Here is a 72,089-nt window from a genome sequence, read left to right as displayed (position 1 = left end):
GGACACCAGCAGAGGTCACACAAAAGTTTCACCAAAAGAAATGAAGAAACGCTGGAACCAACTTGCAGAAGATTACAGTGCAATGGTGACCACCCCGAGGTCTGGAGGCCAGTGCAAAAAGAAGTGGCAAGACCTTGGTCAAGTCGTTAGTGTAAGTAATATTTTCATTAATTCATTGAAATTACAATTGTGAACGTGACCAACAAACAGAAAGACATCCTCTCTAAAAAGTTTTATTTTCAACTTTGCAGGTGAAGGTGACACACAACAAAAGGGAAGGAACTCGAACAGGAGAAGACACGGCAAATCTGCACCCACTGACACCCATGGAAGACAAATTCGCTGTTTTGATGGGTCCTGCCTGGAGAAAAGCAACTACCACTGCACAAGCTGGGCCCACACTTGAGGGAGAGGGTAAGTCCTGCAAATTTCACATTCTGGCTTTGCTAACTGTTAAGTACTGCGCGGGCTAGCCATGTTTCGGTTCATGGGGATGTTTCCATCAGCTACGCAATGTGCTATCGTTCATTGTGGTCCTTCAAATGAGCCTGCTGCCTGCGCTGTGTGAGCCTACTCATGCCACCCACCCTGCCCCCTCCTCTGCTGCTAACCATTTGTCTGTTCTGTTTATATTTTGCAGAACTTGAGGCCAACCCTGATGATGCAGAAGAAGTTTCAGACGCGGACTAGCCTGAAGAGGAGAACATCTTCCAATCCCACCTTCCAGACCAAGAGCGTGAGGGGGAGAGGGAGATGAAGGATGAAGCCCCCACTGTTGTACTCACTCTGGAGGAGTGTTGTTGGAATATTCCATGGTTTCCCATAGTCCAAGGCTGGGGATTCCAGTGGGGTGCAGCGAGGCGCACCCAGGGCTCCACCATCCATGGCTGCGGGTCCCAGTGAGATGCAGTGAGGCACACCCAGGGTGCAGAGGGGAAGGAGAACTCGACAGCGCTTTCCTGAGGCGTAGAATTTAACAAATGTTTTTCAGATGATGGCAATGAATGCAGAGAGCATTGAATTTACCCGATCACTCCTGGACACCAACAATGGGGTGGGTGATGACGTAACGGGACTGTCGGGAGAAGTAACAACACTCTCACGAGAAATGGGAACACTGTCCGGGAACATGAGTGAGGGAATGTCTCAGACAGTTGATACAATGTCAGTGCACATGAGGGAGGGAATGTCACAGGTAGCTGATGCGCTGACAGTGAACATGAGGGAGGGAATGCTGCACGTAGTTGACACACTGTTGGTCAACGTGAGGGAGGGAATGTCAGAGGTTGCTGAGACACTGTTGGCAAACATGAAGGAGGAAATGTTGGAGGTAGTTGAGACAGTCAGGCACATGAGGGAGGGAATGTCGGAGTTAGCTGCTGCAATAAGGGAACACGCCCATACCCCGTGCCCATTGATAGAATTAACTGCCACTCCCATTCCAATCCCCAGACCAGCCTCTGAAGAGGCCCGAGCCAGGCCTGTAATCCCCGCCCTCCCCATCAAGAAGTGCGCATTACCCGAGATGCTCGAAAGAATAAGCTTGGTACCAACCCCAGAAACGGGCAGGGGTGGAGTCAACAAGACCAAGCGCAGTGGGCGGTCTAAGAATAAGGTGGAGGAGAGATGGGTGCAGACTTTCTTTGCTGTTGTTATCATTATTGTTGTTACTGTTGTAACTGTTCTCAAATTAAATGTTTTTTGTAAGTTATGTAAATTTACAAGTTTAAATGTTTGAAAGTGATCATAAAGTTTGTAAATGACCTTCATTGAAACTTTAAAGTTTGGTACAAGAATATTTTTATTAAAGTTAATTTAAGTACAAACAAGTGTTTGTTAAACTTTTGAAGAGAATATATTTTAACTCTTAACTGAATCATTTCCATTATTTGTTCCATTATTAACACAATTTTTTGAAGTAAAGAAGAATAATTTCCATTAATAAGTGTTCACGGATGAGCTGCTGGCTCAAAGCTCGAGCGATCGTTAAAGGGGCACGACGGCCCGCCCTCCTCCGCAGTCGTGCTCCGGGTTCAGGAAGTTGCATGGCTTCCTCGTCCTCCTCGTCCTCCTCCTCGTCATCTGCATCTTTCTCCTCATCATCAGCCACTCTCATCTCAGATGGGTCTTCTACTACCAATTGCTGTTGTCTCATGATGGCTATGTTATGCAGCATACAACACACAACAGTGAACTGACCGACAATCTGAGGGGAGTATTGCAAGTAGCCTCCGGAATGATCCCGGCATCGGAAATGCTGTTTCAAGATGCCAATGGTCCTCTCTATTATTCTGCGCGTCGCAATGTGCGACACGTTGTATTCCCGGTCAGCTTCCGTCCGGGTTACGCGTAGGGGCGTCATGAGCCAAGTGGCGAGGCCAAACCCTTTGTCTCCCAGCAGTCAGCTCTGCCCTTCTGGCTGCTGCTGAAACATGGCAGATATAATGGGTGGCTCCTAGAGTATCTTACATCAACTGACGATGCATGTCATCACACACGAGCTGCATATTAATGGAGTGGAAGCCTTTTCTGTTCCTGTACATCTCGGAATCCTCCAAAGCTGCTCGCAAGGCGATGTGGGTACAAGCCCTGTACCTTTGGGAAGCCAGCAATCCTGGAGAAACCCACAGCCCTTTCACGCATTGCCTGGGTGGTCATGGGGAACTTTATGTCGTCATTCCTCCGGACAGTCACCTGCCAAATATAGATATGTGTTGCATGTTCAGAAATGGCGCACACATCCCCAGTTGTGGCCTGGAACGATCCAGATGCATAGAATGAAAGTGCAGCTGTAACTTTCCCTTCAACTGACAAAGCTGCCGTCCTGATGCTTTTTAGGTTACATAAGAACATAAGAATTAGGAACAGGAGTAGGCCATCTAGCCCCTCGAGCCTGCTCCGCCTTTCAACAAGATCATGGCTGATCTGGCCATGGACTCGGCTCCACTTACCCGCCCGCTCCCCGTAACCCTTAATTCCCTTATTGGTTAAAAAAGGTTGTAAGTGTGCTTTTGCTAACTCACAGATCTGGGTTACAACTTCTTTGTGGAAATGCAGCCTTCTGACACAGTTTGGGAGTGGTCACATATGTCGTCCTAGGAAAAATGTAAGTTAGCCAAACTTGCATAAATGTGAAAAACTGGCGCAGAGGTGCAGGTTACATCCCCCACGACGCAAATATAACCTTGACTTCAATTGACAAAGCAGTCCTCCTGATGCTTCTCGGGTGCAGGTCTGGATTTACTAACTCACAGATCTCGGTCACAACTTATTTGCAGAAATGCAGCCTTCTCACACAGTCTGCAACAGTTAGGTGCAGGTATGAACACCTGTCTCGATATACACGATGTGGTTAAGGCCTGCTGCCCATCATCCTACCTGCTCTGAGGTTCCTCATGCGATGACATCCAATCAATCGTCTCCTCCACTGCACCATCATGCAGAAGGCTTGCACCAGGTATGGCATTGTCAGTATTGCCCCCATGATTAAATTGTATCTTTGCAAGAAGCTCAACACAGCACAAAGGACAAGCTTTGTTGTCTCTCTCCCCAAGATCGGCGCCTTGGTATGGACCACACCCAGGTCTGCGTATGCGCAATAGGCTTGCTTAGATTGGGAAAAACCACCCCACCCCCCTTCCTCCCCGGGCTTCATTTGATGCTGCTTGCTGCATAGCCAAAGGGTTCTCATCCCTTCAGTTCGGCTCCCACAACCCAATTCCCCCCGCACCCCCGCCAGTGCTTCTATAGAAGCCGAGCCCCTGTGTCCGGGCAAAGGACTGCTTCTGCCAGCTGATGCTCTGAACCTTGAGCCCGGTTTGGAGATGTTCGATGGTGGCTTGGCACTTAAAAAAAAAATCCAAAATTAAAGAATTGCATGAAACTTCCATTTTCTGCTTTTTCAGTTAGAAGAAATTAAGCTTGATGATGCATATTTAATGTATTCTTGACTCCCTCCACCCCCCTAAACTTCACCTCAAAACAATGCCGTCTTTCTGTGATGATTTTTTGATGTGCGCTTCATTTTTTTTAAGTGCCCAGAAGGTTTTTTGTGAGTGGTCACATAGGCCATCCCAGGAGAAATGTACATTGGCCAAACTTGCACAATTGTGAAAAACTGGCGCAGACGTCAGGTTACGCCCCCATGACGCAAAAAAAAAACAAACCGAAAAAAATCATAACTAACTGAGTTACGCTGGCGCACAATCTTTGGGGGAAACTTGGATTTTTACATTTAGGCCAAAAGAAGCGGCATGCGCCAAAAAAACGGCGCAGATCATTGGGGAAAATTGAGCCCAATGAGAGGGCACATCCTTCTTCGGTTCATGGTTGTTGCTTTTTGGAAGATGAGCCATCCACTGCAGCTCTCTGTCCTGCTGCCATCTCTAAGATGTGCATCACCCCCAGACGCCAGATTCGAGTGGCTTTTGAGCAACGTTCTCTCCCACCGACCACTTTTTCAAGTTCAGTTTTTTTCTCAGGTAACCAAATTAAGTGGTTGCTGACAAATTGCCGACTCCTATTGCTGAAATGGATATATAGAAACATAGAAAATAGGTGCAGGAGTAGGCCATTCGGCCCTTCGAGCCCGCACCGCCATTCAATATGATCATGGCTGATCATGCAACTTCAGTACCCCACTCCTGCTTTCTCTCCATGCCCTTTGATCCCTTTAGCCGTAAGGGCCACATCTAACTCCCTTTTGAATATATTTAACGAACTGACCTCAACTACTTTCTGTGGTAGAGAATTCCACAGGTTCACCACTCTCTGGGTGAAGAAGTTTCTCCTCATCTCAGTCCTAAAGGGCTTACCCCTTATCCTTAGACTGTGACCCCTGGTTCCGGACTTCCCCAACATCGGAAACATTCTTCCTGCATCTAACCTGTCTGTAATGTCAGTAAGCTTGTAATGTTTGTAGCTCCACATTGTGGACATATTGTGTACTGCAAATGCAGAGTTAATCATTAAACAGAACCAGGCAATTCCGGAGACTTCTGAGAAGAGCTGCCTGCCATGTAGGAAGCTGTGTGTGCTGTGCTCTGTGAATATATCACATTTGGTGACGAGGATGGGATTATTCGGATGATTTAAAGCTTAATTTTTGTTGGTGAAGGATTCAGCCAGTCGACAGAGAGACTTTGGAAGTTTCTCTCTTTGAAAAAAGCTACAAAAATCCGAGGTAAAATACAACACACGGCTAGAGATTAAAATGGCAGTTGTATTGGGATATTTGGGAGAATATAAACACGACCGGATACGTTTTAAAGCGTATGTGGATCGGCTAGAAATGTATTTCACTGCAAATAACATAATCGAAGATCCAGACAATGCAGTCCAGAACCGGGCTGTGTTGGAATTTAAGAGAGCAATCTTATAAGAGGCAGGTCAGGCATTATATGACATTCTTGTAAATCTGCTTGTGCCTGACGAGCCAAAGGACACAACGCTTAGAGATTTTAATGAAGTTGGAGCAACACTATAACCCCAAACCGTTAGAAATTGCTGAAAGCTATCGTTTCGGGATTCGGAATCATAAAGCTGATGAAAGTATCAGTGATTACATCGTAGCATTAAAAAAGCTATTGATGCACTGTAATTTTGGAAACTTTCAAAACCGAGCATTACGGGATCATTTTGTTTGCGGGTTGAAAAATAATGCGATCAGAAGGAAGTTATTGACGACGGATGTCTTGACTTTTGAGATTGCTTGCCAGACAGCGAGGTCGATGGGCATGGCCGAACAATATTCCCGAGAATTAAATAATAATTACGGTCGTCAGTCAACCGAGGTAAATCACCTGCAGGTTCAAAGTAAAAGACGAACATGGCCGAAATCTAAGAAACTGGAAACTCTACCAGAGTGTCGAACTTGTGCCATAGGTGCCTGGGACAACACATTGCCTTCACATATGGACAACTTTGAGCAGAGTGTTTCTTCTGCAGAAAGACTGGGCATCTTGCGAAGGCATGCCGACTGAAGGGTAAACCAGTTTTTAAAGCTGAATCCAGCATTCAAAGCTATGAGTAGAAATCCCAAGAGACTACATAGCATGGAAGAACAACAACAGGATGAGGAGATGTTAGAGTTACACGTCATCAGGAGCACGAGGTTAACAGACAGCGATTCGGAAAGCATCAAAATCCACATAGATATTGCGGTATTCAAGATACCAATGGAAATTGACGGGTGCATCCGTGAGTGTAGTACCGGAGTCACTATACCGTGACAAATGGCGTAATTTTCAACTGGAGAAATCCAAAATAGAGCTGCGAGGCTACTCGGGAGAGAAAATTCCTGTGGTAGGTCATATCACCGTACAGTGAAATATAAAGATCAATTTCAGAACTTGCCTCTAATAGTAATGAAAGGAGACAAGCCTGCCTTACTAGAAAGAAATTGGTTGAGCACACTGAAGTTGGATTGGAGTAACATTTTCTGTATGGAAGCGAGATTTTCATCAACGGATGAGGTTATCAAGAATTATCCAAAGGTGTTCTGTGAAACGGGCAGTCCAATCCAAGGCTGCAAAGCGAGTGTCAGGTACAGAAGGACGCTAGATCAGTTTACTACAAGTCGCATTCCGTACCATAAGCACTCAAGGAGAAAGTTGAGCAAGAACTCAAAAGACTAGGGATTGAGAACATTATATGTAAGATAGATCGATGTAATTGGGCTACACCCATTGTTGTTGTACCTAAGTCTGATGGTAAGGTAAGATTGTGTGGTGATTATAAAGTAACCGTAAACCAGGTTCTAGAGGGTAATATCCCCAATACATTGCCGAATATAGAAGATTTGTTCTCAACACTGACAGGGGTCAGATCTTCTCAAAACTAGATCTTACGAATGCTTACTAACAGCTTGAACTAGATGAGGAGTCCAAGTCATGTTTGACTATAAATAGTCTTCTAGGCCTATATCAATTTAATAGGCTACCATTTGGAGTGTCTTCCGCCGCTGCCATATTCCAAGGGGTGATGAACCAGATTTTACAAGGTATTGAAGGGGTAGTCTGTTATTTGGATGACATACTAATTTCAGCACCAAATAGGCAAATTCATAATAACATATTGAATGAAGTCCTCAAATGGCTGGAGAAGCACAGAGTACGAGTGTCTGCTCGTAAGTGTGAGTTATTTAAAAACTCAGTGGAGTACTTAGGGTACAGAGTAGACAAAGATGATTTACATCCAACCATGAAAAAATTGCAATTAGAAATGCACCCACTTCCAGGAATGTCACTGAACTTTGTTCATTCTTGGGTCTTTTGAACTATTATGGGAAGTTCCTACCAAATTTGGCTACAGTATTACATCCACGGAATGAACTTTTGAAAAACAGGTTCATTGGAAGTGGTCAAAAGAATGCATACAGCATTCAAGGAGAGTAAAAGCAAATTGGTAGAGAGCACCATGTTAGTTCACTATGACATATCTAAGGAGATTAAGCTAGCATGTGATGCCTCTCCGTATGGAGTTGGGGCAGTAATCTCTCATGTATTAAGTAGTGGGGAGGAGAGACCAATTGCTTTTGCTTCACGCACTCTCAGCCAGTGAGAGTAATTATGTGCAAATTGAAAGGAAAGCTTTGGCATTAATTTTTAGGGTCAAGAAGTTTCACAAATACTTGTATGGTCATAAGTTTACCATCGTTACGGACCATAAGCCCCGAACAGCAATCCTCCATCCAAAGTCACCAGTTCCAACATTAGCTGCAGCCCGAATGCAGAGATGGACTTTGATTTTGTCAGCATATAAATATGATATTGAATACAGACGATCATAGTAATACTGATGCAATGTCTAGATTGCCTTCCCCATCACAAGTTACACCCGATAGGGAAGAAGTGTTTTATTTTTTATACATTGATGAACTGCCAGTCACAGCCGAAGAGATTGGTAGAGCAACCAAACGTGACCCAGTGATGTCAAAGATGTATGAGTATATTGCAAATGGATGGCCAAACCAGGTAACAGACAAAGGTACACATCCATTCTTCATTCGTAGGAATAAATTATCAGTAGATAAAGATTGTATCATGTGGGGTGAAAGAGTGGTTATACCAAATAAATTCAGGTCCAAATTATTAGGAGACCTCCATGACCAGCACCTGGGAATGTGCTTGACCAAGAGTTTTGCATGCAGTTATTTATGGTGGCCAGGTCTTGATAAAGATACAGAGTACATCGTGAGTCAGTGTACGACATGTCAATTGGTAAGCAAGCAGCCACCACCAGTACCATTACAGCCATGGAAATTGCCTCCCAGGTGTGGCAAAGGCTACATATTGATCTTGCTGAGTTAGAAGGACAACAATTGTTCATTGTGATTGATAGCCATTCGAAGTGGGTCGAGGTGTTTCCAATGTGGAAAATAACAACAAGTAAAACATTGGACATTTTACGAAAATTATTTTCTTCATTTGGCCTCCCTGAAGAAATTGTTTTGGATAATGGACCACAATTTCGTTCAGAATAATTTGCACAATTCACGAGCAAAAATGGTGTAAAATATTCCAAGGTTCCACCATATCACCCTGCTTCGAATGGTGCAGCAGAGCGCACTGTACAAATTGTAAAATGTGCCCTCATAAAACAAATGTTAGTTCCAAACCCAAGGAAACAACAGTTGTCATTGGATCACAAATTGGCTAATTTTTTGATTACATATTGAAATACTCCTCATACAACTACTGGTAGAACACCAGCAGAGTTGTTTCTCAAACAACAGCCTCGAACCAGATTCTCGTTGTTAAAGCCAAATTTGGCACAGTCTGTAGAAGGGACACAATTAAGACAGAAAGAGAATCATGATGGAGGTAGAGTAAAAGAGAGAAGTGTGAAATTAAACCAGAAGGTGAGAGTGAAGAACCATCACCATAAATGGTTAAGGTGGTTACCAGAAAGAGTGGTGAAGATATGTGGTTCTCGCACATATTTGCTAAAGATGTTTGATAATAGGCAGGTTAGGTTTGTTCATATTGATTATATTTTAGCTACAGACATGGAAGGAGTTGAAGGTGGGAATGATACAATTATTTCTGACTCATCAGATAGTTTTGATACACCAGTAGCAAATCCTAAATCCAACGTACTGGAAACAAATCCAGGAGAGAATCAAAATGAAAGTATGAGTCCGAGTCAGGAAAACAAAGAGCCTGAAGTTAGTGAGTTCTAATGAAAATCAAGGAAATTCCATGGAGGAAAACGTTCCTCAGGATGAGCCTCGAATGAGTGTGAATTCGACACCATGTTTGGACGGTTCTGTTCGAGAGCGAAGGTATCCTCTTCGAAACAGAAAACAAGTGGTCAAGTTAAATTTGTAAATATAGAAAAAAAATCAGTCTATGTCCTGTGTTATGTTTAACCATGAAAGTTATGTATGATGTTTGTTATGATGGCTTCTTCATTAAGGAGGGAGAAGTGTAATGTCTGTAAGCTTGTAATGTTTGCAGCGCCACACTGTGGATGTGGACGTATGGTGTACTGCAAGTACAGGGTTAATAATAAACAAAACCAGGCAATTCCAGAGACTTCTGAGAGAGCTGCCTGCCATGTTAGGAAGCTGTGTGTGCTGTGCTCTGTGAATATATCACACTGTCCAATCCCATCAGAATGTTATATGTTTCTATGAGATCCCCTCTCATTCTTCTAAATTCTAGCGAATATAAGCCTAGTCGATCCAATCTTTCTTCATATGTCAGTCCTGCCATCCCAGGAATCAGTGTGGTGAACCTTCGCTGCATTCATCATTTCTTTTACAGAATGTGAAATATTTAACAACTGATGCTGATCTGCACATTTTTGAGCCCAGCAATAAAATCTTGGCAATGCTCGTGAACAAACACCTGATGTCAGGAGGGATCAGTGCACAAGATTTCTTGGTAAACTCACAATCAGTCTGGTAGGAGCAGTCTGTTGCAGAAGGTGTTCGAAGACATGGGCTATTACTTTCTTTTGCAATTCCTCCTTCCTTCTCCTCCTCTCCCCTCCCCTTCCTTCTTTATTACTTTCTTCCACATTTGATTCTGAAACATATTCAATGGATTACACAGAAATAGAACTTGTGGGATGCCAATGGCAAGTTGAAGCCAAACATGACAGCGTTAATGCCTTTATGTGGTTGAATAGTATCAATGGCATGGAGATAAATATTAATGGGAGCTTCAGTACCCTGAGGCATTCCATTTGTGGTGGGAAGTACAATTTCCTTTTGATTCACGGCAATCTTCCTTTCGGGAGCATTATTACTGAGGAAGGCAGTACATCTGGGAGACATGGTCAGAGGTAGACTGAATGCATTATTACTGTTAGGATCATTAGGCAAACATATCAGCTGCAGTAGTGGAGCTAAAGGTGAAGGCAATAATGGTAATAACAAACACTTTTGTGGCACCTTTATGATTATAAAACATCCCAAAATGCTTCCCGGAGTCGATGCTGAGCAATGGTGAGAGAAGGGTTAAAAAGAAAGAAAAAGAGAAGACTTACATTTATACGGCACCTTTCAAAATCTCACAACTTCCCAAAGCACTTCACAGTTAATGAAGTATTTTTGGAGTGTAGTCACTGTTGCAGTGTAGGAAACGCGGCAGCCAATTTGCGTACACTGCAAGCTCCCACTAACAGCAATGTGACAATGACCTGATAATCTGGTTTTAGATTGTTTGTTGAGGGCTAATTATTGGCCAGGACACTGGGTGGTGACCAAAGGCAAATCAAAGAGGTGGGTTTTGAGAGCGCTGTTGAAGGAAGGAACAAAGGTAGCACAATGGAAGGGTTTAAGTGTGTGGGTTGGAGACAGCTGACAATTGTGTAGCCAAAGTTGGAGTGGAGGACAAACAGACATAAAAAAAAAACTAGAATTGGAAGAACACGTGGCACAGGCTGGAACACAGGGCAGGAGCAGAATACGGAGACTGGGAGGAGCTGGGCCATGGAGGGACTTGTAGAGGAGGGCAAGGATTTTTAAATCAATGCTTTGGGGGAATGGAGACCCAGCGAAGGGTAGAGCTGATCGAGAGCAGGATAGGATGCAGACAGCAGAATTTTGGACACGTTGTAATTTGTGAAGGCTCGGATTTGGAAGGCGGACAGGAAGAGCATTGAAGTCATTAAGTTTTGAGGTGACAAAGGCATGTGGCTTAGCAGCAGTCTAGGTGAAGTAAGGACAGAAGTAGGCCATGTTAGGGGTGGAAGTAGGCAGTCTTGGTGGTGGCAAAGTTGTGGGGTTTCTTGGTGATCCAACAACAACAACAACTTATATTTATATAGCGCCTATAAAATCCAGGATGTGAGGCCGGCTAAGTAATTTAATCACAGAGTCAAAGCTTCATGGCTAGTGAGTGGCAGAGGTGAAGGGCTGAGTCCTCCCAGCACACATGTGTAATTTGACCTCACGCCTGCAAATCATGCCATGCGTGTAGGTGAGTTAAGGAAGGGGGCCAGGAATACAACTTTGGATCGATCACACTCAAGGTGACCATGCAGAGTCAGGAGGAAAAGCCATTGCAAGAGATTTGCTGGCTTTGTTGTAGGAATGAAAGCAAGCTAGGTCAGTGCTACACAGGAGAAAAGGTGGAGGCTTGCGACATAGTAAACTGTGTCAAATGCCGTAGAAAGAGGACACAGAGGTGCAGCACATCCTGATCAGAATCACAAAGACTTCCATGGGAGATTTTGCCAAGGATAGTCTCAGTGCAGCGAGCAAGGCAGAAATAGGATTAAACAAATTCAAAGAGGGAGCAATGACAGAGGTGAGTCTGGCAATGGCTGCCAATTTGAAGGACGTTGAAAAGGAGAAATTGGATATAGAGCAATAGTTGGACAAGGTTTAAGGACCAAAATTCATCACCTCACCGCCTGCTGCCGCCCACTGCCGCCGACATTGCTCTTCTTCATCCGCCTAGTGCCGCTTTGGAGGTGGCCTGGAGCGGGCGGGGAGGGGAGACCCGCCGGGCACCGCCCACTAACATCAGCGGATGTCTGAGTGGCGCAACTGAGCTCCCGCCCGCCGAGCTCCCAGATTCTTGTGGGCAGGAGTCAGTGGGACTCGTCGGCAGGACGGGGGTGGACCGCTGTGAGGAGGCTGGTCTGTCCCCGACGGTAAGTATGAAGAACCTGAAAAAAAGGGTAAGTGAACATTTTACATTTTTTTTTTTCCATAGCGACTTGCCGGCATGGGGTCCCCTGAAGGTCTTCCAATAGTTTTTTTCTTTTTTACAGCTGCATTTTGTTGTCACGTCTTCGAGCTCCATGGGCCTGACTCCATCCGCGGTGGCACTTGGGCAGCAAGCGGCTCTGCCGCTGAGAATGAGACATCCCGCCCGCGTACATTTGTGGCGTACGTCGTCCATTTGCCACCCGCCAAGGGACCTCGGCGTTGAATATCCCGCCCAAAGTACCGTCCGGTACCTCGGCGGCCAACGGCGGCACTTTGGGCAGCACTTGGGCGGATGGAGGCCTTGATGAAAATCGGCCCCTAAGTTTCTAATTAATAAGCCATAAACAAAGACTAGAAGAAGCATTGTTTTACCCAGCACAGTGGATCTGTGGAACTGGCTCACAAGTCTCTCATGCTGTGGCATCAGATAGGAATTCGAGCACTTTAAGCTCTGATGCAAATCTACTCATAATGGACTCTAACCGATTCATCAACTCTCCTGTTAGAAGGATCTGTGCCAAAGAAGTCTTGCTCATCCTACATTTTAAGAACATAACAATTAGGAGCAGGAGTAGGCCCTACGGTCCCTCGAGCTTGCTCCGCCATTCAATAAGATCGCGGCTGATCATCGACCTCAACTCCACTTGCCCGCCCGATCCCCATATCCCTTGATTCCGCTAGACTCCAAAAATCAATCTATCTCAACCTTGAATATATTGAGAGACTCAGAATCCACAACCACCTGGGTCAAATAATTTCAAAGATTCACCACCCTTTGAGTGAAGAAATTGCTTCTCATCTCTGTCTTAAATGGCCGATCCCTTATCCTGAGACTATGCCCCCTCGTTCTAGACACTCCAGCCAGGGGAAACAACCGCTCAGCATCTACCCTGTCAATCCCCTTCAGAATCTTATATATTTCATTGAGATCATCTCTCATTCTTCTAAACTCTAGAGAGTATAGGCCCATTCTCCATAATCTCTCATCTTAAGATAGCCCTCTCATCCCAGGAATCAATTTTGTGAACCTCCGTTGTACCGCCTCCAAGGCAAGTATATCTTTCCTTAGATAAGGAGACCAAAACTGTGCACAGTACTCCAGGTGTGGTATCACCAAGGCCATGTACAATTGTAGCAAGACTTCCTTACTCTTAGACTCCAACCCCCTTGCAATAAAGGACAACATGCCATTTGCCTTCCTCATTGCTTGCATTTTCTTATGTTTATTTTTAACCAATTATCTTCCCTTGTAAAATGTCAGCTGCACCTCAGTGGTAGCTCTCTTGCCTCGGAGTCAGAAGGTTGTGGGTTCAAATCCCAATCGAGAGATCTGAGCACAACATCTTAGCTGACATTTTCCGTGTCATCATCATCATCATAGGCAGTCCCTCGGAATCGAGAAATACTTGCTTCCACTCCTAAAGTGAGTTCTTTAGGGTTGACGGTGGATAGGCAATGGCAAATATTTAAAGATCACATGGATGAACTTCAACAATTGTACATCCCTGTCTGGAGTAAAAATAAAACGGGGAAGGTGGCTCAACTGTGGCCAACAAGGGAAATTAAGAATAGAGTTAAAGCCAAGGAAGAGGCACATAAATTGGCCAGAAAAAGCAGCAAACCTGAGGACTGGGATAAATTTAGAATTCAGCAGAGGAGGACAAAGGGTTTAATTAGGAGGGGGGAAATACAGTATGAGAGGAAGCTTGCTGGCAACATAAAAACTGGCTGCAAAAGCTTCTATAGATATGTGAAGAGAAAAAAATTAGTGAAAACAAACGTAGGTCCCTTGCAGTCAGAATCAAGTGAATTTATAATAGGGAACAAAGAAATGGTGGCCCAGTTAAACAAATACTTTGGTTCTGTCTTCACAAAGGAGGATACGAATAACCTTCCGGAAATGCTAGGGGACCGAGGGTCTAGTGGGAAGGTGGAACTGAAGGAAATCCTTATTAGGCGTGAAATTGTGTTAGGGAAATTGATGGAATTGAAGGCCGATAAATCCCCGGGGTCTGATAGGCTACATCCCAGAGTATTTAATGAATTATCCCTAGAAATAGTGGATGCATTGGTGATCATTTTCCAACAGTCTATCGACTCTGGATCGGTTTCTATGGACTGGAGGGTCGCTAATGTAACACCATTTTTTAAGAAAGGAGGGAGAGAGAAAACGGGTAATTATAGACTTGTAAGCCTGACATCGGTAGTGGGGAAAATGTTGGAATCAATTATTAAAGATGAAATAGGAGCACATTTGGAAAGCAGTGACGTGATCAGTCCAAGTCAGCATGGATTTATGAAAGGGAAATCCTGCTTGACAAATCTTCTGGAATTTTTTGAGGATGTAACTGGTAGAGTGGACAAGGGAGAACCAGTGGATGTGGTGTATTTGGAATTTCAAAAGGCTTCTGACAAGGTCCTACACAAGAGATTGGTGTGCAAAATTAAAGCACATGGTATTGGGGGTAATGTACTGACATGGACAGAGAACTGGTTGGCAGACAGGAAGCAGAGAGTCGGGAGAAATGGATCCTTTTCAGAATGGCAGGCAGTGACTACTGGGGTGCCGTAGGGCTCAGTGCTGGGACCCCAGTTATTTACAATATACATTAATGATTTGGATGAGGGAATTGAGTGTAATATCTCCAATTTTGCAGATAACACTAAGCTGGGTGGCGGTGTGAGCTGTGAGGAGGACGCTAAAAGGCTGCAGGGTGACTTGGACAGGTTAGGTGAGTGTACAATGTCGATAAATGTGAGGTTATCCACTTTGGTGGCAAAAACACAAATGCAGAATATTATCTGAATGGTGGCAGATTAGGAAAAGGGGAGGGGCAACACGACCTGGGTGTCATGGTACATCAGTCATTGAAAGTTGGCATGCAGCTACAACAGGCGGTGAAGAAGGCAAATAGGCAAATGGTATGTAGGCCTTCATAGCTAACGGATTTGAGTATAGGAGCGGGGAGGTCTTACTGCAGTTGTACAGGGCCTTAGTGAGGCTTCACCTGGAATATTGTGCTCAGTTTTGGTCTCCTAATCTGAGGAAGGACGTTCTTGCTATTGAGGGAATGCAGTGAAGGTTCACCAGACTGATTCCCGGGATGGCTGGACTGACATACGAGGAGCGACTGGATCGACTGGGCCTGTATTCATTGGAGTTTAGAAGGATGAGAGGGCATCTCATAGAAACATATAAAATTCTAATGGGACTGGGCAGGTTAGATGCAGGAAGAATGTTCCCGATGTTGGGGAAGTCCAGAACCAGGGGACATAGTCTAAGGATAAGGGGTAAGCCATTTAGGACTGAGATGAGGAGAAACTGCTTCACTCAGAGAGTTGTTAACCTGTGGAATTCCCTACCGCAGAGAGTTGTTGATGCTAGTTCATTGGATATATTCAAGAGGGAGTTAGATATGGCCCTTACTGCTAAAGGGATCAAGGGGTATGGAGAGAAAGCAGGAAAGGGGTACTGAGGTGAATGATCAGCCATCATCTTATTAAATGGCAGTGCAGGCTTGAAGGGCCGAATGGCCTACTCCTGCACTTATTTTCTATGTTTCTATGTTTCTTTGGTGGCTGAACAATCCATTACGAGAGCCACAAACTTTACACAGATGGGACAGATAGTCGTTGAGGGAAATCTATCTATCTTAGCCTTGAATATATTGAATATATTGAATATATCCATCCCGCAGCATGCTACCCGCCACTACCTCAGTAAGATCCCAACACTGCATGAGGTAGAAAAAGCCATAAGACAGTTTAAAAGCAACAAGGCGACTGATGCGGATGGAATCCCTGCCGAGGCATTGAAGAATGGCGGAGAGGCACTGCTGGCGCGAATACACGACCTCATCTCTCTCATCTGGAGGGAGGAGAGTATGCCGGGGGATGTCAGAGAAGTCGTAATCGTGACCATCTTTAAAAAAGGGGACAAGTCCGATTGCGGCAACTACAGAGGAATCTCCCTGCCACCAGCCACAGGGAAAGTCGTCGCTAGAGTCCTCCTCAACCGTCTTCTTCACGTGGCCGAGGAACTCCTCCCGGAGTCACAGTGCAGATTTCTTCGCCTACGGGGCAAACGAACATGATTTTTGCAGCGCGACAGCTACAGGAAAACTGCAGGGAACAGCGCCAGCCCTTATACATGGCCTTCTTCAACCTTACAAAGGCCTTTGACATGGTCAACCGCGAGGGTCTATGGAGCGTTCTCCTCCGTTTCGGATAGCCCCCAAAAGTTTGTCACCATCCTCCGCCTGCTCCACGACGACATACAGGCCGTGATCCTTACCAACGGATCCATCACGGACCCAATCCACGTCCGGACCGGGGTCAAACAGGACTGCGTCATCGCCCCAACCCACTTCCCAATCTTTCTCGCCGCTTTGCTCCACCTCACAGTCAACAAGCTCCCCGCTGGAGTGGAACTAAACTACAGAACCAGTGGGAACCTGTTCAACCTTCGTCGTCTCCAAGCCAGGTCCAAGACCACCCCAACCTCTGTCGTTGAGCTACAGTACATGGACGATGCCTGCGTCTGCGCACAAACAGAGGCTGAACTCCAGGACATAATCGACGTATTTACTGAGGCGTATGAAAGCATGCGCCTTACGCTAAACATCCGTAAGACAAAGGTCCTCCACCAGCCTGTCCTCGCCACAAGCACTTCCCCTGTAGCACTCTGAGGTGCTGCCCTTCAGATGAGACATTAAACGGAGGTTCCATCTGCCCTCTCAGGTGGATGTGAAAGATTCCACGACACCATTTTGAAAAAGAGCAAGGGAGTTCTCCCCAGTGTCCTGGCCAATATTTATCCCCCCCAGTAAACATCACTAAGTAAAATTATTTGCTCATAACTGTACTGCTGTTTGTGGGACTTTGCTGTGCGCAAATTGGCTGCTGCATTTCCTACATTACAACAGTGACTACACTTCAAAGCTAGTACTACATTGGTTGTAAAGCGCTTTGGGACATCATGAAAGGTGTTATTGAAATACATGTTCTTTCTTTATTCCAGAATATTTTGGATTCCATTGGATCATGTTTTTATTTTGGGAGGTGGTGGAGGTGAATCAATCATGAAGTCAATTGAGAAGAATTTATAAGAACATAACAACATAAGATTTAGGAACAGGAGTCGGCCATCTAGCCCCTCGAGCCTGCTCCGCCATTCACCAAGATCATGGCTGATCTGGCCGTGGACTCAGCTCCACTTACCCGCCCGCTCCCCATAACCCTTAATTCCCTTATTGGTTAAAAATCTATCTATCTGTGATTTGAATACATTCAATAAGCTAGCCTCAACTGCTTCCATAGGCAGAGAATTCCACAGATTCACAACCCTCTGGGAGAACAAATTCCTTCTCAAATCGGTTTTAAATTGGCTCCCCTGTATTTTAAGGCTGTGCCCCCTAGTTCTAGTCTCCCCGACCAGTGGAAACAACCTCTCTGCCTCTATCTTGTCTATCCCTTTCATTATTTTAAATGTTTCTATAAGATCAGCCCTCATCCTTCTGAACTCCAACGAGTAAAGACCCAGTCTACTCAATCTATCATCATAAGGTAACCCCCTCATCTCCGGAATTAGCCTAGTGAATCGTCTCTGTACCCCCTCCAAAGCTAGTATATCCTTCCTTAAATCAGGTGACCAAAACTGCACGCAGTACTCCAGGTGCGGCCTCACCAATACCCTATAGAGTTGCAGCAGGACCTCCCTGCTTTTGTACTCCATCCCTCTCGCAATGAAGGCCAACATTCCATTCGCCTTCCTGATTAACTGCTGCACCTGCAAACTAACTTTTTGGGATTTATGCACAAGGAACCCCAGGTCCCTCTGCACCGCAGTATGTTGTAATTCTCCCCATTCAAATAATATTCCCTTTTACTGTTTTTTTTCCCCAAGGTGGATGACCTCACATTTTCCGACATTGTATTCCATCTGCCAAACCTTAGCCCATTCGCTTAACCTATCTAAATCTCTTTGCAGCCTCTCTGTGTCCTCTACACAACCCGCTTTCCCACTAATCCTTGTGTCATCTGTAAATTTTGTTACACTACACTCTGTCCCCTCTTCCAGGTCATCTATGTATATTGTAAACAGTTGTGGTCCCAGCACCAATCCCTGTGGCACACCACTAACCAGTGATTTCCAACCCGAAAAGGACCCATTTATCCCGACTCTCTGCTTTCTGTTAGCCAGCCAATTCTCTATCCATGCTAATACATTTTCTCTGACTCCGCGTACCTTTCTCTTCTGCAGTAACCTTTTGTGTGGCACCTTGTCAAATGCATTTTGGAAATATAAATACACCACATCCATCGGCACACCTCTATCCACCATGCTCGTTATATCCTCAAAGAATTTCAGTAAATTTGTTAAACATGATTTCCCCTTCATGAATCCATGTTGCATCTGCTTGATTGCATTATTCCTATCCAGATGTCCCGCTATTTCTTCCTTAATGATAGCTTCAAGCATTTTACCCACTACAGATGTTAAACTAACCGGCCTATAGTTACCTGTCTTTTGTCTGCCCCCTTTTTTAAACAGAGGCGTTACACTTTCCAATCCGATGGTACCTCCCCAGAGTCTAGAGAATTTTGGTAGATTATAACGAATGCATCTGCTATAACTTCCGCCATCTCTTTTAATAACCTGGGATGCATTTCATCAGGACCAGGGGACTTGTCTACCTTGAGTCCCATTAGCCTGTCCAGCACTACCCCCCTAGTGATAGTGATTTCTCAAGGTCCTCCCTTCCCACATTCCTGTGACCAGAAATTTCTGGCATGGTTTCTGTGTCTTCCACTGTGAAGACCGAAGCAAAATAATTGTTTAAGTTCTCAGCCATTTCCACATTTCCCATTATTAAATCCCCTTCTCATCTTCTAAGGGACCAACATTTACTTTAGTCACTCTTTTCCATTTTAGATATCGGTAAAAGCTTTTACTATCTGTTTTTATGTTTTGCACAAGTTTACTTTCGTAATCTATCTTTCCTTTCTTTATTGCTTTCTTAGTCATTCTTTGCCAAATTTTCCCAATCTTCTAGTTTCCCACTAACCTTGGCCACCTTATACACATTGGTTTTTAATTTGATACTCTCCTTTATTTCCTTGGTTATCCACGGCTGGTTATCCCTTCTCTTACTGCCCTTCTTTTTCACTGGAATATATTTTTGTTGAGCACTATGAAAGAGCTCTTTAAAAGTCCTCCACTGTTCCTCAATTGTGCCACCATTTAGTCTGTGTTTCCAGTCAACTTTAGCCAACTCTGCCCTCATCCCACTGTAGTCCCCTTTGTTTAAGCATAATATGCTCGTTTGAGACACTACTTCCTCACCCTCAATCTGTATTACAAATTCAGCCATACTGTGATCACTCATTCCGAGAGGATCTTTTACTAGGAGATCGTTTATTATTCCTGTCTCATTATACAGGACCAGATCCAAGATAGCTTGCTCACTTTTAGGTTCTGTAACATACTGTTCTAAGAAACAATCCCGTATGCATTCTATGAATTCCTCCTCCAGGCTACCCCGTGTGATTTGATTTGACCAATCGATATGTAGGTTAAAATCCTCCATGATTACTGCCGTTCCTTTTTCACATGCCTCCATTATTCCCTTGATTATTGCCCGCCCCACCATGAAGTTATTATTTGGAAGTTATTATTTAAAACCTCACATGAATAACTCACCCGGCCCCATATAGTCAAATGGTGCTCCAATCATCATCCCTTTTCTCGGTTCTCTTTTTATAGAGTACATCGCTTCCATGAGCGCAGTTTACTGGAGTTTTTAGCATCAGTGCAAAGTAGTTTCACAGCACATTGATGCAAGAATGGCAGTGTAACTCTGGAGTCCAACTGAATGACTGACTGGCTTTGAGGTGCACTAAAGGAATTCGACTCTAAGAGGTCGTCTCACACCGCATTTTAAAAATGCCTGGGCATTTAACAACATCCCCTTTGCTTTATAATTACATTTGCAATTGTCTTTGATCGCCGCCATGAATTCTGTTCGCTAGCAATCGACTCCACCCATCTCCCTGGCATTGTCTGAGACGGAACCAAACGTTTGCAACCTTGGTGTCATATTTGGTCCTGAGATGAGCTTCCTATATGTGCTATCAATAAGGCCACCTATTTCTACCTCCATAACAGAACGGGACTCCACCCCTACCTCAGCCCATCTGCTGCTGAAACCCTCATCCATACCCTTTTTTTCCTCTAGAATTGACTATTCCAATGCACTCCTGGACAGCCTACCCTCCGTAAACTTTAGGTCCTCCAAAACTCTGCTGCTCGTGCCTTAACTCGCACCAGGTCCCATTCACCCATCACCCCTGTGCTCGCTGACATACATTGGCTTCCAGTTAAGCAACTTCTCCATTTTAAAATTCTAATCCTTGTTTTAAAATCCCTCCATGGCCTCCCATCTCCCTATCTCTGTAATCTCCTCCAGCCCCACAATCCTCCAAGATATCTGCGCTCCTCTAATTCTGCCCTCCTCTAATTCTGCCCTCTTGAGCATCCCTGATTTTAATCACTCCACCATTGGTGGTCGTGCCTTCAGCTGCCAAAGCCCTAAGCTCTGGAATTCCCTTCCTAATCCTCTCCGCCTCTCTAACTCTCTCTCCTCCTTTAAGGTGCTACTTAAAACATACTTCTTTGACCAAGCTTTTGATTCTCTGCCCTAATGTGGCTCAGTGTCAAATTGTGTTTGCTAATGTTGCTGTGAAGTGCCTTTGGACATTTTATTATTTAAAGGTGCAAAATAAATATATGATGTTGTTGCAATTTCTGTACCAATTTAAGTGCTTTCTTGTGTTTATTAACATGTGCTTGAAGTGAATATACACAGGTGGTAAGTGTTTATAGATCTGAATTCTCCCAACCCATCACCTCCCCCTCCTTCTCGCCTCTTTTCTTCAGGCATTGTACTTTCTCGTCCAACTGGCATTTAATTTTCATACTTTCATCCAAATCGTTTTTAAATATTTGAGACACAGGACGGCTCCAAGGATTAATTCCTGTGATACTCTGTTGGTGCCAGGTTTTCAATTAGAGGTATTGCCATTGATTGCTGTTCTTTGTTTCCTATCATTTAACCAATTTTGTTATCTAGGTTTGTCCTGAGAGCTTTCAGTTTTGGCACAATTCCCTTCTGAGCTAACTCATCAAAGTCCCTCTGAGAAACGTCATCCACATTCGTACCATTATCCAGCGATTCAAATTGTAATAAATTTTGTCGTGACCTGGTTTTCATAATTCCTCGGGATGTAGCACAATGTTGTCCAACACGTGTGCATGGCACAAGCTCAAGGGGGCTGAATGGCCGACTCCTCTTCTTATGCTCCTAAACCAGGGGTAGCTTGTTAACTATTTCTCTTAATTTGAATTAGTCTATCATAAATGTCATGTATGTACATTCTGTTTGTAGCCACCAGATGGCATCGTTGTTGGAGGCAACTGAGCAGCAGGAACATGGTGCTGCTCAGGTCTCAAAGGCCAGCCATTTTGCGAGTCAGGCACTTTGGGCCGAACTAAAGCAGAGCCAAGGTTGTACCTTGCTTAGTTAAACAGTGCTCAATTTGAACCTTTATTGCGTAGATAACATTTGGCGATGAGAATACAAGAACCTTTGTTTGCATAATGTGCACGATGGGATTTTTCGAGCGATTTGTGGAGACTTTGTGAGCCGTTTGAACCAGTACTTAGTGGCCAACAAAATGAAGGGGTCAACGGTTCAGATCGGTGTCGGGTCGTGTTCCTCACTGTGTGCGGTTCAAAGATTTACAGTATGTTAAAGAATCTAGTCATGCCTAGTGATCCAACAGAGAAAACGTACGAGGAATTGTGTACATTGAAACGGGAGCACCTCAAGGCAGACTACGGCATCATCATCTCAAGATGCAGGTTTTATACATACGTTCGATCAGAGGACCAGAGCACAGCAGAATTAGTTGCCGATCTAAGATGTCTAGCGGGACTGTGCAAGTTCGGGACGGTGTTGGCAGACATGCTGCAGGACTTCTTTGTTATCGGTATCAACCACCAGATGATCCTGCACAAACTTCTGGTGGTGGAGAAGTTGGATTTAAAAAGGGCTATCCAGATCGCTCAATCATGTATGACGACAAACAGGAGTCTAAAGCAAGTAGAGTAAATGTGATTGATTCGGCATTCGGCAGAGCGGCACATGGCAGGGCCTTTCCGGCTGCGTTCGCGAAACCTGTGGCTGCCCAAAGTCCGCCAGCGGGAATGTATCCAACTTCTCCGTGTTGGCATTGTGGGGGAAATCATCGACACCAGCAGTGCTGATTTAAGCAATATATTTGCAAAGGTTGTCGGAGAGTGGGATATCTCCAGCGCAAGTATCCGCATGAGAATCAGACTAGCGCGGATCCGGATACAGAGGAGCAAGTGTATGGACTGTACTCTTTCATAATCAAAAGTAAATCAATTTTGATTAACGTGAAGTTTAACAGGATACCGGTATTGATGGAGCTGGACACGGGAGCGAGTCATTCGATCATGAATGAGAGGGCAATTAATAAGCTGTGGGATACTAAGACTGTGAGGTCCAGGCTGAGCCCTGTTAATGCCAAGCTGCGCACTTACACCAAAGGATTGATAAAGGTGATTGGCAGTGCACAAGTTAACGTGTCATAAAACGGTGCGGTTCACAAGTTACCGCTGTGGATTGTTCCAGGCAATGGCCCAACGCTGCTTGGCTGTAGATGGTTGGAGAAAATCAGATGCGACTAGAATGACATAAAGGTGTTGTCATCGGAGGAAGATACATGTGCCCAAGTATTGAGCAAGTTCCCCTCACTGTTCGAACCGGGTATCGGCAACTTCACGGGAGCCAAGGTGCAGATCCTCATGGACTCAGATGCAAGACCCGTTCATCTTAAAGCTCGGGCAGTGCTGTATATGATGAGGGAGAAGGTCGAAATTGAACTGGACAGACTCCAGTGTGAAGGGAGCATATCACCGGTCGAATTTAATGAATGGGCCAGCCCCATTGTTCCTATGCTGAAAAGTGATGGCACAGTCCGAATCTGTGGAGACTACAAAGCTACAATCAACAGGGTTTCGAAAAATGATCAGTACCCGATACCAAAGGCTGATGACTTGTTTGCGACGCTAGCCAGAGGGAAGTCATTCAGAAAACTGAACTTGACATCGGCCTATATGACACAGGAGTTGGTCAAGATGTCGAAGAGACTTACATGCATTAACACGCATAAAGGACTGTTTATTTACCACAGGTGCCCTTTCAGAATTCGCTTGGCTGCAGCAATATTCTAGAGAAATATGGAAAGTCTAGTGAACGGTCGTGTTCCAAGATGACATCCTGATCACCAGTTGTGACTCCAAGGACCATGTGAACAACCTGGAAGAGATTCTACTGCGTTTGGATAGAGTGGGACTCAGACTGAAATGCTCGAAGTGCGTCTTCATGGCACCGGAAGTCGAATTCCTCGGGAGGAAACTCGCTGCTGATGGCATCAGACCTACTGACGTGAAAACCAAGGCCATCAAGAATGCACCCAAGCCACAGAATGTGACGGAGCTGCGTTCATTCCTGGGTCTACTCAACTACTTTGGTAACTTCCTACCTAAATTGAGCACCTTACTAGAACCACTGCACCTACTATTGAGAAAAGGCTGTGGGGCGCATCGCAAGACAGAGATTTCGAGGAAGCCACCAATCTGCTTTGCTCAAACAAGCTGCTGGTACATTATGACCCATGTAAACGTTTAGTTTTGGCCTGCGACACATCGTCATATGGAATAGGTTGCGTACTCCAACAAGCCAATGAGTCGGGGAAACTTCAACCTGTCGCGTATGCATCCAAAAGTTTGTCTAAAGCAGAAAGAGCCTACAGCATGGTAGAAAAAGAAGCTTTTGTGTGTGTGTACAGTGTTAAAAAGATGCATCAATACCTGTTTGGTCTGAGGTTCGAATTAGAGACTGATCACAAGCCGCTCATTTCATTGTTTTCCGAGAGCAAAGGTATCAATACCAACGCTTCATCCTGTATCCAAAGGTGGGCACTCACATTATCTGCCTATGATTATGTTATTTGCCACAGACCTGGCACAGAGAATTGTGCTGATGCTTTAAGCCGGTTGCCGTTGCCCAGACCGGAGGTGGAAACACCACAACCGGTGGATCAAATGTTAATCATGGATGCTTTTGAGAGTGAAGGAACCCCTGTCACAGCTCAACAAGTTAAGACCTGGACCAGCCAGGATCCATTTTTATCGGTGGTAATGGATTGCATCCTCAAAGGGGATTGGTCTGCCATACCTAAGCAAATGTATGAGGAGGCCAAACCGTACATTCATCGCAAGGACGAACTGTCTATTCAAGCAGATTTCATATTGTGGGGCAATCGTGTTGTAATGCCCAAGAAAGGAAGAGAGAAGTTTGTGCATGAGTTACATAGCACACATCCTGGTATAGTAATGATGAAGGCCATTGCCAGGTCTCATGTATGGTGGCCAGGAATTGATTCTGAGCTGGAAGCATGCGTGCATCAGTGCAACACTTGCATGCAGCTCAGCAAAGCACCAGCGGAATCGCCGCTGAGTCTGTGGTCATGGCCATCCAATCCTTGTTCCAGGATCCATGTAGATTTTGCAGGCCTCTTCCTGGCAAGCTGTTTTTAGTGGTGATGGACACTTATTCTAAGTGGATCGAATGCATAATCATGTCATCCAGCACGTCCATGGCAACCGTAGAGAATCTCAATGTCATATTCGCGACACATGGTCTGCCTGACATAGTGGTGAGCGACAATGGGTCGTGCATCACCAGTGAGGAGTTTCAGGAATTTGTGAAGCTTAACGGCATAAAACATGTAAGGTCAACACTGTTCAACCCTGCGTCCAACAGGCAAGCTGAACGTCCAGTATAAATTATCAAGCAAAGCACGAGGAGAGTAACCCAAGAGTCACTGAAAACCCGCTTGTCCTGCATACTGCTGAGTTACATGAAAAGAGCCTATACCCTCACAGGTGTCTCGCCTGCTGAACGCATGATGAAAAGAGGTCTTAAGACCAAGCTATCTCTGGTACACCCAGATTTAAATAATCATGTTGAATATAAAAGATAAAGTCAACAAGTCAACACGATCGTGCAACTGTGTCACGCGAGATTTCTGTTCATGATCCTGTATATGTGTTGAACTATTGTCAGGGTCCCAAATGGATCACTGGTATGGTCATGGACAAGGAGGGTAACAGAGTATTCATTATTAAGCTCAAGAATGGGTAAACTTGCAGGAACCACATGGATCAGACAAAGCTGAGGCACACAGATGAGCCAGAACAGTCGGACAAAGAAACCATCGACGATCAACCAACCTACCAACAGTCTTCAGAGGTCATCAGTGATCCTGGAATTTCCATCACGGATCTGTTCAATAAAAATGGACATGCAATTTCTGACATGGCCACTGCCACCCCCAACAAGTCAGTCATCCAGCCAACAGCCACAACAGCCCCCACACATTCACCCAAGGCTGGAATCGAACTGCGACAGTCAACCCAGGAGCGTAAAGCACCGGACCGTCTCAACCTGTGAAAACTGTGATAAGATCTCAGAGGGGGGTATTGTCATGTATGTACATTCTGTTTGTAGCCACCAGATGGCTTCATTGTTGGAGGCCACTGAGCAGCAGGAACATGGTGCTGCTCAGGTATAAAATGCCAGCCATTTTTAGAGTCAGGTCTAAATAAAGCAGAGCCAAGGTTGTACCTTGCTTAGTTAAACAGTGATAGAGAATTCAAACAGGCTGCATTTAGACAGGCTGTGAAAATTCACAGTCACCAAGTCAGAGATGCTACGTGAGTGGGAGCATGTTGCATTAAGTCATCAATCAACTTGACATTTTAGGACCTTTGGGTAGCGAGCCAATTAAAAGGTTAAACAACTATTAATTGAGCCAATAAGGTCAAAGAAGGCGAGTTCTTTTCTGCAAATTGATCCAGGTATAAGTACAGCCATTTTGACCATGTGGTCTCAGAAGGACAAAGACCTGGTTTAAAGCCAAGAGCTTCTTACTGCTGCCAAAAATACAGTGACATTAAAACTACAATCGGAGTTCGTATTTCATTGGAAATTAAGAGATCTAACAACTTTGGTGTCACGAACACGATCGCTGAGGAAAGAAACTGAATTTTGGACATCGGACCTACATACTGAGGTAAGGACTCTTTTTTATAAAAATCCTCGGTCAAAAGTCTAAATTCACCTCTCCTTCTACGCGATTCTGAAAGCCTCCGGTTTGCGAACCCTCCGGTTGGTAGTTGGCTCAAGATCCCATAGACGTCTAAACTTCGGCGATGTGTTAGTTAATTAATCACCAACCTATTGATCGGCTGGAAAGTCTACGACTCGAGACCCCTGTAAAGAAATCAGTATTATGGCAGCAGGAGATAAGAGCAAACAATTGCCTACAACTGTTAAAAATGGGCAAGCACTACCTGAGGTTTCGCTAGATGAAAAACTCGAACAGTTGAAAGAATACATAGAGCAACAATTCAACTTATCTAAAACCTGTATTAAGATCGAACAAAACTACGGAACCTCCAAAGGACAATGGTCCTTGGACGAGATTAAAAGGGTCTGGGGAAAAACGACTCGTATGAAAAATAAAGAACGAACCAGATGGTCCCTAGCCGTTATGGGACAGATTCAAAAGCGGAATGAAATTATAATGCGTTCCCAACATGATAGAGACCTGACCAGTACAAAGGACCAATTGCAAGCTGTTTGTGCACAGCTGCGACAGAAAAAACTTGAACTTGAAAAACTGGAAGCAGAAATTAAAGATCTTAAAGGTGAAATTAAAGAATGGAAAAAATCATTAGGTCAAGAGACAGTAATAGGAAAAGGAAAATGTATCGGTCAATTCCCAGGGTACCCATGTTTGGATAAATTAAAAGCGCAAACCCGAAGACACTACCGAGGAATAGATACGGATTCTGAATCCTCCGACGATACAGGGTCGGAGGATGAAGAATTAGGGGTGCGCTTTGCCCCGTTTAAAAAAAGACGAGTTGTAGTCAAATCAGAAGAGACTGCGGATGAGGGCGGAACCAAAAAAACGAAGAAAAGGGTGTATGCAGAATATTTATTTCCTGATCCAGCAGACCCAGAGAAAATTGATAAATGGTCCAAGGAATTGCCCAATCCAAAGAAAGGGAGAGTAAAAACGTGGGACCAATTGGACCGCTTAAGAAATATATATCAACTTCATCCCTGGGACGGAGTGCAAATTTTGACCATAATGGTGCCAAAAACACAAGGAAGAAAATTGCACGACAAGGTAGAAGAAGCTTTGGGGCAGGATGAGCAAGAATTAGACGCAGGATGGGAGGCGATTAAACACTGGCTGCAAGCCTTCAGTCCAGCTAAGACAGACTGGGGAAAAATTGCAGCCTGCCAACAGAAAGGAACAGAGGAGGTCCTGGAGTATGACGAGCAGTTTAGATGCACGTGGCTAGAACATTCGGGTATGAATAATACGGATGAGGAGATGGATGAACAAGTGTTTGGACCCCTGAAAGCAGCTTTCGTGGCAGGTCTAAAGCCAGAACTGTCCAAAATGCTTAAGGTAGTGTTACCAGACTGGGAAGGTAGAGGAACAACCTTTGTAGCATTGGTGGATCGATGTAACCAATTAGATCGGGATATGGGAGCTAAACTCCGAGCTATACAGACTATGGGATGGAAATCCCAGGATTCCGATCAACAGTCATTCGGAAAATTACCCGGAAAATGTCATTATTGTGGGAAAGAAGGTCACTGGGCCAAGACGTGTAGGGCAAAACAGAAAGGTCGTGGCTGGGGAAGAGGACGCAGCCAGGGATACAATTCAGCCAACAAGCCAGGCTTGTCACAAGATAACGACCTCATAGAAGAAGCATTTAAGCGACTGACAATACAACAACAGAAGGAGTTATTTGGGATAGCAAAAAACGATTAGAGCCCACCCTGGCCCCCCTCCTCGCACTAATACAACAGAGGGGAGATGGGCTATATATAACTGTGAGGGTGGGCGATAAGGATGTGGACTGTCTTTTAGACACAGGGGCGGAATTAACATGCTTACCCCTACAATATGGAGACTTTTTGCCGTTGGATGGTAGGGCACGTACAGCCTATGGAGTTGGGGGCCATAAAATGGAAATTAAAAGGACAACACCAGCACTTATAGGGCTGGGTCCACATGAACTAACCACGCCGGTCTGGATAGGCCCAGTAGATCAACCCCTTTTGGGAATGGATGTTCTAATCCAAATAGATTCATCGTTGCATTTCGAGGATGGTCAGGTGACATGGTCAATTAGAACTTTGAAGAAAGAAGAATTGAAGGAACACCCGATATGGGCTAAAGATAAGAACGATTGTGGCCTACTCCAGATGGAGCCTGCATCATTTACCGGGACCAAGCCTCCATGCACCAAACAGTATCCCATCAGTCCAACTGCCATCGCGGGAATCTTACCGGTTATTCAGCAATTGGAGAAACAAGGGGTGCTTATTAAAACGCATAGCTTCTCCAATAGCCCCGTGTGGCCGGTACAGAAATCTAATGAGACTTGGCATTTGACTGTCGATTATAGGAAAGCTAACCAGTGTATTGATCAAAAAGCTCCTTTGGTCGCAGATCCCTCCACCATTTTTAATGCCCTCAAACCGGAACATAAATATTTCTTGGTTATAGATATGGCCAACGGATTTTGGTCGGTGCCTCTGGCACCGGAGGTTCGACAGTGGTTTGCTTTCACAGTCCAAGGACAACAGTATACTTGGACCCGGTTACCGCAGGGTTTCCACAACAACCCTACGGTATTCCACATGGCTTTACAGAGCCATTTGCGAGAATTACCTCCCCTGTCATCCACAGTCATCCAATATGTGGACGATATCCTGCTAGCTTCAAACACGGAAGAACAGCATGAACAAGATTTACGAGCTTTGCTGGATCACCTTTGGCTGAAAGGACAGAAAGCCAGCATCGGCAAAGCACAAATATCCCAAGAAGCGGTTGTATACCTGGGACAAAAGATTTCACAAGGAAAGAGAGAACTTACCCAGGATAGAACTGCAGCCATTCGGGCTGCTAAAACCGCCACCACTATTCAGGAACTAAGGTCTTTTTTGGGATTGTGTGACTTTAACAGAAATTGGATTGACTCCTTCACACAGCTTGCTCAGCCACTGAATGATATGTGCCTCTAAAGAAGCCATCACCCTCACTAAGGAACAGCAAGAGGCCTTCCTGAGTTTGAAAAAGGTTTTGTGTTCGGCACCGGTTCTGGGAATCCCCGATAGTGGTAAGCCATTTACCCTGTTTGTCCATGAGAAAGAAGGATATATGACAGCTATACTGACACAAGAACATGGGGATCGGCAAAGACCTATTGGCTATTATTCGGCAAAACTGGATGCGGTAGCCCTCGGATGGGGAAGTTGCCTAAGGGCTATGGAAGCTACATGTTGAGCGGTAATGATCACTGCGGATCGAGTCCTCAACCAAAAGCTGATTGTCAAGTGTCCCCACAACGTACATGCTTTGCTGTCTATGAATAGAATGTCTCAGGTGACGGCAGCTAGATGGACCCGCTGGACAGCAGTTTTGGAAGCTCATAATCTCCATATCGTCCGGGCCAGCCCGATTAATCCCGCAACTATGCTCTCGATGTCAGAATCGACTGAGCAAGAGGGGGGAGAATGTGAAGAGCATGACTGCATGGAGATTTTAAAAGAAACAGAAGAAGCAGCCTTAGCAACAGAGGAGCCTCTGCACAACCCAGACCTCATCCTGTTTACAGATGGTTCCTCCTTTGACAATGGTACCAGAAAAGCAGGATGGGCAATTACAACCTTATATGAGGTAGTGGCAAAAGGATGTTTACCCTCAGGAACATCAGCACAACAGGCCGAGTTACGGGCCCTATCAGAAGCATGTCGAATAGCAGAAGGACAGACAGCTAATGTCTACACAGATTCGCGTTATGCTTTTGGAGTCATTCACGACGTTGGTCTGTTATGGCGTAAAAGAGGATTCCTCACTGCTGCTGATACACCTATCCGAAATGGAAAAGAAGTCCGAGACTGACTGGAGGCCATACAATTACCTCAGGAAGTGTCCATCCTGAAGTGTAAGGCCCATACCAAGGAAAATACCACAGAAGTACAGGGAAATGCCCTAGCCGACCAGGCAGCTAAAGATGCCGCCTCACAGGGCGTTCCTCCAGAAGAACCAACACAGATGTGCAGATTGAAAGCACTCAGGACTCTGACACGAGACCTTCAAACAATGCAAGGCGAGTGCTCCCGAGCGGAAAAATGGACATGGATTGAGGCAGAATTTAAGCTATGTGAAGATGGTGTCTGGAGACAAAGAGTTACCAACAAGCCACAAGCGCCACAAGCGCTTATGCCTTTTTTAGCCCAACAGATCCACTCATGGGACACCTGGCTTCACAACAGATGACGGCACGGTTCCAGAAAAGCTGGTGGGGTCGGGGATTTAAAAAACATGCCCAGCTGGTAGCAGACCGCTGTGTGGTCTGCCAGAAAAATAATTCTAGACTCATCAATTTAATGCCCCAACTGAGGCCCCCTGCCCCTGTCGGACCATTCCAGCATCTGCAGGTTGATTATATATCTCTTCTTTCATGCCAAGGATACACTAACATTCTTGTCATGGTCGACAGATTCTCTAGATGGGTAGAAGCTGTCCCAACTAAAAGAGCCACAGCCAATCACACTGCAAAGGTCTTGTGTAAGGATTACATTCCCTGATGGGGAGTCCCGAGTAGCATTGACTCAGATCAGGGAACACACTTCACAGGTGCTGTCTGCCAAGAAGTCTGTAGGTTACTGAACATTACGTGGGATTTACACTGTCCTTATCATCCACAATCATCAGGACAAGTAGAACGAATGAATCGAACTTTGAAACAACGGCTTGCCAAATATCACCAAGAAGGAACACCATGGCCCCAGGCACTACCAATAGTGCTATGTAGCATTAGGGCAACCCCGAACAAAACTATAGGTCTAAGCCCATTTGAAATTATAACAGGAAGACCCATGTCGCTGCCAGGAACTATCGATTTACGGAAAGCTGATGTTCACTTAATGAGTGACACTTTGTTATCATACTGTCAGAACTTAACCAATGCTATTAGTTCTGTTTCCCAACAGATATCGGCAGCTTGGGGTAATCCACCCAAAGGAGGACACAACATCATCCCGGGAGTCTGGGTGTATGTGAAAAAGTTGCATAAAGAACCTTTGGGTGCCAAGTGGGAGGGACCTTATCAAGTGATTATTGACCACCCAGGCAGCTGTTAAAGTCCAAGGAAAGAAAGCCTGGATCCACGCTTCATACGTTAAATGAGCACCCGTAACTGAAGCTGAAATCTAATAAGGACAATTACTTTTTGCCAAAATGTATAAATTTACTGTATTACAGATTGTAGGTATTCTAGGCATAGGCCTACTTCTTACTAGCCGACCCTCTGCACCAAAGGGAAATAGTAGGGTAGCAAGGGAATTACATGTAAATACCTTTTTATATATGTCATACATTTATGCCAAACAAGGTAACATTTCTAGTTGTTGGTTGTGTGCGCATATTCCTATTCACTCAAAGGGAGGGATTCCCTTGAGGCCAGTTCCCTTCAATATCAAGGAAATGGCTGAGTGGATAATTAATCAAAACAAAACAGGCAATGCGTTTCAGGATACGGAAAACTGGGCACGTAAATGGAAGTCAGCAGGTTACAATGTGACTACCTTTGAAGGGGGATACCAACCATGCTACAATAATTCCAAACGGCCCCCATTTTTTGTTATCACTAATACAACGGGAATAGGAAGACCGGGAGAATCGGTCTGTCTGATTAGAAACATCAAAGGAGGCCAAAATATGGGGTGTAGTAACTGCTCCCGGATAATATAATCAAGCCACGGAACCGTCCAAACTGGGCCGATGTGGGAATTCTTAACGTAATGGGGATTCTGAATAAAACAGATGAAAAAGCCTGGACAGGCCCCGGAGTGTTGATGACAAAGAAACAGCTAACATTCATTGCCTATAATGGCACCTATTGGGTGTGTGGCCACAAGGCCTTCCCTTGGCTGCCCCAGAATTGGACGGGATCCTGCTATTTAGCCTACATTGTGCCTTATATGTATCATATAAAGTCACTGTCGGAACATTTACACCGTCCTAACAGAGCTATCACAGAAACAGAGAGGTTCGTTGCCATTCTGATCCCCAGGTATGGGACCGCCAGACTGGCAAGGGAATCCATTAACATGGCATCCGTTGTGGAACGGGTAGCCAATGATACCTCAGAGCCCCTAGTTAAAATCAATGCATAAATGGTAGCAATCCGCACAGTAGCCCTGCAGAATAGACTGGCCCTTGATTACATCCTGGCTGAAAAGGGAGGTACTTGCACCCTACTCAGAACTGAGTGTTGCACATATATCCCAGATAGCTCCGAAGAAATTACCCACTTAGCGGAGCATATCCAAAAGGAGGTAGAAAAACTTAAGCAATCCCCATCATTCACTTTGTGGAGTGGAGCCACTGAATGGCTATGTTCAATCGGAACTTCATTGGTGGAAGGTTTAATTCTATTTGTTGTGATTGTTTTACTTTTATATTGTTTGTTTATGTTGATTAAATGTTGTTGCGACCAGGTGGCTGTAGCTGCTGTCCCGCATGTGAGACACCTTGCAGGTCCCAGCAGACCGTCTGTACGTGGCACAGGGGTATGTTCTGCTTAAGGGAAGGTTGTTTACTGGATGAATTAAGATATTGATTTGGATTAAATTGGAATAAGATTAATTAATCTCCTAAAACCAGACTGCCATTGTGGCCACGATGGAAGTCGGGTTGGTGTAAATTTGTGTGGAAGCTACTAGTCCGGACATGTGGCAAAACACATCAACAAATTTTAGAAGGAACTCTATTAACATGTATGAAATTATTTTGTAGAATGTTTAACCAGTGATACCTGATGTTTTATGATTCAGTTTGTGAAAGAATCAAAGGGGGATTGATAGAGAATTCATGCAGGTTGCATTTAGACAGGCTGTGAAAATTCACAGACACCAAGTCAGAGATGCTACGTGAGTGGGAGCATGTTGCATTAAGTCATCAATCAACTTGACATTTTAGGACCTTTGGGTAGCGAGCCAATTAAAAGGTGAAAAGACTATTAATTGAGCCAATAAGGTCAAAGAAGGTGAGTTCTTTTCTGTAAATTGATCCAGGTATAAGTGCAGCCATTTTGACCATGTGATCTCAGAAGGACAAAGACCTGGCTTGAAGCCAAGAGCTTCTTACTGCTGCCAAAAATATAGTGACATTAAAACTACAATCGGAGTTCGTATTTCATTGAAAATTAAGAGATCTGACAAACAGTACTCAGTTTGAATGTTTATTGCATACATAACAATAAAGGAAACAATTTGAGAACACAGATGCTAACCCTCCGTGAATATGATTGTCAAGATTTTGTATTTGATCCTTTTTTTTAATAAAAAAGCTCAGAGTTCGGCCACTGAGCTCATTTCAGTCAGAGGCCACTTTAAGCCAAGTATCTCGCACTTCCCAAATGGATAGAAATCTGGAGACAGAGGAACATGGGTAAATAAATCATACAAACATTTAAAAGAAATGAAAGAGAAAATAACAAAGTTTAGAATAGCCATTACTGGCTAAAAGTAAACATAAAGGTAAGTACAATAGGAGAGTGACAAATTGGAGGAGAACGGGGAGGAGCCACAGTGTAACTTACATAAGCACATAAGAAATAAGAGCAGGCGTAGGCCAATTGGCCCCTCGAGCCTGCTCCATCATTCAATAAGATCATGGCTGATCTGATCATGGACTCAGCTCCACTTCCCTGCCCGCTCACCATAACCCTTTACTCTCTTATTGCTCAAAAATCTGTCTATCTCCACTTTAAATATATTCAAAGACCCAGCCTCCACAGCTCGCTGGGGCAGAGAATTCCATAGATTTACAACGCTCTGAGAGAAGAAATTCCTCCTCGTCTCAGTTTTAAATGGGTGGCCCCTTATTCTGAGACTATGTCCCCTAGTTTATAGTTTCCCCTCTGCATCCACCTTGTCGAGCCCCCTTATTATCTTATATGTTTCGATAAGATCACCTCTCATTCTTCTGAACTCCAATGTGTATAGGCCCAACCTATTCAACCTATCTTCATAAGTCAACCCCCTCATTTCCAGAATCAATCTAGTGAACCTTCTCTGAACAGCCTCCAATGCAAGTATATCCTTTCTTAAAGACGTGAACAAAACTGTACGCAGTACTTGCTTTACTTGCTGACAGAAGCCACACCACAATTTATTGATGGATCCTATGTGGTTATACAGCCTCCTGTCACCTGTGCTGTGATATTTATGAACATTAAGGGGTTTCATTCATTCAACACAAGTTACATTTGACCAGCAGTACATCATGCAGTTAGATGCCAGGTAACCTTGAAGCAGCCCGGGTGCATTTATTCTACACCAGTCAACTGTCCCACCATTATGTCAAGGCATTTTTATCCTAGTGGGATGGATTCTGACTAACTAGGGACGCCAACTTGAACCATGGGCGATCACCAGAATGGGATCTACCAACTTCAGCAAAAATAAATTGTAATGGAACACAAAGCGCCACAACTAGAGTGTAATTTTAGCATGCCGAACCAAACTCTGTGCTCTGGAGAGGTCCTGTAATATAGAATATAGGTCTTTAAAATTATGAAGGGGTTTGATATGCTCGACGCAGAAAAGGTGCTTCCATTTCTGGGGGGAGTCTAAAACTGCAGTTATCAATATAAGACTAATAAATCCAATGGTAAATTCAGGAGAAACTTCTTTACCCAGAGAGTGGTTTGAATGTGGAACTCGCTGCCACATGGAGTGGTTGAGTTAAATAGCATAGGTGCATTTAAGGGGCAGCTAGATAAACACATGAGGGAGAAAGGAATAGAAGGTTATGCTGATAGGGTTAGATGAAGTAAGGTGAAAGGAGGCTCATGTGGAGCATAAACACTGGTATGGATCAGTTGGGCTGAATAGGCTGATCCTGTGCTGTACATTCTACATAATTCTATCCTATGGTATAATGCCAAGAAGATCTCCAAAATGATAGGAATGTGTTACATGAAGCTAGCAGGAGAGGAGTCACCATGCAGTAAGTCCAAGAGAGACCCCTGGAAGATCCAGAAGAAGCAGAGAGAATGAGGCTGAGCCTGAGGATTTTGCAATAACACTGGAACAGCAATAGGGAGAACAGATCTGACAACGCTTACTGGTGATCCATTTTACTTAAACTCACAATTGTCCTCAGCACCAGCGTTCTCTTATCCTGCTCCCAATAAAGTCTCATGCCAAACCCAAATGGCTTCCCAGCATTGCCCAACACCTCACCCATCACAGATATACATACTGTCCTTTCCTAAAACAGTGTTGTGGTGAGGAACAAAGGCACAATACTAAAGCAGTCATTTCTTAGTGAAAAAGTCATGGCAGCATGCCTCTTAGTCCAGTGTTTTCCCCTTATGTGATTGTGCATGGAGAGTCCATCCTTCTGCCTATTCTCGTGTTCCTTCTACATGCGGCCACTTTGGGAGAAATAAATTAGATGGTTAGAGATTGGGAGGCCAAAATTCAGGTCCCGGGAAGGCCTGTTACCACGGGTTTTCAGCAGCCATTCGGCAAAATTAGGTGGCTACCGCATTCCGGTCAATTGGCCCCCGCGACGCATTATCAGCCTGGGAGTTTTGTCGGCAGTGAGGACTTCCACCAACTTCCGCCGCGGTATAGGGCTTGCGGCTGTACTGACATCTTCAGGGTACACGCCGCTACTACACGGCCACACCACACAAATTCAGCAGTCAAAATGGAGCTTTTTTCCCAAAGTGCCCCCGCCAGCTTTTTGGGTCGGTACATTTTGCTGTTCTGCTCAACACCGCTGGAGGAGGTGAAGGGAGGATTACCGCGATCGGGTATTGTTGGCCACAACTTTTTATTTTGCTTTGTGTTCATTTGGTTAACAATTTTTAGCTCTCACTAATTAGTGGAGGCCTGTGGGCCTCATTCTGTGATCCACAGAGGCCTGCTTGTGAGGATCCAGCATTCACACAGAATGGGCTCAGTGTTGGCAGGGGAACGCTTTGTCCACCTTGCCAGATGCAGGGCGGTACGCAGGAGAAGGCGGCACTGTTAGCAACGGGTAGAGAGGCAGCGGGCAAGGGAGGCAGCAGCCATGGCTGCCCAACATCCAGAAGGGCCTGCAGATGGGCGCTAACCTCCACGTAGAGAGGGTGGCCAGGAGGGAAATGCTGTGAGGAGGAGGGTCAGGTACGCTGAGCCCCCCGCACCACATACTGGGCCAGGAGTCTTGCCAGCAACAGCCTGCAGAGGCTTCTGACCATGAGGAGGAACAGGGAGAGAGCGATCAGCCAGCTGCCATGGGAGGTGTTCAGCCCAGACCTGGGGGAAGGAGGCCCTACCGTCAAAGAGTAAACAGGTCTACTGTTGTCAGTTCTCCTTCCTGGAGTTCAGTGATGAGCAATGCTTGTGAAGGCTCAGATTTAGAAAGGATGTACTGAGGGAGCTGTGCAATGTCCTGCACCAAGATCTGCAGCGTCACACAAAGCTCAGGAACGGTCTGACCATTGAGACATCTCAAGCATTTCCCAATTCTCTGCCCATCACTCCATCCGGCAGGCCGCTAATGCTCTATATAGGAGAAGAGTGGACTACATCTCATTCCCGATGACCAGGTAGAAGCAGGTGGAGTGGCAGGCTTGATTTGCCCAGGTTGCAGGGTTCCCCTGGATGCAGGGTGCCAAGGACAGCACACACGTTGTGCCTGAGGGCGCCACAACACCATCCCGAAGTCTTCATCCCAAGTTTCCACTCCCTCAATGGGCAGCTGGTATGGAAGCACTAGCGTAGGATCCTGGCAGTTGATGCCAGGTATCCAGGCAGTAGCCATGATTCATTCATTCTCATCCTCAAAGAACACCAGCAAATTTCTCAAACATGATTTCCCTCTCACAAATGCATGCTGGCTCTGCTTGATTAAATTATGCTTTGCCAAATGTCCTCTACTGCTTCCTTAATAATGGACTCCAGCATTTTCCCAATGACCAATGTTAGGCTAACTGATCTATTGTTTCCTGCCTTCTGTCTGCCTCCTTTTTTAAAAAGGGGCGTTACATTTGCAGTTTTTCAATCCGCTGGGACCTCCCCAGAATCCAGGGAATTTTGGTAGATGACAACCAATGCATCCATTATCTCTGCAGCCACTTCTTTTAAGACCCTAGAATGTAAGCCATCAGTTCCAGGGGACTTGTCCTCCTTTAGTCCTGTGATTTTACCTAGTACTACTTCTTTAGTGATAGTGATTGTATTAAATTCCTCCCTCCTTATAGGCCCTTGATTATCCACTATTGGGAATTTTTTAGTGTCTTCTACCATGAAGACCGATGCAACATATTTGTTCAACGTCTCTGCCATTTCCCTGTTCCCCATTATTAATTCCCTAGTCTCATCCTCTCGGAGCCCAACATTTTTGCCTTTACTGCAAGGGGGTTGGAGTACAATTATATGAAAGTCTTACTACAATTGTACAGGGCTTTGGTGAGACCACACCTGGAGTACTGTGCACAGTTTTAGTCTCCGTATCTGAGAGGACATACTTGCCTTAGAGGCGGTGCAACAAAGGTTCACTGGATTGATCCCTGGGATGAGATGGTTGTCCTATGAGGAGAAATTGGGTAGATTTGTCCTGGAGTTTAGAAGAATGAGAGGTGACCTCTTTGAAACATATAAAATTATGAGGCAGTTTGACAGAGGCTATGAGATTATTTCCCTTAGCTGGAGAGTCTAGAATTAGGGGGCTAGTCTCAGGATAAGGGGTCAGCCATTTAAGACTGAGATGAGGAGGGATTTCTTCACTCAGAGGGTGGTGACTCTTTGAAATGCTCCACTCGACAGGGCTGTGGATGCTGAGTCATTGAGCATATTCAAGACTGAGATAGATAGATTTTTAGACACTCAGGGAATGGAGGGATATGGGGATCGGACGGGAAAATCGAGTTGAGGTCGAAGATCAGCCATGATATTATTGAATGGTGGAGCAGGCTCGAGGGGCTGTATGGCGTACTCCTGCTTCTAATTCTTATGTTCTTATATTCTTTTTCTCTATTGATTTAGTTTCTGATTTTCAGAAAATTTGCACAAATTGTTTTTGATTGGAATGCATTTTTAAATATTTGCGGATTGGGAACTGGGAAATATGTGGTTCCCATGTTGTTTGCATTGGTGCAATAGAGTGGAATTGTGTTTGTAATAGATCACAAAGGACGAAAAGAAAATTGAACCAGGGACCTATACGATTATTTATTATGTAAGGAGCAAAGAATATAATTAGCTTTTGCAGCGTTGGGAAATTGCCCAGAATTGACTCCCATTACTGCGTAAACACAGATTTCATCACATTTGGTTTGAGTAATTAGAGTAATTGACTTCAGAAGTTTGTTATTGATGTTGATATACAGAGAAATGTACAAATGGAAGGCAAATTAAAAAGCCTTGGCTTAGAAAATCTTCATGTCTATTTAACAGCACGCCTGGACTTAACAACAAAAAAAATTATTTGCAGTAGTTTCCAAATATGATGAGTAAAATGAGACAAGCAGATAAGACTGCCTTAGATAGCTTGCAGGCTTAACAGCTTACTAATCTTCAATAGTACTTATATGGCTGTAAAATGCTTTGGGACGTCATGAAAGGCGCTATATAAATGCAAGTCTTTTTTTAGCCCCGAATCAAGCTAAGATAGATGCTCAAAAAATGTACATGTCATTCTTCACGACACAAAGCAGTCAGAAATGAAAATGCCTTCACTTTCCATGATTGTTTCCAGAACAATGAATAGAACAGGATTGGAGCAACGTTCCAGCGAGACAAATTAAATTATTTTTGCCCACTAAATCCTATGCTTGCTTGCTTGCTTTGTTGCTTACTGATGCACACTTTCCCTCAATCGGTAACCCAATCACTCAATGGGTTAGGGAGAACTGTGACTGAGGTGAAGCACAAATAATTGGTGGAAATATAAAGTGAGAAAGGAATAGATTTATGAAACACCAAAGTGATCCTCTTGCATATTTTAAGGATCATCAAGTTCTGATGGGCGACATATGGTTTCATCTGCAAAGCAGTACAATAGGCACATTATATTTATACGTGTTATGAGGAAATAAATAAATATTTTGACTGAAAGAAGATTTGTCAAGGACTATGAGAACTGGCATTGAAATGATAAAACGAAAAAGACTTACATTAATATAGCGCCTTTTACAACTTCAGGGTCTTCCAAATGATTTACAGCCAATTAAGTCTTTTTTGAAGTGTTGTAAAGTGCAGCCAATTTGTGCACAGCAAGCTCCTGCAAACAGCAACGGCCACGTAATCTGTTTTTTAGTGATGTTGATTGAGGAATACATATGGGCCAGGACACCGGGCATAACTCCCCTGCACTACTTTGAAACAGTGCTGCTGGATCTCTAACGTTCACCCGAGAGAAGAGATGGGGCCTCGGTTTAATGTCTTAACCAAAAGACGGCACCTTAGACAGTCCCTCAGTACATAAGAACATAAGAAATAGGAGCAGGAGTAGGTCATACTGCCCCCCGATCCTGCTCCGCCATTCAATAAGATCATGGCTGATCATTGACCTCAACTGCACTTTCACGCCCGATCTCCATATCCCTCGATTCCCTTCGACTTCAAAAATCTATCTATCTCAGCCTTGAATATATTCAGAGACTCAGCATCCACAGCCCTCTGGGGCAGATAATTCCAAAGATTCACACCCTCTGAGTGAAAAAATTCCTCCTCATCTCTGTCTTAAATGGCCCCCAACCCCTTATCCTGAGTGTGCCCCTAGTTCTAGACACTCCAGTCAGGGGAAACAACCTCTCAGCATTTACACTGTTAATCCCCTTCAGAATCTTGTATGTTTCAATGAGATCACCTCTCATTCTTCTGAACTTCAGAGAGTATAGCCCATTCTACATAATCTCTCATAAGACAACACTCTCAGCCCAGGAATCAATCTAGTGCACCTCCGTTGCACCGACTCCAAGGCAAGTATATCCTTCCTTAGATAAGGAGACCAAAACTATGTACAGTACTCCAGGTGTGGTTGCACAATTGTAGCAAGACTTCCTTACTCTTATACTCCAACCCCTTTGCAATAAAGGCCAACATGTCATTTGCCTTCCTAATTGCTGGCTGTACCTGTATGCTAGCTTTCTGTGTTTCTTACACAAGGACCCCCAAATCTCTCTGAACAACAACATTTAAAAGTTTCTCACCATTTAAAAAATATTCTGGTTTTCTATTCTTCCTATCAAAGAGAATAACCTCACATTTCACTATATTATACATCTGCCACCTTACTGCACACTCACTTAGTCTATCTATATCCCTTTGCAGATGCTTTCTGTTCTCCTCACAGCTTACTATCCCACCTAGCTTTGTATCGTCAGCAAACTTGGATACGTTACACTCGGTCCCTTCATCTAGATTAATATAGATTGTAAATAGCAGAGGGCCCAGTACTGATCCTTCTGACACCCCATTGTTACAGCCCGCCAACCTGAAAAAGACCCATTTATCCCGACTCTCTGCTTTCTCCAATCCCATGAGGCCTTGTTTTATGTAATGACCTTTGATGTGGCATCTTATCCAAATATACTACATCCACTGGTTCCCCTTTATCAATCCTGCTAGTTACATCCTCAAAAAACTCTAATAAGTTTGTCAAACATGATTTCTCTTGCATAAAACCATGTTGATTCTGCCTAATCATATTATGATTTTCCAAATGCCCTGATGCCACTTCCTTAAGAATGGATTCCAGCATTTTCCCAATACGTCGAGGAACCAACTAGACAGCAGGCCATCCTAGACTGGGTGTTGTGAAATGAGAGAGGATTAATTAGCAATCTTGTTATGCGAGGCCCCTTGAGGAAGAGTGACCATAATATTATAGAATTCTTCACTAAGATGGAGAGTGACACAGTTAATTCAGAGACTAGGGTCCTGAAATTAAAAAAAGGTAATTTTGATGGTATGAGACATGAGTTGGCTAGGATAGACTAGCGAATGATAATTAAAGAGTTAACGATGGATAGGCAATGGCAGACATTTACAGATCACATGGATGAACTTCACCAATTGTAAATCCCTGTCTGGCGTAAAATAAAATGGGGAAGATGGCTCAACCGTGGCTAACAAGGGAAATTAGGGATAGTGTTAAATCCAAGGAAGAGCCATTGAAATTGGCAGAAAAAGCAGCAAACCTGAGGACTGGGAGAAATTTAGAATTCAGCAGAGGAGGAAAAGGGTTTAATTAGGAGGGAGAAAGTAGAATATGAGAGTAAGCTTGCAGGGAACATAAAAACTGACTGCAAAAGCTTCTACAGATATGTGAAGAGAAAATGATTAGTGAAGACAAATGTAGGTCCCTTGCAGTCAGACTCAGATGAATTTATAATTGGAACAAAGAAATGGCAGACCAATTGACCAAATACTTTGGTTCCGTCTTCACTAAAGAAGACACAAATAACCTTCTGGAAATTATAGGGGATTGAGGGTCTAGCGAGAAGAAGGAACTGAAGGAAATCCTTATTAGTCAGGAAATTCTGTTAGGGAAAATTGATGAGATTGAAGGCCAATAAATCCCCAGGGCCTAATAGTCTGCATCCCAGTGTACTTAAGGAAGTGGCCCTGGAAATAGTGGATGCATAGACTCTGGATCAGTTCCTATAGATTGGAGGGTAGCTAATGCAATTCCACCTTTTAAACAAGGAGGGAGAGAGAAAACAGGCTAGACTTTCCACTTCACATTGCCCATCTATGGCCCATCTATCACCCAAAATGGATCTCTATCGCCCATTTTGAGCACAAAGTGGACTAGGCCCAAAATATCACCGGAAAAATAGGCCCCCAAGTTTCCACTTTGATCGCTGAGATGATCGCCCAAATGATTGCCCACACAAGGCCCATCCCAAGTTTTAGCACTTAGCATGCACTTCGCTGGGTCGATGCAAGGCCCAAAAGAGTGCTCAAATATAGTTGCTTTTTCAGGGCCTTAGAAAGGGAAATGGGCATGACGGATGCCATTTTTAGCTTCTGAGGAAGGGTGGAGAATTGTTCTGAGTTATTTAGAGAATAAAATTGATGCAAATTGTACTCAGAAATTTGGGACAGGGAAGATAGTATTATCACCTTATCTATGCTAAATAGATCTCATTATACATTGGAATTATTTGTTAAACAGCTTTTACGCACTGATATTCCGTGGTGAAACAGAATAAACAAACACATCTGCATGAAGAACTGTATATTGTAAAACTTATGTAAATAATAGAGAAGAACAAAAGTTGTAGGAATTTTTTTTTTATTAACAAACATAAATTTTTTTTAAGAACTAATGAACAACACCTTCCCTCCAACACCCCACCCCCCGCACCAACCCACCCTTCCCTCAAAATCCCCAAAACGTTAGAAGAAGAATAAACTGAACATTTTAAAGAACAAGTGGCCATTTAAGTAATGATAACAAGTGACCATTTCAGTCAACCTAACAAGTTACCATTTCATTCATGATAACAAATGACCATTTCAGTCATGCTAACAAGTTACCATTTCAGTCATGATAACAAGTAACCATTTCAGAAAGAATGGAAAGTGAACAGTTAAGCAATGATAACAAGTGAACAAGTGAACATTTAACTATTGAATACAATTGGCCAATTTAGTAACAATAACAACAGCAATAACAATAACAAGAGTATAATAAATTGATAACAGCAAGTGAACATTTTAAAACAAGTGAACTACGTAGAAAAGCACTCCCCCCCCACTACCTGCGGCCATGTTTCCCTCCAGATCCTGGCCCACCCCGGTTTCGCACCCCACCCACCTGTTTTGGTCGACGCAGACCGACACCAAGATGTCGTGCAGAGTGGGATGTCAAGACTTCCTGTCGTGGTGGAGGTGATGGAGAGGAAGCGGAAGCCTGAAGCTCGACTTCCCCTCCATACTCACTTGCGTGCTCGGAGTTTCGCTGCGAGCAGACATGACACCTTGGAGTGCAGCACCATGTCCAGCCTGCAATGCATGCCGTAGGGCATTGGTTGCGGCTGTCTGCTGCCGAATAGCCTCCAAGGTCTCCCTTGCAGTCTGTGACTGCTGAGAAGACCAGTTGGAGAAGTTCTGGCAGAACTCGCTCAAGGATGTTGGAAACTGGCTCCAGTTCGCAGAGAACTGGCTCCACTTCGCAGAGAATCCCTCGAACCCATGGATAAGGTCGCAACCAATCACGACCGTCTCCCTGCACAGGGAAATCAAGCTCTCTGTCTGCCCCTCCAAGGCAGGCGATTGCTCGCCACGCTGACCAGACCTCCGTGGGGTCAGCGTTTGCAATGTGACGTGCCTTGGCGTCGCCACCTGCACACCGCTTGGTCCTGGTGCTTCTTCCATCTCAACCGAGATGGCCGCAGGTTGTTCACCCGCCCCCGCAAAAAAAATCTCTTCTTCTTCCGTCTCCGTCTCCTCCTCCTCCTCCTCCTGCTGAAGTACAGCAGCAGGAGTCTGCAGTGGCTCCTCTTCTTCTTCAGCCTCCTGTGATGCTGGAGACGGTTCAGTGGTAGTGGACTCCACTGACTCAATGACCACTTAGAAACATAGAAACATAGAAAATAGGTGCAGGAGTAGGACATTCGGCCCTTCGAGCCTGCACCGCCATTCAATGAGTTCATGGCTGAATGTGCAACCTCAGTACCCCATTCCTGCTTTCTCGCCATACCTCTTGATCCCCCTAGTAGTAAGGACTACATCTAACTCCTTTTTGAATATATTTAGTGACTTGGCCTCAACAACTTTCTGTGCTGGAGAATTCCACAGGTTCACCACTCTCTGGGTGAAGAAGATTCTCCTCATCTCGGTCCTAAATGGCTTACCCCTTATCCTTAGACTGTGACCCCTGGTTCTGGACTTCCCCAACATTGAGAACGTTCTTCCTGCATCTAACCTGTCTAAACCCATCAGAATTTTAAACGTTTCAATGAGATCCCCTCTCATTCTTCTGAACTCCAGTGAATACAAGCCCAGTTGATCCAGTCTTTCTTGATATGTCAGTCCCGCCATCCCGGGAATCAGTCTGGTGAACCTTCGCTGCACTCCCTCAATAGCAAGAATGTCCATCCTCAAGTTGGGAGACCAAAACTGTACACAATACTCTAGGTGTGGCCTCACCAAGGCCCTGTACAACTGTAGCAACTCCTCCCTGCCCCTGTACTCAAATCCCCTCGCTATGAAGGCCAACATGCCATTTGCTTTCTTAACCGCCTGCTGTACCTGCATGCCAACCTTTAATGACTGATATACCATGACACCCAGGTCTTGTTGCACCTCCCCTTTTCCTAATCTGTCACCATTCAGATAATAGTCTATCTCTCTGTTAATACCACCAAAGTGAATAACCTCACATTTATCCACATTATACTTCATCTGCCATGCATTTGCACACTCACCTAACCTATCCAAGTCACTCTGCAGCCTCATAGCATCCTCCTCGCAGCTCACACTGCCACCCAACTTAGTGTCTATATAATTCCCTGTTTTCTCTCTCTCTTTAATTTGATAAACAACGATTAACTATTCAAATCATTGCATTACAATTTTTCTCGAACTCAAAACATTGCAATGCTTTCCTTTAAAGGTGATCACAAGCTTTAACATGAACTAACATGACCTCATTCGAACATCTACAGTACATCACCATTATATATCAGATTATATTATAATTGTATAACATTACATTATAATTGCATAACACTGCATAACATCAAATTACATTTTAATTGCATAACATTACATGCGTAACGACGATATTTTCAGTATTTACTAATGATTCACACATTGAACAATGCCCATTTCTCATTACTCACATGTCTCAAGGGTGGGTTCGGCCACACCACGGGATGTGACCGAACGGCTTTCTGGCCCCACCAAGGCCACCGCGAGCTCCTCGTAGGTAGTTAGAGTGTGCAATATGGCAGAGCCACCACCCATCCTGCGTTGCTCCGGATTATTGATCGAGATCTTCTTCTGTAAATGATACGATAACATTGCATGGCATAAGCAAATGGATCAGGCGATTTAAGACATTGAAGACATTTAAGTCTGACAGATTAAAAGGTTCTATTACAAATTAGCATTACGTTGCATATTTCACATTACAACATTTAATTTTATGCTGGGTTGCATAAATTTATTCAGAGTTTAGTTATGTTTAAATGTAAACAAATAACATTGCAGATTCTTGTTACTATTTAGATCATTATAAATTTCAACTTACTCTCGCAGCTGCCAGTAGGCTGTTCCAACGTTTGCGGCATTGGTCCGGTGTCCGGGCTTCATTAGATGCCGACGTGACCACGTCAGCAATCTCTGCCCAAATCCTCCGATGTGCATGGGATGGAGGTTTCCCATGCCCACCCTGTGCCAGATCCTCCCACCTGGTGCTGACAACATTCACGAGGGTCTCATTGCCTCCTCGCTGAAAGCCTTGGCCCTACACCTCTCAAGTGTTGCCTCCATGTCAATTAGTATGAGCTTATTCAGACCACAAAATACTTTCTCCTCTCTCTCTCTCCCCGACCCTCACAGGGCTTCTGAGCATGTGTGATGACCCCTGACCTCCAAAAACGCAGGAAGGAGCAGCAACCTGAAAAAAAAATCAACCTGCACATACACAATAATGCGTTGCTAGGAAAGCTTTTATCTTTACATTCACTTCCGTTTTCTTTGGGCGATCGTGAGATCGCCGAGAAATCACATCGCCCATTTGACATCGCTGGGGTAAGGCCGAGTGGAAAATCGCAAAAAGAAAAATGGGCCTTGAGCCGGCGATCAGCACAGGCAATAGGTCCCGCATCGCTGGAACAAGGCCCATTTTTTTCGGCCTTAGCCAGAAAGTGGAAAGTCTAGCCCAGGGAATTATAGATCGGTTAGTCTGACATCGGTAGTGGGGAAAATGTTGGAATCAATTATTAAAGATGTAATAGCAGCGCATTTGGAAAGCAGTAACAGGATCAGTCCAAGTCAGCATGGATTTATGAAAGGGAAATCATGGTTGACAAATCTTCTCGAATATTTTGAGAGTGGACAAGAGAGAACCAGTGGATGTGGTGTATTTGGATTTTCAATACTCTTTTGACAAGGTCCCATAGAAGAAGAGATTAGTGTGCAAAATTAAAGCACATAGTATTGGGGGTAATGTATTGACGTGGTTAGAGAACTGGTTGGCAGACAGGAAACAAAGAATAGGAATAAACGGGTCCTTTTCAGAATGGCAGGCAGTGACTAGTGGCATACCGCAAGGTTCAGTGCTGGGACCCCAATTATTTACAATAAACATTGATTTAGATGAAGGAATTGAGTGTAATATCTCCAAGTTTGCAGATGACACTAAACTGGGTGGCAGTGTGAGTTGTGAGGAGGATGCTAAGAGGCTGCAGGGTGACTTGGAAAGGTTATGTAAGTGAGCAAATGCATGGCAGATGCAATATAATGTAGATAAATGTGAGGTTATCCGCTTTGGTGGCAAAAACAGGAAGGCAGAATATTATCTGAATGTTAACAGATTAGGAATAGAGGAGGTGGAACAAGACCTGGGGTGTCATGATACATCAGTCATTGAAAGTTGGCAAGCAGGTACAGCAGGCAGTGAAGAAGGCAAATGGCATGTTGGCCTTCATAGCGAGAGGAATTGAGTATAGGAGCAGGGAGGTATTACTGCAGTTATACAGGGCCTTGATGAGGCCACATCTTGAATATTGTTTCCAGTTTTGGTCTCCTAATCTGAGGAAGGACATTCTTGCTATTGAGGGAGTGCAGCGAAGGTTCAGCAGACTGATTCCCGGGATGGCAGGACTGACATATGAAGAAAGACTGAATCAACTAGGCTTATATTCACTGGAATTTAGAAGAATGAGAGGGGATCTCATCGAAACATATAACATTTTGATGGGATTGGACAGGTTAGATGCAGGAAGAATGTTCCTGATGTTGGGTAAGCCCAGAACCAGGGGTCACAGTCTAAGGATAAGGGGTAACCATTTAGGACCGAGATGAGCAAAAACTTCTTCACTCAGAGAATTGTGAACCTGAGGAATTCTCTACCACAGAAAGTTGTTGAGGCCATTCATTAGATATATTCAAAAGGGAGTTAGATGTGGCCCTTACGGCTAAAGGGAGCAAGGGGTATGGAAAGAAAGCAGGAATGGGGTACTGAAGGTGCAGGCTCGAAGGGCCGAATGGCCTACTCCTGCACCTATTTTCTATGTTTCTATGTTCCTATGACTGATGTCAGGATAACTGACCTGTAGTTCCCTATTTTCTCTCTCCCTCCTTTCTTGAATAGCGGTGTTAAATTTGCTACCTTCCAATCCACTGGGACCGCTCTAGAATCTAGGGAATTTAGAAGGATCAAAACCAATGCATTCACCTTCTCTGCAGCCACCTCTTTTAATACCCTAGGATGTAGGCAATCAGGTCTCATTCATTTCTCTAGTACTTTTTCTCTACTTATATTAATTACATTAAGTTCCTTTCCCTCATTAGATCCTTGGTTCCCCACCATTCTAGGTAAGCTTTTTGTGTCTTCTACTGTGAAGACAGACACAAAATATTTGTTTAACGTTCTGCCATTTCCTTATTCCCCATAATAATTTTTCATGCCTCAACCTCTAAATGACCAATGTTTATTTTTTCTACTCTCTTCCTTTTTTACATACTTGTAGAAGCTCTTACAATCAGTTTTGATATTCCTTGCTAGCTTTGTCTCATAGACTATTTTTACCCATTGTTTCAACTTTTTGATAATCATTTACTAATTTCTGAAACTCTCCCAATCCTCAGGCTTACTACTGTTCTTTGCAACATTATAAGCTTCTTCTTTCAATCTAATGCTATCCTTAACTTATTTGGTTAGCCAAGGATGGATCACTTTTCCTGTGTAGTTTTTGTTTCTCAGTAGAATGTATTTTTGTTGAGAATTATGACATATTTCTTTAAATGCTAGCCACTGCTTATCTACTGCCAGACCCTTTTAATCTATTTTTCCAATCTACCTTAGCCAACTCGCCCTTCATACCTATGTAATTGGCTTGATTTAAGTTAAAGGGCTCAATTTTGCCCAGTGATTTGCACCACTTTTTTGGCACGTGCCGCATTTATGGGAGTAAGTTAAAAAATTAATGTTTCTCCAAGAAATGTGCGCCAGCGTAACTCAGTTACGATTTTTTTTTAGGTTAGGTTTTTATTGCATCAAAGGGGACGTAACCTGATGTCTGCACCAGTTTTTGTCAATTATAGAAGTTTGCCCCAAGAAAATTTCTCCTCGGTCAGCGTATGTGACCACTCCAGAAAAATCTTCTGGTGAGTTAAGAAAAAGCAGGGCACATTGAAAAGTCGCCGCAGAAAGACGCCATTGTTTTCAGCCAGCGAAGTTTTGGAGGGAGTTAAGAAGATTTAAATCTGCATAATAATTTTACATTTTTTACCTTATAACGCAGTAAATGGAAGTTTGATGGAATTCTGTAAGCTTTTACATTTTTTCTGCCACCGAAAGTCTGTAAACAGGGCTGAAGGGCCGGAGCGTCGGCCGGCAGAATCGGTCCCACGCTCGGACTCAGGGACTCGGGGCTCGGTTGCAAAAGAAGCCTGGGGGTTGGGGGAGAGGTGGGGGGCTATGAAAGGCGATCGGTAGGCATCAGAAGCTTGCATTACCCATCAAATCAAGCCCATGTGGGTGGGGGACTGTGGAAGGTGATCGGAAGGCATCACAAGACTGCACTACGCATCAAATGTAGCCCAGAGAGTTGGGGCGTATAGGGGGGGGGGGGGGGGTCCTAATCACTGTGCCTGCTCAGACCTGGGTGTGGTTCATACAGACCGGTGGAGAGACAGAATAAATAACCTTGACCTGCCTGCCTGCCATTTTGAGCTTCTTGCAAAGGTAAAATTTAAGCATGGGGGCAGCGCTGACAATGCCATATCTTGTGCAAGCCTTTTGCATGATGGTGCTGCGGAGGAGACAATTGTTTCGACAACATCGCATGAGAAACCTCAGAGCCCGTAGGGTGATGGACAGGAGGCTTTACACATGTCAGGTATAGCAAGAAAGGCATTCGTACCCGCACCTGAGTGATACAGACTGTGTCAAAAGGCTGTGTTTCCACAAAGAGGTTGTAACTGAGATGTCTGAGTTGGTAAAAGCAGACCTGCAACCTAGAAGCATTAGGAGAACTGCTTTGTCTGTTGAAGTGAAGGTTACAGCTGCAATTTCATTCTATGCATCTGGATCGTTCCAAACTGCAACTGGGGATGGGTGCGTCATTTCTCAACTTGCAACACATATCTGCATTCGGAAGGTGACTGCTGCATTATATGCCCAGAGGAATGACTACATACATTTCCCATGACTGCGCAGGCAATGCATGACAGGGTTGTAGGCCTCTCCAAGATTTCTGGCTTACCAAAGATACAGGGCTGCATTGATTGTGCCCACATCACCTTGCAAGTACCTTTGGAGGATTCCGAGATGTACAGGAACAGAAAAGGCTTCCATTCCATTAATGTGCAACTCGTGTGTGACGACATGCATCGCATCATGTCAGTCGATGCAAGATACCCTGAGAGCATCCATGATGCATTCATCCTATGTGAGAGCATTATATCTGCCATGTTTCAGCAGCAGCCAGAAGGGCAAAGATGGCTGTTGGGAGACAAAGGATACGGCCTCGCTACCTGGCTCATGAAGCACCTGCGTTTAACCCGGACGGAAGCTGACCAGGAATACAACATGTCGCACATTGCAATGCGCAGCATAATAGAGAGGACCATTGGCATCTTGAAACAGCGTTTACGATGCCTGGACCATTCCGGAGGCTAATTGCAATACTCCCCTGAGATTGTCAGTCTGTTCACTGTTGTGCGCTGCATGCTCCACAACTTAGCCATCATGAGGCAGCAGCAGCTGGTAGTAGAAGACCACCTGAGGTGAGAGTGGCTTATGATAATGATGACGAAGATGCAGATGACGAGGAGGAGGAGTAGGAGGATGCGGAAGCCATGCAACTACCTGAACCCGGAACACGACAGCAGAGAAGGCCGGGCCATCGTGCCCCTTTAATGATTGCTTAAGCCTTGCGCCAGCAGCTCATCCGTGAACACTTTGCTGCCTGAAGGCTCAGCGGTAACTATTCTACATGGACCATGTTTACTGTTTGGACCTGTTCCGTAATGTTGTGTTGTGTTAATGGAACAAATAATGGAAATGCTTCTTGTTTACTTCAAAATCGAACAAGTAATGGAAATGATTCTTCTTGAGTTCCAAAAGTAATGGAACAAATAATGTAAATAATTCAGTTATAATTTAAAATATATTTTATTCAAAAGTTTAACAAATATTTGTTTGTAGTTAACTTAACTTTAATAAACATATTCTTGTGTCAAACTTTAAAGTTTTCAGTTAAGATCACTTACAAACTTTAAGATCACTTAAAAATTCGAAGATCACTTAAAAACTTCAAGATCACTGACAGGGCTAGAACCTCCACTTTTTTTTTGCATGCTTAATGCCCACTTAACGCCCATGTTACCGCAGAAATGTTACCGTATAACGCCCATATATCGCCCATTTTGGCACAAAATGGAAACGGACGGGCATTTTTAGGAAACTTATCTCCGAGCGTGACTTTCCCCATGTGCTTAATGTCGGAAAAAATATTACCGCCTGCCCACTTTTTTTCAGCGGAATCATCAGAATGGGCGAAATCAACGCCCATAATATCGCCCAGCATTACTTTCCACACGGAATTAACGCCGAGATTCAATAAAACCAGCCACCCACGTTTTTTTGTCGTAAAGAGTACATTTGGCGAAACTAACGCCCAGGAGATTGGCCATTGTCACTTTCACCATCTTGCACACATATCGTCCACAATATCGCCCACCCGAAAAACTGCCCAGAAAAAGTGGAACTGTTCTGAACGAACGCCAGCAGTGTAGCTTGCAAATTTAAAATTGCAGGTTGCTTCATTCAAAAGGCTGCCTCAACTTCGGGGGAGTTTGTATTGACTCTGGAGTTCTTCTCAAGTGACGTGAACATCTCAACAGACATATTTTCAGATCTGGATTATTGAGGCTGTACTCCAGGTGTATTTTAGTAAGGAAACCATTGCTTCTGATCAATCACTATTACATTTTCAATGCAATGGGGCCACCAAATAATAACTATACTTAAACAGCACTTCATGAGTTTGACCACTCAGGAGGGGAGCTACAATACAACCCTGAGCAAGTAGGTAAATTTGTGGTCGTGTGCTCGATGCTGCACAACCTGGCTATCATGAGGGGCCAAGAATTGCCACAAAGCACTGATGCTCCACCTCAAGAGAGAGTGGAAGGGTATGACGAGGGGCTGGATGCTGATCTAGGGCCAGACAATCAGGCTGGCTATGAACCATGCCCACGACCCATTCCAGACCGCAGGAAAGGGCCCGTGGTGGCTACATAGTTGCAAGACTCTTACGTGAGGAGCTGATAGCTGAACAATTTGCCTGAAAGAGCGTTAATGTGAGTGACAACGCTGACACACTGCGGTGTGTGTGCAGCTCAGACATCAATGGTGCCCATCACCTTGGTGCTAGTTAAAGTTTACATTGATTGATATTAAGTTGTATTTAACCCTTTCACGTTAAGGAATCACCAGGGTATAAAGGAGCAGCTATCTGAGACAATGCGCAACAAGGTTATGTTCAATAAAAAACATTTATACCAACATTGGTCTGAAATCCTAAGTATCACAGGCAATAACACCCAACTCCCCATTTATACCCCACTTTTTCCACCATTGACATCAATCATATGTTCAACATGTCCAGCAACACAGAATACAAAGGCAAAGCAGGAGCGTGGTCCCCAGCCCCCATACATCACAACAAATTGCATACACCCAGATGGAGATATAACACAGCCATTACCTGCGGACATGCACCTCACTTTCCTTCCCCCCTCCCCTTAGAAACATAAAAACTTAGAAAATAGGTGCAGGAGTATGCCATTCAGCCCTTCTAGCCTGCACCGCCATTCAATGAGTTCATGGTTGAATGTGCAACTTCAGTACCCCATTCCTGCGTTCTCGCCATACCCCTTGATCCCCTTAGTAGTAAGGACTACATCTAACTCCTTTTTGAATATATTTAGTGAATTGGCCTCAACAACTTTCTGTGGTAGAGAATTCCACAGGTTCACCACTCTCTGGGTGAAGAAGTTTCTCCTCATCTCTGTCCTAAATGGCTTACCCCTTATCCTTAGACTGTGACCCCTGGTTTTCTGGACTTCCCCAACATTGTGAACATTCTTCCTGCATCTAACCTGTCTAAACCCATCAGAATTTTAAACGTTTCTATAAGGTCCCCTCTCATTCTTCTGAACTCCAGTGAATACAAGCCCAGTTGATTCAGTCTTTCTTGATAGGTCAGTCCCGCCATCCCGGGAATCAGTCTGGTGAACCTTCGCTGCACTCCCTCAATAATAAGAATGTCCTTCCTCAGGTTAGGAGAACAAAACTGTACACAATATTCCAGGTGTGGCCTCACCAAGGCCCTGTACAACTGTAGCAACACCTCCCTGCCCCTGTACTCAAATCCCCTCGCTATGAAGGCCAACATGCCATTTGCTTTCTTAACCGCCTGCTGTACCTGCATGCCAACCTTCAATGACTGATGTACCATGACAACCAGGTCTCGTTGCACCTCCCCTTTTCCTAATCTGTCACCATTCAGATAATAGTCTGTCTCTCTGTTTTTGCCACCAAAGTGGATAACCTCACATTTATCCACATTATACTTCATCTGCCATGCATTTGCCCACTCACCTAACCTATCCAAGTCACTCTGCAGCCTCATAGCATCCTCCTCGCAGCTCACACTGCCACCCAACTTAGTGTCATCCGCAAATTTGGAGATACTACATTTAATCCCCTCGTCTAAATCATTAATGTACAAAGTAAACAGCTGGGGTCCCAGCACAGAACCTTACGGTACCCCACTAGTCACCGCCTGCCATTCTGAAAAGTACCCATTTACTCCTACTCTTTGCTTCCTGTCTGACAACCAGTTCTCAATCCATGTCAGCACACTACCCCCAATCTCATGTGCTTTAACTTTGCACATTAATCTCTTGTGTGGAACCTTGTCAAAAGCCTTCTGTAAGTCCAAATATACCACATCAAATGGTTCTCCCTTGTCCACTCTACTGGAAACATCCTCAAAAAATTCCAGAAGATTTGTCAAGCATGATTTCACAAATCCATGCTGACTTGGACCTATCATGTCACCTCTTTCCAAATGCGCTGCTATGACATCCCTAATAATTGATTCCATCATCTTACCCACTACCGATGTCAGGCTGACCGGTCTATCATTCCATCTTCTCCACACCTCTACCCCTTCCCCTCCTCGCTCCGTGGCGCCTGGTTGAGGAGCTCCTCAGTCGATGCCTCATTGGGGGGATGATGCAGTCGTTGCACGGATACAGGAGTGGGGGGGTGCCGAGGGGGCAACCTTCTCTGATGCAGAAACAGGATCTTGGTCCTTGCTCTCATCTGTCTGTGGTGGTGCGAAACCTAGGGGTGGAGTGCCACGCTCGGGGACCACTGGGAGGCCTATGCCAGCAGTGTTCCTGGCTATCATATCCAAGGCCTCCGCCATCCGCGGAATGTACTCGGTCAAGGTGGCCAGCTGTCAGGATATGCCCCCAATGCTTCGTTGAGCTGATCACCAATGTCTACAGTCCTCCTAGACAACTGTACCATCTCTCCACTCTCATGTGGTACTCGTGGAACAGACTTGCCGTGTCCACGAGATCTCCGTAGTGTCGGCACCATCCTGGGGACAAATGGGGTGCCCTGTGGTGAGGTGCTTGGGGCCGGTACCTCCAGAGTGGAGACGGGAATGACTGGAGAACCACTAGATTGACTTGGGGTAGAATGGCTTCTGGAGCGTGATGATGCAGGTTCCTCGAAGTCCACGCTCTCATCCATGGAGAAAAGACCCAGTGGATTGACGGGTGAGAATCGGAGCTCCTCAGCACCAGATGTTGGATCATCCGGAGAGTCGGACCCCGCGCCCCCACTTCTGGCCTCTGTGGTCTTGCCTTGAGACGCGTTGCTGGCTGAGCTGCAAAACAAAAATGTGGTTATTAGAGGAGAAGGGGGTGCTAAGGTCACAAGGTGAGTCCAGCGCTACACACAGCATATGCACGACAAAAGCACCACCACTCTCAAAATCGCAGACATCACATTTCATCACCATCAACACCTTGTGCATTGCAATGAGTTTCATTAGGCCAGCATTATTTCTATGACATTTTAAAAATCATCTATCATCTCTGATTGCTCGGATATGAGTGGGTGTAACATCTATTGACTTCACATCATGCAATGGTGTAAGCTTTACTCACGTGGCTTCAATTCGGGGTCTGCAGATATATCTGTGGCTGTCCGTCCGGGTATGCTTCCCCACGAGTGCGAGCACCTGCTCCTCCATCTCAGTGATGTCACTGGGGACTGGTGACCCCGCCACCCGTTCGCCTCTGCACGAACTTCATCGTCGATAGCTTATTCTGTTAAAGGTGACAGGACGACATGGCATGAGGCATTGCATGATATCATTGCTTGGTACTGTCACAGAAACTGATATAACACATAACTAACAGATGTAATCATGATTATCAAAATTATCATTCTTTACCTAAAGACATACACCGTGGCTTTGAGTAAAACATTCCCGGTAAAAATGAAAGGCCTCACATCTGATGATAGTCACTCATGACTGTTACAAATCAAATTATATAAATACATAAGTTCATGCAAGTCAGTGTAATACTTACTCTTGCGGATCCCACAAGCTCGCTCCGTCGTTTGCGGCATTGGTTGCCCTCACGAACCTCGTTGGTCGCCTACGAGATCACCTCTGCTATCTCAGTTCATATCCTCTGGTAGGCCTTTGGGATGGGCTTCCCACGCCCTCCCTGTGTCAAATCACCCACTGTAACTCGGCCTCCTGCAGGAGGGAGGCATTTGCTTCGTCCGAGAACCTCCTGGCTCTTTTGCGCCCTCCAACGTGTTCCTCTCCCACCTCACTGCTCTCTCTAGCGTCAGTCTCAACAGCGTGCTGTGATGCCTCCTTCTCTATCCATTATAGGCCAAATTCGAGCAAATATGTGGCTGGTAACAGCTACTTTTTGTTTACCTACTTGCTGTGAAGCTCTAAAGTCTCCCTCTGTCTTGTATGTAACCTTCATGTAACTGTAACCTTCATGTAACAACACTGCATACTGTATACACCTAAGAAATGCACACCTTGACCACAGGGGGTGAACTTGTGGGAGACACTCCTCACCTGGTCATCCAGGTATATAAAGGGAGGTCCCACGCAGGGTCATCACTTCTTGGTCCTGTGAATAAAGGTTCAGGTCACAGAGTGACCTTGTCTGCAGAATGTGCCTCATGTGAATTTATAGTAGTGTGTAAGGACACTACATTTGACGATGAGAAACGGGAATCAACAACTCACGAGAATGGCCACCGGTAGCACAGAGGAATGGTACTGTGTTGGTGAGGACTGGGATGATTCTGTTGAGAGGCTCCAGCAGAGCTTTGTCACGAAGGACTGGCTGGGAGATGCAGCAGCTGACAAGTGAAAGGCGCATCTACTGACCAGCTGTGGACCTAAGACTTACGTGCTGATGAAAGACATGCTTGCACCCGAGAAGCCGGCGGACAAAACCATTGAAGAGCTCAGCAAACTGATCGGTGTGCACCTCAAACCGGCGAGCAGTATACACATGGCCCGACACCGATTGTATACACACCGACGTCGGGAAGGACAGAGCATACCGGACTTCGTTGCGGACCTTCGGCGCTTGGCCAGCCTCTGTAAGTTCACAGACGCCTGCAGGGGGGAGATGTTAAGGGATTTCTTCATTGAGGGCAGAAAGCTAATTGAGACCAAGGACTTGACTTTGGAAGCGGCGGCGTTGATGGCTCAGACCTTCATGGCGGGGGAGGAGGAAACCAAGATAATATACGCGCGCAACTCTGCTTCCAATGTGGCGATGGATCAGGGAGTTAACATTGTAAACACAACTCAGAACCCCGCAGGCAGGCAAGGGCAATTCAACACCACCCAGGCAGCAACAGACTCTAGAGTGGGTCCTCAACAGAGACAATGGCAGGTTGAACGGACATTTACACTAACACAGTGGACAACATGTCCCGGGTTGGGGCCATTAACACCCACTAAAAGAGTTCGTAACAGTAATCAAAGAGACAATCAGAGAGGAATGCCTGGTAATAGCTCTTTTGTTCACAACAATCTCAGCTCATGCTGGAGGTGCGGGGGCAGACATGCTGCAAAAACCTGTAGGTTTCAACAATTTATCTGTAGAAATTGTAACTTCAGTGGACATTTAGCCAGAATGTGCAGGAAGCCCGCAGCGAGGCTAATTTATGAGGTAGATAAACCACAAGAGGGGTCTGCAAGGCAGGTTGATGCTTGGGACAAAGCAATGGACGCTGAAGTTCAGCGGGTTCATGTGGCAAACATCCACAGCTCATATACAAAAACGCCACCTATGATGATGAAAGTCCTATTAAACGCATGGAGCTGGACACAGGGGCCAGCCAGTCACTTATGAGTGTCCAACAATTCGAAAAACTATGGCCAATCAGAGCTAGCAGACTCAAACTAGAACGCATTGACATGCAATTACGGACGTACACCAAAGAGATCATCCCAGTGCTCGGCAGTGCAATGTTGGTGGTCACACATAATGGATCAGAGAACCGACTGGCTCTCTGGATTGTCCCGGGAAATGGCCCCACGCTTTTGGAGAGGAGCTGGCTAGCCGAGATGAACTGGAAATGGGGGGATGTGCACGCCATTTCATCTGTGGAGCAAAGTTCATGCTCACAGGTCCGACAGAAACTTGAGTCACTATTTCAACCTGGTGTCGGGACTTTCAAAGGTACCAAAGTAGTGATACGCATCACCCTGAACATCAGATCAGTGCACCACAAAGCCAGAACCGTGCCGTATGTGATGCGGGAGAAAATTGAGAGTGAGTTGGACAGGTTGCTAAGAGAGGGCATAATTTCGCCCATTGAATTCAGCGACTGGGCAAGCCCCATCGTCCCTATCCTAAATACAGATGGCTCGGTCAGAATCTGTGGCGACTACAAGTCCACTATCAACCGAGTGTCACTGCAAGACCAATACCCGCTTACGAGAGCGGAGGATCTTTTTGCCACGCTGGCAGGCGGCAAGCTGTTCACCAAGTTGGACCTCACTTCAGCCTACATGACCCAGGAACTGGCCGAAGAATCCAAGCTACTGACCACCATCACCACGCACAAGGGGCTGTTTGTCTACAACAGGTGTCCGTTTGGCAATTTATCAGCGGCTGCTATCTTTCAGAGGAACATGGAATGCCTGCTCAAATCCAGCCCTGGAACAATCGTATTTCAGGATGACATCCTTATCACGGGTCGAGACACTGAGGAACACCTCCACAACCTGGAGGAGGTGCTACGCCAACTGGACCGGGTAGGCCTGCGACGAAAGAAGTCCAAGTGTGTGTTTTTGGCCCCAGAGGTCGAGTTTTTGGGCAGGAGGGTTGCTGCAGACGGGATCCGGCCCACCGAATCCAAAACGGAGGCGATTCGTCGTGCACTCAGGCCCGGCAACACATCGGAGTTGCTTTCATTTCTGGGACTCTTGAACTATTTCGGGAACTTTCTGCCGAACTTAAGCACATTGTTGGAACCGCTACACATGCGCCTGCGATTGGTTTTGGGGGGACTGTTAGGAACGGGCTTTCAATCGGGCGCGGAACCTGCTTTGTTCTAATAAGCTGTTGACCCTGTACAACCCCTGTAAGAAATTGGTTTTGACATATGATGTATCATCCTATGGGGTTGGGTGCGTGTTGTAGCAGAGTAATGATGAGGGCCAACTCCAACCTGTGGCTTATGCCTCCAGGTCACTCTCCCAAGCAGAAAGGGGATATGGGATGGTTGAAAAGGAAGCACTCACATGTGTCTACAGGGTGAAAAAGATGCACCAGTACCTTTTTGGCAGAAGGTTCGAGTTAGAAACGGACCACAAGCCGTTAACATCCTTGATGTCAGGCAGCAAAGCTGTCAATGCCAATGCGTCAGCTCACATACAGCGATGGGCTCTCACGCTGGCTGTGTATGACTACACCATCCGGCACTGGCCAGGCACCGCATATTGCGCTGACGCGCTCAGCAGACTTCCACTGGACGCCACTGAGCGGAGCAAAGCGCTGAGATGGTCATGGCTGTTGATGCCTTTGACAGCGCAGGCTCCCCTATCACAGCCCGCCAGATCAAAATCTGGACCAACAGAGATCCCCTCCTATCATTGATTAAGAAATGTGTCCTAACTGGGGATTGGATGCCAGCACACGGAGCATGCCCCGAGGAAGTCAGACCGTTGCACAGAATGATGAATGAGCTCTCCATCCAAGCCGACTGCCTACTATGGGGCAGCCGGGTAGTCATGCCCCAGAAGGGAAGGGAAGCATTTATCAGAGAACTCCACTGCAACCACCCAGGCATCATGCTAATGAAGGCCATTGCCCGGTCACATGTATGGTGGCCGGGAATTGACTCAGACCTGGAACACTGTGTTCGCAGGTGCACGACGTGTGCCTAGCTGGGCAATGCCCCCAGCGAGGCCCCGCCCAGCCCGTGGCCCTGTCCCACCAGGCCATCGTCACATATTCATGGAGACCACGCGGGACTTTCATGGGAAAATTGTTCCTCGTTGTTGTTGATGTGTACTCGAAATTGATCGAGTGCATCATATTGAATTCGTGCACGACATCCACCACTGTGGAGAATCTGCGTGCGGTCTTTGTGACCCACGGCTTGCCGGACATCCTGGTTAGCGACAACGGCCCGCGTTTCACTAGCTATGAATTCCGGGAGTTCATGTCGGGTAATGGCATCAAACATGTCAGGACAGCACCGTTCAAGCCGGCTTCCAATGGCCAGGTGGACCGTGCGGTCCAAATCATAAAACAAGGCATGCTCCGGATTCAAGGACCCTCCCTTCAATGCCGCCTATCGCAGCTCCTGCTGGCCTATAGGTCCCGACTGCATTCGCTCACGTGAGTCCCGCCCGCGGAACTACTCATGAAACGTACACTTAAAATTCGGCTGTCCCTCATTCATCCAGTCCTGTCAGATATTGTTGAGGGCAAGTGCCAGTCCCAAAATGAGTGCCATGACCGTAACTCAAGGGGGAGATGTATAGAAATCGATGACCCTGTATTTGTTCTTCATCACACTTTGGGGCCCAAGTGGCTTGAGGGTACTGTAATTGGCAAAGAGGGGAATAGAGTCATAGTGGTCAGACTTAACAATGGACAGATATGCTGCAAGCATCTGGACCAAGTAAAAAAAAGGTTCAGCATGGACACTGAGGAACCTGAGGAAGATCACGAGATGTTGCCCACACCACCGCCAGTGAACGAGCAACAAGAACTTTCAGCAGCATGCACAGTCCCTGCGGTCAGCCCAGACAAGCTGGAATCACCACAGGTGACAGAGACGCATGCCAAGAGGCTCAACAACCAGAGCCCCAACTGCGGCACTCCACGCGAGAGCATCGACCGCCCGAAAGACTTAATCTTTGACCCCCATAAGATTTTGGGGGGGAGGTGATGTCATGTGTGTAACCTTCATGTAACTGTAACCTTCATGTAACAACACTGCATACTGTATACACCTAAGAAATGCACACCTTGACCACAGGGGGTGAACTTGTGGGAGACACTCCTCACCTGGTCATCCAGGTATATAAAGGGAGATCCCATGCAGGGTCATCACTTCTTGTTCCTGTGAATAAGGGTTCAGGTCACAGAGTGACCTTGTCTGCAGAATGTGCCTCGTGTGAATTTATAGTAGTGTGTAAGGACACAACACCCTCCTTCCTCCCAAAGCAGCCACACAACACCCAAACACGCCTTCAGTCCCTCTGAGCTCCCTCTCTCCCTGTCTCCTCTTCTGCGCATGGCATGATGACCCTTGAACTCCTGAATCACGGGAATCGAGTGTTGCCATGCTGTTGCTAAGGACGGCCTCATTTTACGGCAGAAGGTCAAAAAAATGTAACGCTACCGCCATTTCATATCGCTCACAGTAGGTAACGCCATTTTCAAAATGGAGACTAGGTGCTTTGAGAATAGGTGAGCAGCTGTCAAACTGAAAATCTTTTTTTACTGCCCACACCGTAAATAACGCCCATTTTTGGGCGATAAGCACAAAAGTGGAGGTTTTAGCCCATTAACTTTTAAACTTGTAAATTTACATAACTTGCAAAAAATGTTAATTTGCAAAGAGTTACAACAGTAACAACAATAATAATAACAACAACACCAGCAGCAGCAGCAAAGAAAGGCTGCACCCATCTCTCCTCCACTTTATTCTATGTCCGCCCGCTGCACTTGGTCTTGGTGACTCCACCCCTGCCTACAGGCGGTAGCGCAGCATTTCTCGAGTTGGTACCAAGCATATTCTTTCAAACATCTTGGGTAATGTGCACTTCTTATGGCGGTGGCGGGGGCGGGGGCAGGGGGGTGGCGGAGGCAGGGGGCGGTAGACGTTAATGTGCAAGGCCCGGCTTGGGCCTCTTCAGAGGCTGGTTTGGAGATTGGAGTGGGTGTGGGTATTGATTCTATCAATGGGTGCGGGGTCTGGCCATGTTCCCTTATTGCAGCAGCTAACGCTGACATTCCCTCCCTCATGTGCCCTGACAGTGTCACAATTACCTCCAACATTCCCTTGCTCATGTTTACTGACAGTGTTTCAGCTACCTGTGACATGCCTTTCCTCATGTTCACTGACAGTGTTTGAACTACCTGCAACATTCCCTCCCTCATGTGCACCGACATTGTATCAGCTGCTTGTGAGAATGTTGTTACTTCTCCCGACAGTCCTGATACCTCATCACCCACCACACTGATGGTGTCCAGGAGTGATAGAATAAGGTCAATGCTCTCCGCACTCATTGCCATCATCTGAACCATATCTGTTAGATCCTGCACCTCAGGAGAGTGCAGTTGAGCTCTCCTTCCCCTCCTCACCCTGGGTGTGCCTTGCTGCATCCCACTGGGACCGGCAGCATCGGACGGTGGGAAACCAAGGACTGTCCCATGAACACTCAAACCACTATTCAGGGAAGGGGCTAGCACCTCAATGGGCGACACCTGTATCTCTTCCAAAGTGAGAACAACAGTGGGGACTTCATCAATCCCCTCCCCCTCCCCCTCACCCCCATGTTCTTGGTCTGGAAGGTGGGATTAGAAGATGTTCTCCTCTTCAGGCTCATCCGCGTCTGAATCTTTTTCTGCATCATCGGGGTTGGCCTCAAGTTATGCAAAATATAACAGAACAGACAAATGGTTATTAGCAGAAGAGGGGGCAGGATGGCATGAGTAGGCTCACACAGTGCAGGCAGCAGGCTGATTTGAAGGACCACGATGAGTGGTAGCACATTGCATCAACCGAAGTGTAGTTGATGGAGACATCCCCATCAACCAAAGCATAGCTAGCCTGCGCAGTACTGAATAGTTAGCAAAGCCAGTCTGTAGAATTTGCAGGACTTAACCTCTCCCCCGAGTGTGAGCCCAGCTTGTGCAGTGGTGATTGCTTTTCTCCAGGCAGGACCCATCAAAGCAGCAACCCTCTCTTCCAAGGGTGTCAGTGGGTGCAGATTTGCGGGGCCAGCTCCTGGTCGCATTCTTTCGCATTTACTGTGTTTCCTCTGCAAAGATGAAAATATAACTTTTTAGAGAGTGTGTCTTTCTGCTAGGTGACAGATGGTCACATTTACAATTGTATTTCCATTGAATAAATGAAAATATGACTTACACTAATGAAGATCCTGCCACTTCTTTTTGCTCTAGCCTCCAGACCTCGGGGTGGTCACCATTGCACAGTAATCTTCTGCAAGTTGGTTCCAATGTTTCTTCATTTCTTTTGGTGGAACTTTTATGTGACCTCTGCTGGTGTCCAGCTCATGCCATCTGGCCTTAATTACAATAACTAGTGCCTCCACTTCATTCTGGAAGAAATTCTTGGTCCTTGCTCTGCGTTGCATATTGAATTGCAGCTCCAATTTTTCCAATGAGAATTAAAGTTCTCACACACAACTGGCTCTTTAAAAATGGCCAATTGCAGACCAGGAGCTACACTGTGCATTCGCACCCATAAGAATCACATCAAAAACTTCCTTTTTTTGTGCATGCGCAGAAGGGGCGACATCGTTTTTTCGGCGCAGACAGTAGGCTCCACCCCCCCACGCCCCCCCGCCCCCCCCGCCGCCACCCCCCATCAACCAAGGCTACTGGACAGGTTGTGTGGCGCCAATTTTGAAAAACAGAGCGGGGAAACTTGGCACCAATATTTTTGGTGGAGTTCTGGCCTAGAAAAATGGGCGTAACTCTGACAATGCGCCAAAAAATGGCTTTGGGCAAAATTGAGCTCTGAGACTCTAGTTTCGGACTTAGGCAAGTCACTCTCAACGTAAAGTGAAATTTTAGCATATTATGATCACTCTGCCCCAGAGGATCCTTTGCTATGAGATTGCTAATTAACCCTGTCTCATTACACAATACAAGATCTAAAATAGCCTGTTCCCTGGTTGATTCCATGAAGTATTGTTGTAGGAAACTGGCCCAAATGCATTACATGAACTCGTCCTCCAGACTGCATTTGCCAATTTGATTTTCCAGTCTATATGAAGATTAAAATCCTCCACAATTATTGCATTACCTTTGTTACAAGCTCCTACTACTTCTTGATTAATATTCTGTCAAATGGTATAGCTACTGTTAGAGGGCCTATATATTATTTCCACTAGTATTTTCTGCCCCTTGTTATTCCTTATCTCCACCCATACTGATTCCACTTCCTGATCTTCTGAGCCAAGATCCATTCTCTCTACTGTCCTAATGTCTTCCTTTATTATCAGGGATAACCCCCCCTCCCTTCTTTAACATTCTGCCTGTCTTTTCTATGCTTAAACAAAGGAGACTACAGTGGGATGAGGGCAGAGTTAGCTAAAGTAGACAGGGAACATAGACTAAGCGGTGGCACAATTGAGGAACAGTGGAGGACTTTTAAGGAGTTCTTTCCTCGTGCTCAACAAAAATATATTCCAGTGAAAAAGAAGGGTGGTAAGAGAAGGGATAACCAGCCGTGGATAACCAAGGAAATAAAGGAGAGTATCAAATTAAAAACGAATGCGTATAAGGCGGCCAAGGTTAGTGGGAAACTAGAAGATTGGGAAAATTTTAAACGACAGCAAAGTATGACTAAGAAAGCAATAAAGAAAGGAAAGATAGATTACGAAAGTAAACTTGCGCAAAACATAAAAACAGATAGTTAAAGCTTTTACCGATATATAAAAAGGAAAAGAGTGACTAAAGTAAATGTTGGTCCTTTAGAAGATGAGAAGGGGGATTTAATAATGGGAAATGTGGAAATGGCTGAGACCTTAAACAATTATTTTGCTTCGGTCTTCACAGTGGAAGACACAAAAACCATGCTAAAAATTGCTGGTCACGGGAATGTGGGAAGGGAGGACCTTGAGACAATCACTATCACTAGGGGGGTAGTGCTGGACAGGCTAATGGGACTCAAGATAGACAAGTCCCCTGGTCCTGATGAAATGCATCCCAGGGTATTAAAAGAGATGGCGGAAGTTATAGCAGATGCATTGGTTATAATCTACCAAAATTCTCTGGATTCTGGGGAGGTACCAGCGGATTGGAAAACAGCTAATGTAACGCTTCTGTTTAAAAAAGGGGGCAGACAAAAGGCAGGTAACTATAGGCCAGTTAGTTTAACATCTGTAGTGGGGAAAATGCTTGAATCTGTCATTAAGGAAGAAATAGCGGGATATCTAGATAGGAATAGTGCAATCAAGCAGACGCAACATGGATTCATGAAGGGGAAATCGCGTTTAACTAATTTACTGGAATTCTTTGAGGATATAACGAGCATGGTGGATAGAGGTGTACCGATGGATGTGGTGTATTTAGATTTCCAAAAGGCATTCGATAAGGTGCCACACAAAAGGTTACTGCAGAAGATAAAGGTACGCGGAGTCAGCGGAAATATATTAGCATGGATATAGAATTGGCTGGCTAACAGAAAGCAGAGAGTTGGGATAAATGGGTGCTTTTCAGGTTGGAAATTAGTGGTTAGTGGTGTGCCACAGGGATCGGTGCTGGGACCACAACTGTTTACAATATACATAGATGACCTGGAGGAGGGGACAGAGTGTAGTGTAACAAAATTTGCAGATGACACAAAGATGAGTGGGAAAGCGGGTTGTGTAGAGGACACAGAGAGGCTGCAAAGAGATTTAGATAGGTTAAGCAAATGGGCTAGGTTTGGCAGATGGAATACAATGTCGGAAAATGTGAGTTCATCCATCTTGGAAAAAAAAACAGTAAAAGGGAATATTATTTGAATGGGGAGAAATTACAACATGCTGCGGTGCAGAGGGACCTGGGGGTCCTTGTGCAGGAATCCCAAAAAGTTAGTTTGCAGGTACAGCAGGTAATCAGGAAGGCAAATGGAATGTTGGCCTTCATTGCAAGAGGGATGGAGTACAAAAGCAGGGAGGTCCTGCTGCAACTGTACAAGGTTTTGGTGAGGCCGCACCTGGAGTACTGCGTGCAGTTTTGGTCACCTTACTTAAGGAAGGATATACTAGCTTTGGAGGGGGTACCGAGACGATTCACTAGGCTGATTCCGGAGATGAGGGGGTTACCTTATGATGATAGATTGAGTAGACTGGGTCTTTAGTAGTGGGAAACTAGAGGATTGGGAAAATTTTAAGCAACAGCAAAGAATGACTAAAAAAGCAATAAAGAAAGGGAAGATAGATTACGAATGTAAACTTGCGCAAAACATAAAAACAGATAGTAAAAGCTTTTACAGATATATAAAACGGAAAAAAGTGACTAAAGTAAATGTTGGTCCCTTAGAAGATGAAAAGGGGGATTTAATAATGGGAAATGTGGAAATGGCTAAGAGCTTAAACAATTATTTTGCTTCCGTCTTCACAGTGGAAGACACAAAAACCATGCCAAAAATTGCTGGTCATAGGAACGTGGGAAGAGAGGACCTTGAGATGATCACTATCACTAGGGAGGTAGTGCTGGACAGACTAATGGGACTGAAGGTAGACAAGTACCCTGGTCCTGATGAAATGCATCCCAGGGTATTAAAAGAGATGGCGGAAGTTATAGCAGATGCATTTGTTATAATCTACCAAAATTCTCTGGACTCTGGGGAGGTACCAGCGGATTGGAGAGCAGCTAATGTAACGCCTCTGTTTAAAAAAGGGGGCAGGCAAAAGGCAGGTAACTATAGGCCGGTTAGTTTAACATCTGTAGTGGGGAAAATGCTTGAAACTATCATTAAGGAAGAAATAGCGGGGCATCTGGATAGGAATACAAGCGGGATGGAGTACAAAAGCAGGGAGGTCCTGCTGCAACTGTACAGGGTATTGGTGAGGCCGCACCTGGAGTACTGCGTGCAGTTTTGGTCACCTTACTTAAGGAAGGATATACTAGCTTTGGAGGGGGTACAGAGGCTGATTCGAGAAATGAGGTGGTTATCTTATGATGATAGATTGAGTAGACTGGGTCTTTACTCCTTGGAGTTCAGAAGGATGAGGGGTGATCTTATAGAAACATTTAAAATCATGAAAGGGATCGACAAGATAGAGGCAGAGAGGTTGTTTCCATTGGTGGGGAAGACTAGAACTAGGGGGCACAGCCTCAAAATACGGAGGAGCCAATTTAAAACCGAGTTGAGAAAGAATTTCTTCTCCCAGAGGGTTGTGAATCTGTGGAATTCTCTGCCCAAGGAAATAGTTGAGGCTGGTTCATTGAATGTTTTCAAGTCAAAGATAGATAGATTTTTAAGCAATAAGGGAATTAAGGGTTATGGGGAGCGGGCGGTAAAGTGGAGCTGAGTCCACCACCAGATCAGCCATGATCTTATTGAATGGCGGAGCATGCTCGAGGGGCTAGATGGCCTACTCCTGTTCCTAATTCTTATGTTCTTATGTTCTTACTCGTTGGAGTTCAGAAGGATGAGGGGTGATCTTATAGAAACATTTAAAATAATGAAAGGGATAGCCAAGATAGAGGCAGAGAGGTTGTTTACACTAGTCGGGGAGACTCGAACTAGGGTGCACAGCCTCAAAATACAGGGGAGCTAATTTAAAACCGAGTTGAGAAGGAATTTCTTCTCCCAGAGGGTTGTGAATCTGTGTAATTCTCTGCCCAGGGAAGCAGTTGAGGCTAGCGCATTGACTGTATTCAAATCACAGATAGATAGATTTTTAACGAATAAGGGAATTAAGGGTTATGGGGAGCGGGCAGGTAAGTGGAGCTGAGTCCACGGCCAGATCAGCCATGATCTTTTTGAATGGCGGAGCAGGCTCGAGGGGCTAGATGGCCTACTCCTATTCCTAATTCTTATGTTCTTATGTTCTTATGTTCTTATTTTCAAAATGTCAAGTAACCTGGAACATTTAGTTCCCAACCTTGGTCACCTTGCAACCACATCTCTGTAATGGCTATTAGATCAAACCCATTTATCTCTATTTGTGCTACTAGTTTGTCTATCGTGTTATGAATGCTTCATTTATTCAGATAAAGAGACTTTAATTTAATTTGTTTTAACATTATTCCTGCCATGACCTTATTCTCTGCTGCACTGCTGCCATTAAACTCTCTGTCCCTTCCTGTCACATTCTGCTTATTTTTACCCAAATTGCTGCACTGCTCTATTGCATTGACCTTTCTGTTCAGGTATCGAAATTTCCCCTAACCTGACCCCTCCTCTGCCCTGGAGTGTAGCCTAGATGTTGTGCTCTAGGCTCTGGTATGAGAATTGAACCCATGACCTTCTCACTGAGAGGTGAGAGTGCTACTCACTGAGTCAAGGGGTGACACAAAAAGCATAAAGATGTAAAAATGAGAATCGGTGATTCAATTTAACTGGAGACCTCTCCATCATGCTTTCACCCTAGGCTATCCATTCTGCAGAAATGTAGCCTGAAATTGTAGAAGTGACTACATGTGCGTGCTCATATTCTGGTATGGGATGGAGTGGCGGGAGGAATGGTGAGGGAGGGGGATCTGCTCTTGTTCCCCTGCTGCAGATCTGTATTAACACATAATGGTTCTCTCATCAACAGTTAATTAACAAAAGCTTACTAAAGATCAAGAGAATTACTATAGTCAATTGCCTAATATACCAGATATTTTGCACTCCCCAGGCACAAGGCTCTGCATATCCTAATAAGCCCCAACTGATCAAAAGTATAATCATTATATAAGATAAAATTTTCATCCCCCATTCTGCTTCTTTTTGATTGTTCATTAACTGGGTCTTTATCTTGTTATAGAATTCAAAGCTAAATGCTCCCAAAGTAGAAAGACTGATAGGCAAGCCTTTACGTCAGATTATCTTTGTGTGTGCGTGTGTCTTGGCTGATTCACTAAAGTAAAGTTAGGCTCAACAGGGGCACAAACCAGTAGCGCCTAGCTGCTGACGATCAGTGCGATCCTGACATCAGTCCTGATGCAACGTCCAAGCTTGCGCCCCGGATGGTAAATTAGGTGCGGCTGCCTCATTGACCGCCCGCCAAGAACAACATCCATAAAAACAGTGGATACAGGCTTGCAGTCGTTAATGTTTGGCTATTTAAAGGGATGAGGCAGCGCTTCCCTCGGAGGTCACAGTCAGTGCAACGTCTACACACAGCACGGTGCGTGAGCCTCCGAGTTTGCAGCGGCAGACAGACATAACAGTACAGCTTGAAAACAAGTGATTTTGAAAACTTTAATGGATGCTTCTCGCAAAGTCACGCCTTTAAGACTCGGCTTTTGCCGGGATCTGAATCGGAGTTTGGCGCATGCACAATGGGTCTGCCAAACTTAGTGACCAAACTTTTGCTGTAACCCACCCCCTCCCCCCACACCCCCCCCAGCTGTAGTATGCAACGGCTGATTTAGTGCCCGTCAGCTCTTCGACCGATTCTGACGAATTTCTGGATGGTAGCCGCAAACTTTTTCAAGGTGCTAAAATGATCACACCGCCTGGGTTACCGTCCCAAATGAGGTGCGATGGAATTTCTCCCCCAGTGTATTTAAATGCTACGGATACCCTGCATTGTGTTATGGCTTTTATTTTCTCATCATTCAATGTAAAGGGACAGGACACAGGTTTCATGCATACAATTTGTGCAGGTTGGATTGATGAGGAGCTGGTTATGTTCAGTTCCTGTATTCTAAGGAAACCTTAGGCTGTATATCTCGATTTACTTTTATTGTTTGAGCTGTTGACAAAACCTACTTCGTATTCCAAGTGCTTGCCACATCAAGGAGCTCAAAACTGGTTCATTTATTTGTCACTTAACATTTGAAAGAATACATTCAGGTAAGATAATTGGAATGGAAAAAAATGCCTCCAAAATCACCAACATTAATTAATAATAAATTGTCAAGACCTTTTTTTTAAATGTGCATATCTTATTGAAGTAGATCTGATTTGTATATGGTTGGAAAAAATATGCTCTTGGATGTTTGTATGTGCATGCAGAGGATAGATTCAATAAGATAGCAGAGTATTGGTCCAATCTATTGTTATACTGCGCTACATGATGTGTAAAGGTGATACCCTGTGGGGAACCTTGAAGCTAGCATCATTCCTTGAGTCATTAAGGAGACTGTTGCTGCTTTTAGTGCTCCTCTTAAAAACTAGATGAATACTTATGCTTTTCACCTCTTTCCCACGGTCAAAATAAGTCACTCTCTTAACAGCAGTACTCTAAAGTCCGGGTTTTTCAATGAGCTGTTTGTGGCAGATTTCCCATTTCTGCCTCTTGCTCCTTTTGAGGCTACATCAACTCCCCGTATTCTCTTGCCTGCTCTAGTGTGAGCAAGCGCAGGTGAATCGTAAGCCCTTATCGCATGTGCACCATTTGGAGAGGATTGACCCCGATGGTCCAAAGCTTTAGCTGGAAAAAAAATAGCACAGATAAAAAGAAAAACTGTGCATGCTGCAAATACATAGCAGGCTGGAAAAAGACAAGTTAATAGGATTCCTGCTCCCCCAGTGGGAAGTTGCACTAACAAGTGGAGAATTGGGACTATAATGGAGCCCTTTCTCTGACCCAGCCTTCTTGTGAGCGTGAGTCTTTGTCGGATGCTCCGGATTGCAGGATTATCCCAGTAGTCGCATGCTTTATCAGGACATAGAGCGCAGGACAGTGTGCACCTGAACTGTTAACCTATCTTTCTATTTCCAATACTAACTGAGCCGCTCTATATCTCCAGCACTGAGAAATAGTTTGCTTGTAAAATATTCATTGTAGAGGGGTTTTTTCTTCTACTTTCTTTATTATAACTATTCTCCTGTTCCATAAAGTGAAAATTACATCCATACTTTTCCTTCACAACGACGCTTGCTAGTTCATGCATTCAAGAGTATGAAATTAGTATCCCTGATCTGGCTGAGACATTAAACAGAGGACCCAGCTGCCCTCTCCAGTGGACGTAAGATCCCATTTAGAAGAAGATCAGGGGAGTTCTCCCAGTGTGAAGGCCAACATCTATCCCTCAACCAACATCACAAAAACAGGTTGTGAGGTCATTAACCTGACTGTTGTTTGTGGGACCTCGTGCTATGCAAATTGGTTGACATATTTCGCTACATTTCGACAATGACTATACTTTAGAAATACTTCATTGGCTGCGCAGTGCATTGGGACCTGCTGAGGACACGAAAGGTGGTATAGAAATGCAAGTTCTTTCTTTCTCTTTCCGATTAATTTCCCCTCCCTCGCCATTATAGCGGCACAGCTGAAAGAAAGCGGAGGGTGAAATTGGTCTTCGGAAAGAGAAAGATAAAACCTCTGTTGAACCTGAACACTTCAGGTTACCCATCAGTATCAGCAGAACCCCTCATTCTGGATAATATCTCCGGTAACATGAGCAACTTAGCATATTTAATAGTAGCTCAGACGATTAACTGCACAAAGTGTTAAGACAGAGAAAATACAGCAGTCTATTGATCATAAACATAATGAAAATGAAGCAGATAAATGTGGCCCTAAACTTTTTAAGTGAGATCTACGTAAAATGGAATAAAACTCTATTGGTTAATAAATGATCCTTCCTGAGAGCTATCTTCATAGTGACAGATTATTGGCTGGTGTTGGCTCACAATGTGCTGGCAGATAAAACCTAAGCCTTCTCTTCACGCTCTAATCTCAATTCTTTTAAAACCTGTTGAAACACGGCACAGATTGGTCAGAAGTAAACTATAATAGAAAGTGACTGATTAAACACAATACAGAATTAGCACATCCCATAACAGTCAATAAGGGACGATTATTTGCACAAGAGCTATTTACTAGCACAGGAAAAGTGGCGGGGAATTACTAACTGCTCCGTTCCCACCGCCGTTCCAAACGCGTGATTGCCACCAGGTCCTGAAAATAGGCGGCCAGAGCGCTCGCCTGCTACAGGCGACTTATTAAAGTATGCAAATCGGGAACCTATAACATACATGGGGGCCAAAATCGATGGGTACCGCCCATTGCCACCCACTGCCGCCGACATTCCTCTGGCGAACCGCCCAGTGCCACTTTCGTCGTGGTCTGGAGCGGGCGCGAGAGTAAAACCGCCGGGAAATGCCCGCCGATGTCAGCGGACGGCCGATGCGCGTGAGTAGCTCCCGCTCGCCAAGATGCCATATTCATGCGGGCGGGTGTTGGCGATAGGACGGCAGTGGAATGCTGAGTGCAGGCAGCTCTGTACTCAACAGTAAATGTGAAGATGCTGTAAAAAGGGTTAGTGAAGTTTATTTAACTTATTTCATTGCAGGTATTTAGGGTTAGGGTTAGGGTTAGGGTGGGGTCCCCTGAAGGTCGTCGGATGATTTTTGTTTTTGATGGTTTTAGTTTTTAGTGTTTCTACCCTCTGTGGGCCCGGCTCCATCCTCAGCGGCACTGGGGCGGCAAGCGCATTTGCCGCCGAGAATGAGACCTCCCACCGACTACCACCCAGATTGGCAGCGTACATCGCAGATTTGCCGCCTGACGACCTTTGACGGATCTGGGTGATGAAAACCCCATCCAAATTACCATTAGGGACGGCAGCGGCCATTGGTGGTCCTTTGCCAGCACTTGGGCAGGTGGAGGCCTTCATCAAAATCTGGGCCAATAGAAACCTGTTGCAATTGAGAGGTACTGGGCATCGGCTGATGGTCAGTACTGGGCTTAGAATGACGGTCAGTATTGGGCTCAGAGTGGCCATCATTATTGGGCTCAGAGTGACCGTCATTATTCGGCTCAGAGTGGCCGTCAGTATTGGGCTTAGAGTGACCATCAGTATTGGAGTAAGGGTGATGGTCAGTATTGAGTTTTGAGTAATCGGCAGTATTGGGCTTAGAGTGATGAGCAGTACTGGGCTTAGAGTGATCATCAATACTGGGCTTAGATTGACCTTCAGTATTGGGCTTAGAGTGACGGTAATTTCTGGGCTTAGAGTGACGTTCAGTA

Source organism: Pristiophorus japonicus, chromosome 7 (genome assembly GCF_044704955.1).
Source record: "Pristiophorus japonicus isolate sPriJap1 chromosome 7, sPriJap1.hap1, whole genome shotgun sequence".
NCBI lineage: Eukaryota > Metazoa > Chordata > Chondrichthyes > Pristiophoridae > Pristiophorus > Pristiophorus japonicus.
Note: the sequence above shows the minus strand (reverse complement) of the source record.